The sequence below is a fragment of the Neltuma alba genome, unplaced genomic scaffold (assembly GCF_004799145.2).
Source record: "Neltuma alba isolate B1F8T4 unplaced genomic scaffold, ASM479914v2 tig00010672_pilon, whole genome shotgun sequence".
Taxonomy (NCBI): domain Eukaryota; kingdom Viridiplantae; phylum Streptophyta; class Magnoliopsida; order Fabales; family Fabaceae; genus Neltuma; species Neltuma alba.
In genome coordinates, this window is record NW_021635514.1 from 230,440 (window position 1) to 299,822 (window position 69,383).

The following is a 69,383-nucleotide window of genomic DNA, read 5'->3' on the forward strand; positions in this document are numbered from 1 at the left end:
AGAGCTTCATGAATGCCGGAAAACGACGCCTGCGTTTCAGCTCGCAGCGCCGACCCACCCATACATACGCGTGCCTCCTCCCATTTTTTCCTTTCCCCGCTTTTAATGCCGTTTTACGCCTCCTCCTCTGCCTTTTGTGTTCCTCAGAAAAGTTGGATCGGGTTTCTGTACTTTGCTATTCAATAATGCAGCTTGCTGGCAGCAAAAATATCATAATAACAGAGACCCGTGAATCTAATAATAACAAAGAATACACAAGCCCGCGGCTTCAAACCTGTGATAGTTAGATCAAATGCTTCTTTTCCTTTATACATTAATTATGTGCTCACAAACTCAGTGACTCCATAAGATTCTATTACATATAGATTCTACGACCCTTGGATTTCATATCAATAAAGCTCTAAAAAGAAAAAAGCATAAAGGTATCGATGTCATTCAGATAAAACCATTTTGTTGAGGAGATGATAACCATTATGAACATGTCCGTTCCCTTCTTTGTCCCAAATATACTCTTTCATGTAAAACTCAAATTTTTCAACCACGCCCTCCGGCACTGACACCATCACCCTCGCCGCATCAGAATCACCCACCACCGGTAAAAACAAGCAGTAAATATCACTGGTCAAAGGCCCCATTTGCAGTGCCTTCCCTCCTCCAAAGTCTAACTCTTCTAACCCTAGCTTCGACCACTGTGATATTACCAAGCTGGCCGATAGATCCGTTTTTACTGTTTTGTCCTCCAACAAATCAATCATTGACCTCACTTGCCCGTCGTCCAGCCTTGCCTTCTCTTGTTGCACCAGTTTCACGCCATTGCACAGGCCGGTCTCCAGCAACTCCTCTACTGTGCTCTCCACGCATCCTAACACGAATCCGTTCCCATAATACCCCTGAGGGATTTCTGGGCTCAGCTTTTTGCGAACGTTGACCGAGAAGAGGAGCTTCACATTGAGGGCGGGGGATAGGTCCAGCGATCGAACCCAGGAGCGCCACGTGTGCGAAGCCAGAGCTTCAAAGGTCGTGCACTTTACGACGCACTGCTTCTTGAGATGAAGAAGGTGAGAAGAGGTGAAAGTGAAGCACGTAGCCACGAGGGTCTGCGACTGCAATAACTTTACCAGGTCCACCTGAGATGATGATGATGATGAGGAGTTAGTTTTTGTGTATCCCGAGTGAGAAAACTTCACCTGAGGAGGATTCCGAGGCTTGAGGATGTTTCGAGAATGAAAGGGCAGTATCGGCAGATCACCATTCGGCGATGTGGTGAGGTGGGCCCAGGCGTTTAAAAACTGCGATGTGCCCAGGCCATCGCATATACAGTGGTTGATGGCGGTACACACCGCCATTCCTCCGCATCGGAGACCCGTCACCTGTGAAGATAACGAGATGAGGATATTATGGTCAGTTTAAGTAAAATTAATTTAAAATATGATACAAGGCAAGGTGGAACAGCCGTATATTATATACATTTACACACATGCTTTCGTGAAAGCAACAAAAGGAGGCATAATATTATCAGCATTTCAACACAGAGATCCCAACCTCGAAACATGATTTTGAAAGTAAATGCATAGGATATGACTATGACCACATAAAGTTGAATAATAAGAGGGAGGGAAGATATAAAGTTGCCATCAAGATTTCACGAAGGCATAAAAGATTAATGGTCCTTTCCTTTTCTTTTTTCCCCCCCTCAACCGCGTGCTTGTTGAGGTAATTTCATGTATCGAGAAAGGAATCAATTGCGGGGAGAATTGTTTAAAGAGAAAGCTGATCAATGACGTTGATGATTGCTTGGAAGTGTAATCATTACAGGTAAGCACTGAACCAGTTGGAGAATGCAAAGCCTTCAAGAGATCTGAAATCTGAACACCCTTATTATTATCCGGCGGGGAATATGCACAGTAACATACCTAATAAAACTTAAAAAACTAATATATTCTAACTAGTCGACAGTGAAATACGCACGGACCTGACATCTCTGTTGACAGAACAAGCTCCATTTAGTTGCTTTTTATACTCCATGCACAAGGCATGAAGCAAGTTTTATGTACTTTTTTTCGGTCGAGTGAACTTTATGGGAACAAAGTAAATTTATAAGTCAATATGTTCATTTCTAAGAATCAGTGAAACAAGAGAGTTTCTTATTGCCAATTGGGTTTTACTGTCTGTGGTAAAAAAAAAAAAAAAAAAAAACCCAAAGAAGAAAGAAAAGCTGATTGAGAATAAGAGGAAAGAAATGAAACAAACAAGAATCAGACCTGGACAATAAGAGGAGGAACGTCCAATAAACTCTGAGCTTCCACCTTAAATAAGAGCTTCCTCCAGGACTTGTTTGGCATGTTGGAAGATTCTAGTAATTCATCGGCGGTGATGGGCATGAATGCTTCGACGAAAAGAGCTCCTTCTGCGTTGCAGTCCACGTGGAGCTTCCCTTGGTCTTCATCGCTGGCCCTCAATCTTCCAGCTAATGGATAGTAATCCACGAGAACTCTGGACAAAGAAAGCTTCAACGCATCAAAGCTCACTGATTTGCGGAACAGATAAAAATACTTAATGGAGAATCTGAGGAACTTTTGGTCGTCAAGGTTTGAGAGATAGAGAGAGTGATTTGGTGTAGGAGCACTCGGGCGGATTATGTTGGGTGGATTAGAACATGGACAATCTGGGAGGTCCCTGGATTTTGATTTTAGCATTTTTTTTGGCTCTCAAATCTTCCTAGTACTGTAGCAGTTTTCAGATAATGATGACGATCGTTGCCAGGAGATGGAGAGGAGGTGGAAGACGAAGGAGAGGGAGGGGCTTGATTTGAGTGAAAAGTTAAGGGAGATGGGGCAAAGCTGAAACAGAGAAACGACACATCATCTTAAAATCTAGGTACGATGAGATTCCACTGGGTAGAAGGGAAGGCTAAGATGAGGGCAGCCTCATCGTTAAAAAGCGTACAAAGTTTTATGGAGATCTAATTTTTTTTATTTGAAATTGAAATTGTATTTAATTTCTTTTTGTTTTTAAAATATTTTTAAATTAAAATTTTTTATTTTCATTTTTATTAATTTTTAGAGAGAATTACCAAGAGATCCAAAAAAAAATTTAATTGTTAAAAAGCAATAATAACAAGTGACCAGTCTAAATATATTGTCATTCTCACTTTAAAATTTGTTTTTGTTTACTTTTTATTTGTTGATGGACGTTAGAATAATTTAAATCTTTTTTTGGAACTGATTGTAATTCTTCCTGATTTTTATGAACCTGAGTATATGTTTTTTTGAATGTGAAAAATAATATATATTTTCTAAAAACAATGACGTCTTCTTTAAAATTTAAAAAAAAAAAGAATTTTAAGATAAATAAATTAGGTCATCAAAATTATTTGACATTATACTTTTTATTATTAATTTTACATAAAAATTATATTAAATTAAAAATTACAATAATAAATCTCAACATATTTTGGTTATATTAACTGGGACACTAACCGCAAGCCCTTTTCGAAGGAAAAATAATTATTATTTGAAGATCCGAGACGGAGAATATTCACCGTATCCTCCACAACACATGGACCGTTGCAGTTACTCTGCCTTAAAAGCACCCGTTTGCTTACGGTTAGTGATGATGACTTCACCAGCTAAATTGCGTTCCACCTGTCCAACGAGGATGCATATTGCATATATGAAGATGATGGAGCCCCAATTACGCCAATTTTAATTAAAAGCAAAACAAAGAAAAGAAAGAAACCTAGTAAATGGTCTATCGTGTGATAGATGACCATTTTGGAAAAGCCCGAAGATGGATTAACACACGCAAGCAACAATGTTATGATGAATTAGAATTTGTCTTTGTGGGCCTCATAGTTGAAACTGAAAGCATCGAAGCGCTCCCTGTCTCTGTCCCAGTGAATTCGAAATGTAAGTTGTTTTGGTCTCTGGGAGTAATTTAAGGAGAAGGTTTGCAAAAGTTAAAGTTTGAGGTACACGTGAAGTTGAGAACGAAGTGAAAACTTTGGCTGGTCCGCTCCTAAAATGGTCAAATCAAGCTGAAAGCAAAGGGGAAGGACTCTCTTTTCTAGTCGTCATTTCAAGGTGTCATATCATCTCAAATGCCACGCTAACCTCAAGTAATGCGATTCATTATTATGGTGCTAGTACCATCGTAGCACCCTCGTGTCCAACTCTGGGGGAAGGGGAAGGGGAAGGGGAAGGTGGGGGGGAGATAGAGAGAGCCCAGTTGCATGTCTGGCTGACAACAGTGTGGCTCCATTGTTATTTGTTATACAGTGGTGGATTGGACAACGTTGTTTATTCATGTTTCATTATTGTACTCTGTTTCGCTGTTGTGCTTCAGGATGCTGCCTCTTCTCTGGCTTTAGGCATCTGTGCGGACTCATTCAAGTTTTATGTTTATTGTCCCTCCTTCCTTCCCGTATTTATGTGGACCATAGTTTTGAGTAAGAGCTTCTTTAATCACGGACGACATTCCCAGCAGGGACGCTCTCCAAATGAGCTTGTCTTCAATGAGTTCGGGTAAATAAGAAAAAAATTACAAAATCTCTATAAAGTGATAGGAAAACAAAATCATTAATCTGAAAGAAGTACTCATAATTTAGCCTGTTAGTCATCACTGCCATGACCAGGTTCAACCAAAAAATGCAGCATCAATGAATTTGAGTGAACTTCTCATATGATTACCTGCCAATAGGGACCATATACGGTAACGCTTAATTAAAATCTGGTTTATCAGCAATTCAAATCATCTGCCCTTTTCTTTTCTTGCAGATTAATTTTCAGTTTTCAACAGATTCTTATCAAAATTTATGAATTGTTTATAGATAACTTTTTAATCATGACTTACAAAATACGAAATAAGTATATGAAAAGAATTTTATCTCGACTTTATAATCGTGCTTATAAATACTTATAATTATGATCCCAAACAAAGCTTAATAACATTCAAATGAGATTAAGAAGATGTTTGGATAGAAATCAAACCATAATTTCAAAAGTGATTTTACAATATACGAAGTAAATATATGGAAGAATTTATCTGAATTTGTGAAAAAGTATTTTTTAAAAACACTTCTCCTAATTCCCAAACACCCCCTAAATTGTTCAGTGTTCAAACACGGTTCGACCTGTTAAATTGATTAAACATACAGTAATTGATGTGAACCCTTCAAACAAAGGCTGTACTGACTAAGCTCTGGCTTAACGATCATTTAATCCAAATATAATAATCAACAAACTTGGGAGAAAAGGCAAAGAACTTTGAGAGAACATGTATCCATCTTTTTGACTTTTGAGAGATTATCAGAATAGGGAATCTAATTCTCGCCGAGAACGAGCACAGGTTCGATTCAACGGCTTTTGACTCTCGTCAATCTGGGGACCAAATTCTATCATTAAAGAACCCCCACCCCACCATCACTAATTCACTAGAGCCTGATCCGTTACGTAATACGTTAAGTTCACACCATAAGACCAGTATAATCTGACATCATCTTAGATCATGCTCACTATTGGACTAACTGTTCGTCTACTAATGTAATTGTCTCCGATGTTGAAGGCCTGCCATCTTTTGACCTGATATGCTAAAAAACGGACACAAGAAATGGCACACAGTGCAAGCCAATTATAGAATGCGACTTTCTGGGATGATTCAGGACCACGTTAACGTGATGTATACATAACATAAAATTCTTAACAAGTCCTACAATTCATGAGTTATGAAACAGTGCAGCCCACTTCTTCGATTCCGTGGAAGGCACAGACTCATACTAACTATTACAAATTAGGTGAAAAGGTAGGCAGCTATTGCATCTGGAGAAGTGTGATTGTTTTACAACCGAGCAACATATGAGTTTGATTGGGTGACATATCTAACCCATCGATGTGGATTATGAGCTTTTGACTTCATCGCTATTTGCAAGTACTTCACCTGTGGCACAACAAGTGGGATCTTAAAATTACTCGAGATTACAAGTGTTTATTTAAGTAGAAAAAGATGAGAAAAACAGCCGGCAATGATGGGTAACAAAGTTGATAATATGATCCTTAAATCACGAAGACGATAACCCAGTTTCAACAGAGGAGAGCCAATTTCGAACACTCGATTGGTGATTACTAAATTGCTCTCACCATCAAGGTTTCAAACGACTCCTCGGTTTCAGTTTTAGTAGGCACTAACTGATTAATCAGGATAGGCAATCTATCAGTAGATAATAGGTTAATCTTTGATCGTATTGAAATTCTTGCCATAGTGGACTAGAAAACCAGATTCAACAAAGCATTTCATATATACGGAAGCCATTTTCTTTTAGCCAGTGATATAGACAGATACCATTTAATTTCTTAGATTAACAGAACACTACTGTTACAAGTCATGACAATGGTTCAACCAGAACCACGAAAAATTTCTAGATCAGGGCATCCAGTTTCAGCCCATTAACAAGAAGTATATTTCAAATATAGCTTCGAGAGAATTTTCAATATTTTACCTTAAGCCTTGAAGCACTGTACATGGGTATAGTGAAGGACATGCTAATTGGCCCTGCTTCCTTCATAATATTTCCTGTGCTCAATACAAACAAGTTAAATTATTCGCAGGGATGTATCTCGTCAAATATCCAAAAAGAACATCCAGTAGCGCAGTACCATGTATTTCTTGTGAAATGTAAGCTTTGCACGTAAAGTATGCTCAGTTCCACCACCAATCTGCAAGAGAATGGACGAGTCAACACTAAAATCCAATCCTACCAGTGTAGTAATTATAATAGCATCAAATATGCAGATGTGGAAACTATAGTGGAACTAAGACAAACTACTGCAAAAACTTAAAATCAATTATTTGGGGTAATATAACAGATCGTAAGTTCAGAACTACCTTCTTTAAGCCCCACTCCAGTCTCTTATTTGCTTCCTTAAAGTCCGTTGTTCCAACAGCCCCGGGCTCCAACTCAAAATTAACACTGAGTTTCAACAGGTAGGAAAAGCAAGCAGCTAAGATGGTAAGAAGACCTTCAAATGCACAATAAAGCACCCATTTCTTGTGCTTTGGAGAAGCTTACAGTTCAATTGTGCACTTGGACATGCAAAGCCAGTTCACTATACGCCCATATAAGGGCATCCAAATGTTCAATTATGTTGTCTCTAAATTTGCTTCATTGTCCCTATCCTTTTTATCTTTATCATCATCGTAGAGTAGGTCAAAGGTAATTTAAAAGGGACAAAACCCAAGAATGACATGTATCTCAGACTAAATGTTACTATGTATTAGGCTGTGTCAGCAAAAAATTGTGCCTCTGCTATGTAACTTTTATGTATATGAAGGAAGATAATTGGATTGAAATACCGAGTTGTGTATGTTGGAAGTGGCATCTCTATAAGAACTGTGTTAGCATTGATGCTTGGTAAGAACTCTGCTCGCACTTTGATGATCACTTCAGCCTAAGAAAATTACAGACTTTTGGAGTGATAAACAAGACATTAAGATGTCGAAAATCATAGGGCGTTTAAATCACCTTAAGGGGTCCTGCTTCTTCAATCAATGCACTGATACGAAAGGGTGGCTTAAATGGTTGAGTCATTCGATAATTCATGACAGGAAACTCACCATCGGATGGCACCTACAATAAAACAATGATTTGTCAAGAGATTCATATATAAAACCTTTCAAACTGATATATTTATGGTGATCAACTATGAACTTACCAACGTCAAAGTTCGGTCAATGTCAAAATCATCAAGGTGCACAGATTCATGGAAGTTACAATCATCAAGGATAACAGCCCCTGAACTTCTATAATCTGTCAAAAGAGATGACTAAATGACATCAGGGATATATTAAAGACTATGTTTCACAACAAGGGGAATTCCCCAAAAAAAAAAAAAAAAACCTAGCTAGCATTTGTGGGAAAATAAACTATACCACAAACTGACCTACCATTTCTTCCTATACTAAGGTCCTCATTGAGAGCAAGTCGAATCTCTGGGTTGCCAGTAAGATAACTCTTCATTTGGATGGTGCCATCTATTTCACTAGTAAGTATGAATCCCTGGTTGCAATGATAAATTCATGTCAAAGTGCTTCAAAAGTTTGAATTCATAGACGTGTATAAGAGATAAACATACAGCAAGTGTCATGGGAAAAACTGTACATAACAAGAACTAAATTCTCACACTGGAGTTAAATGTGACACTTATTTTCTCAATCACGTCAACAAAAATCTCATCCCTCTTTTTACCCCCAGGCTCATTTGCAACAACAGATTTTGTAATAGCTGTTCTTGGCATTCGTTTGGTCCCTTGCTGCAGATACAAGTGTTTTGACAGGTAATGAGACCATAAATTCATCTAAACAGCCAACAAAATATGCTTATAGCATGAAACTGACTAAACAAGTGATTACCATAAAAATGGATGCCGGACCAAGGGCAGGCAATCGTGCAGCATCAACCACAATTGGCTCATTGAAAACACACGACTTCAAAACCTCAGTTGATGTAGTTTGGACATAACCAAAATCCTGATACGAATACATTTCAGCAAAGGTACATATTAATTAAAGATGAAATGATGGAATCATAAACATGGCAAAATGATAACCTTCAAAAACAAATAAGGACAGAAATAAAAGAAAAATCAGGTGTTCACAACTACATAATATAAGCCACGCAATGCAGGGAATTTAGTTTCAATTTTTGTTTTTAATCCTTAAAAACCTATTAGACCATTAACAAAATATCATCAAAAAAATTCACAAAAGATCATCACGAAGAGTGAAGAGGGGACTCTCAGATTTGGCAAATGAAAAGTTGAAAGCAGCTGTCTGTGAGAAACTGAAAGAAAGGAATCCAAACATAATGACCAAAAGTTGTGTGTGAAACTTAGAATCATAAAGACAATGTAAACACGAAATGTTCACCAAAGCCTAAACCAACTGGATTAGAAAGGAAATACATTGCCGCATGACAATTTTGGACAGGTATTCCACATTCAACTCAGCCAACAAGAATGCTAAATACTTACAATGACCTCATCCAATAATTCATATACGAGCACAAAGTTCTTCCGCAATGAATCTTCATTAAGAATTCCAAGGTAATCTTTGATGACCCGTGCAATTCTTTGAAGAAGTTCCAAAACAAGAGAAGGGGAGATATTGACTCTTGTTGTAGCAACAAACAATAATCCAGAAACCTTCACGTGAAAGTAGTTGACGCCATCTACATTCTATGAAAAAAAACAGCAGCCAGATGAGCAAAAGGGAAAAAAATAATGATTAGGATGAAATTGAGGACAAGTTGTCTAGAATCTACGTTTTTTTATTCAGTTTAACCAGCAAATGCAAAGAAATAGGAGAGTAGTCCGCAACTAAAATGGAAAGAAACTGATGAACTACTCAAGGCAAACAGAAACGTAAAATAACTTATAATCTCAGACATGAGGTTCCTGGGAAAATATTCCTAGGAGTATGGAAAAAAATTACACTTTAACAATTTCTTATCATGTAGAGAATACCGACAAATACAGGAGGAGCATCTCCTTCATCATCCTCTTTCCAGAACTTCACTTTGCGGAAAAATGTCTCCGCACTCCCTTTCTGTACATCAGCACGATCTGCATTTAATTTAAAGCCAAAAGGGAAGAAAAAAGTGTCAATTGCCACACGTCATTGAACAGGATTGTTTTCTTCACTTCTCTTGGTTATTCACATCACAGGTTGTTTCGGAACCATCCGAGGTAGAACAGATGGATTCGAGAGCTCATTTGCATTAGTTTTCGTGTGGCCTGCGCAACGTTTATGTTGATTGCCGTCTTTCTTAGTACCTTTGAGTACTATCCTCCTTCGTATTTCCGCATTTCTTATTCTCAATGAGTGATATGGCTTAGTTACTGCTATGTCACGAGAGTGTGAATTATTTCTCACGGACAGGTCAGAACACAATTGAATATCAAACTCATTCAGGGTTTCGTTCTAGCATGAGGATGATAATTGAGAGTAAAGAACCAGTAAAGCCAGGCCGGAGGGCCCTCCAAAATATCTAGCCGGCACTACACAAAGTTTCATGTGAGGTAAATAAAGTCCTGTGGGATTCATAAACAAACAAAGAAAATGAAACAAGTTTCAAGAAATGGATGCTTTTTACTATAACACCAAGAAGTAATTCACGGAGAGTAAAGCACATAACAGTGGCAGCTATATGATCAAGGGAGAAGCATGTTCTGCTACAGAAGCAATAACGCTTCGTCTGCTCCGGGACTACGAAGGAAGAAAACAGTAAGACGAGCGATTGCTTAATCAAAACGGAAAAACCTCATATTAGGTAGAATTTTCCATTACTAATTACAATTTGACTAATGGAAAAAGGAGGAGGAACGGAGAGTGAACAAGCAGTACATGGATAACAGGATAAGAATAAGAGTACGGCGCAGAGACTCACAGTCACGAAAGACGATATTGTCACCCCTCTGTGAAAGCACGAAGAACTGAGAGATCATGTTCACAGCCTTGACTCTATCTGTTGGCTCTCCAGATTCCGGACTCTGGACTCACAGCTCAACTCCGGTTCGCAATCCTTTATCGCCTCATCGTTTCCGTTTTCCTCCTGCTCAATCTTAGGTCAGCGGAGAGGATGGTGGCCCCCACAAGCATACTCGAACTGCCACGTTTTATTTTGTTTGTCTTGTTCGCTAACTGCCACGTTTTGCTGACCCCACATAGCTTCCACCAAAGGCACCTTTTCTCCATCGTTGATCCCTCTGTAAGTTGGACAATTGTTCTGACAAAATTATTAAGAGAAAAAAAAAAACTTGGCTCCCAATTCCCAAGCACGATATTTTGCCCAGCACCCGACATGGAAACCCGCGAGAGAAGTCGTGGCTCACGTTCGTAATAGTGCTGGTCTCCTTATGCTCCAAATAAATAAATAAATAAGTAAATTCGGGTTATGTGAAAGGAACATAAAATTTGAAACATCTCGCGAATTTCAAACACTTTTGTGGACCGCAATTTTGGACATTTTTCTTAAAACTAGTTTTTGTCCAGGAGACGTCTCTTTATTCATGCCTGAGAATGGGGTTGAGTGTTTGAAGTTCATGGGCTGCTGTCCAGATAAAAGAGTTCACAGGCCACACAAGCAAACGCGTGACTAGAAAGCATGAGAATGAGCCCATAATCATTTTGGGTTTGAGTTGGGCCTAACGAACTTGCTCGGTGTCCCTCTTCTGATGGTGTTGTTTGGACCATTGGCCCTACTCTAGGCCCAGTTGAATTCGGTACTTTTGTTAGCAAAAGAAAAAAATAGAAAAAATCACAAAAAAACTGTGAAAATTATAAAATAGCAAATTGAAATCTGTTATAACATTTTTATGGGTTTTGAAAACAATTAGATTGCAAATCACAACACGTAATTTAACAAAATACCTTATTTGCAATTTTTATAGTCTTTTTTTTTGCGATTTTCCCAAAAAAAAAAAAAGATATGTATATGGGGGAAAACCACGGAATCCAGTGCCTTGAGGGCAATAGTTATGTTGCACAAGGCTGGTCAGGCAAGTTATCGCGCAAAAGTAAGGAAAAAGATGGAAAATATATGTGAGGAGAGTCTCATGAATCTATTTAAATAGAATGCTTTTTTTTAAAAAAAAAAAAAAGAGTAATTCAAAGTGGAGAGATATTTTTATCGAGTACGGGGTGAGGATCTCTTGGGGGGTTTTGCCAAGTCAAGAAACAACAAAAGTAGAGGTGACTTTGTCAGGCTCTCAGGCCTTTCCTTTATTTTCTTTCTGTCTTCTCAATGCTACGGAGGTTTGCTTTGTATCTCCCCTCTCAAATCTTTCTCCATTGCCTCATCCCCCATAACAATGTGAACACAAAATCCTCTTTCAATCGATTCTCTGTATCTTTATTTCGAACTGAAATTCCGTTCTAACCTCCTTGTCTCTCTCTGTACACATAATTATTGAATGTATCAACCCGCCGGCAAATCATATCCTCGTGGCTTAACTTTTATGCTTGATGCTTACCCAAACGTTCCAAGTTCACAATTGCTGATGACAGAATGAAGAAGAGCGAATGTAGTATCAATAATTTGCCTTCGGGATGAAGCTAAGGCCAAAAAAATATGAAGGACACTGACAGCGAAATCTAGCGATAAGGTTTGTAACAAGACGAAAAGATGAAATGACCTCACTAACTAATATACTACCTCCGTTTTTTATTATAAGAACTTGTTTGACTTTTAATTTAATATAAGACTCCAATCCACTTTACCTTTCATATTTATTGATTTTTTCCAAAGTAGTCCTTAAAATAGTTGTACATATGAAATATTTCATAAAATGGTAACTCTAAGTGATATACATGATTAACAAGGGTGTTTTAGGAAAGAGAACACTTATTTATAATAAATAATTAATTTAACTAATTTTCTTAATCTTTCCAAATTAGTCAACTGGGTCTTATAATAAGGATCGGAGTTAGTATATGTGATTCCTTTCAAGTTGCACGTTCGTACGGCAACTTTCAGTGGCTTTAATTGCTTTCGTTCTGGTTTGAAAATGTATGATAGATATATGTAAAAGAAACAACATGAGTGCGTTTCCTAATGTGAGGAACGACTGGGAGGTCTTAAAGTTGGCAAAGGAGCGAACTGTAGCTGCACATGGAGTTGATTTCTAAAGTAATTTAAAGTTAAAGACAAGCTGTTTCAATTCCTTTGCGAAACTTTTGGTCGCTAGATACTTTATTTTCAAGGTGGATTCAATTAAATATAATGCCTCTTAATTAATTTGACGTTCTGTGTGACCGACGACATATATGGTCTGCAAAGGATGCTAATGAATAAGCCTTTCTTTGTTTTTTGCCTCAAAATGACAACGAGTAAGCCCTTTTTTTTTTTTTTCCCAAAACATCCGCAAAACAAAAGAGCAAAGACCCGACAATGAGATATATAGTACAATAGCTTATTTGACCTTAAATATATGAGCGTCAAATAGTTTGTTTTAATCCCTAATATGAGAGTTTAATCTCTTAACTTATATATTTTCATTATTTTTTCCAAAGTAGCGGTAGAATTAGATTATTGTGTGATGTTTTATAAGTTAATGATATTGATAATACTCCAAAATAAATGATTAAAAAGAATGATACTTTAAGAAAATTAGTACATTTTTTTTTACAAATAACTGAACTTATTTTCTTAAGTCATGTGAATTAGTTAACATTATATTTGCTTTTATAATTAGAGAAAATGATTATGATGTAAATCTTCAAACAAGTGATAAGCAACATGAAACTAATTATCGCTTTCCTGCATCAAGACTACTTATCGTTACATGCATGTTCACGTGTTGTTGTGAGGATTTTTTTTTTTTTAATTCCTTTTGTTTTTGCTTTCGAATCTCACAGTGGTTTTCTCTTGTATTTAAGCCATGATAGAGTATTGTAATTTAGAAATCATGCTAAACAAAAGAGGAAGAAAAGGGAGATCATCTAAAATAATATACAATATAGATTCTTCGAAAGACCCGACGAGGCTTCATTTTGACACCACTTTGCAGAAAGTGGAAATAAATAGTACGTCGTCCCACTCAACAAATGCACCACCAAATCCCTTTTCCAAGCTGGTAAAAGAAACAATGCCATCACTGGCATGGGATATTGGTGCATTTGAAAATATAGATGCCCTTTGTCTAATTATTCGTTTTCTTCGATTTCTCCATAAAACTACTGTTATTGGTTTCTAACTTCGCTATGTCTATATAAATTGAAGCTTTTTTTTTTTTTTTGCGAGATAGACGAAAGAGAAGAACCCGTGACTGTCTTCCTTCAATGAAATGAACAGTGCAATTATACCAAATTGAATACAACTACACAAGTAGGCTAATAATATTATTATTGGGGTCGATCAATGACCACAACGTATAACATAACAACAAATAGTTTTCCAAGAGACGCAAGTAATCAAGTTGAATTTGCAGATAAATGAGCAAGAGTGTATTCTCCAAAAGATTCCTCCTCTTTTCTTCATTTATATCTAATTTCTCTGTTGTGTAATGCCAATCTCCATGGATAAGGAAAGCTCTTGATGCTCACAACACGTGATATCAACAATGAAATTTGATTTTGCATGAACTTCATATGAAAGAAAACTTAATTATTTAAAAGATATGTACAAAATTATGGTGCGCGTGCTGGGCATGAAACGTCTCTTTTGCAGAATAGATAGCGAACTTCACTTATTTTAATGTCAGGTCATTAGTATATTTCATTTCATCGTCCCGAATATTACCCAAATAATAACATATCAGTTCGTTGCTGAATGCAAAGGTATCCTTTGAGAGGGACTATTTAAATCTCTATAAAACTACGTGACAGACCACCTTTCTTCTTGCGCAAAAGTTTTCCTACGTACCTTTTTTTATTTCAACTAATGGAAGAATGCGAAAACGTTTCGGATGGATTTCTTAATACTGAACCAATAATTCTAATGGTGCATATCAGATACAGAATCTCGACACGTATATAGAAGCATATAGTAGCATCATGTAGTACTAGGGAGAATCGAGAGAGAGAAGCTTGTTGCTCAAGGTGTCAATTTGCTTTGGAAGTTGAGGACGAAACAGACACTTTTGTGTGCTTTGGAAGGTTATGCAGATCACATATCACAGTGACTCGATGGAACGTACGAGATCCTATTAAGGTAGGGTTGGCCTTTGTGCATGTGTGAGCTAGGCCTATATAGATATGGGTCACTCTTTAAAGATGTGAAACCAACTTTTTTCACATCAACTTGCATACAAATGGGACTAAAAAGACTTTGAGGTTCAAAATCTGTTGCCCTTCATCTGTAAGCTTCCTATCTTGGAGGAAGAGAGAGAGGAAGGGACCACTTCTTCGTTGCTCTTCGGCATCAGATAATCACCAAAACTACCAACTTCGAGGAAACAATAACTTAACTTTACACTTTTGTCACCATTAACTGATCTCACCCTCTCCCTATTTGCAAATCTAATAAAGCCATTTGCGTTCCTAGGACCTGAATAATGAATACACACACACATGATGTTAAGAGTTGGCCAGAAAAACACAATTTTTTCAAAGGAATATTGGCATTTTTAATTTGATAAAATTAATGCGTTTCAAGTGGCATCCTTTTCTGTGTGACTGTAATGTGTGGTATATATCCATTTTATGAGAGCTACTAAACGCTACAGTTTAAGAATGGAAAAAAGAGATCACGTGACAGGCTGGTGGGAGATGTAAATTGATCTGTATATACTGGTTTTCTTCCTCTTCTTTTTCTCCCAACCATGCATCTTTTACTTTTATGATAGTGGTGTGGGCAATGGTGTAAGACTCTTTTTATCTTTCACAGTACTGCAATTTGCAAAAGGCACGTTAGTAGTCTACAAATTTAAAGAATATGGAGGCGTGATCGTGCTACATGCATGTCTCTAGTTGTTGTCAATATTTAAATATTCTTAGTTTAACAATCACTTTTTAAAGGATTAAAAAACAATTACGATCGCCGGATTAGCCTTAATTATGACGTCGTGATAAATGCACTGCAAGTAATTCAGATTGATGATATTCGGCTTGGATTATTTTGATTCCTTCCCCAAGACAAAAATGAAGTGGCGCGAGAGATTTTTGTCTTTTTAAAAACATTATTAATACTGCCTCTAATCTAGTTTCACATTTAATTTGCTTAAAATATAAGAACATACTTCATCTTATCTCTCATATTTATTTAATTTTTTTGAAGTACTTCTTGTAATAGTTGTGTGTGTGTGTCTATATATATCAAGAAAATCGTTAAATGACCTGGATCGATTATGCAGTAAAATTTAATATGATGTTACTAAACCGTTATCTACTTGTGGACTCTCCTTGATAATTAACGAGACATTAATTTATTTTTGCTAACGGCGACATTAAAATTTTGAGTGCTTCTCTAGTCCTTAATGTAGGACTTAATTAGTAGTTGATATAAGTTCTATATGTAAGATCTTTTTTATTTGTTTATCATTTTTTTTTCAAATTAACTCTATTAATATTTCCCAATAATAATTAAGTAGGAGAAGGGAGAAAGGGATCGGAATTAAAGAAGATACTTATGGTATATTACAAGGCAAAACAAATCATATTAACTAATTAAAGAATAGAATTAAAGAAGATGTTTATGATATATTAGAAAAAATATATCATATTCACTAATTTAACTAAGATCTTTAATCTATTCAAATTAGTTAATTAAGTTACAAGAGATGACTGACTAATTTGAGTAGATTACGTTTGTTAAGTTAATTATTTGTAATAAATAGGTGTTGTCTTTTCTAAAATACTCCTGTTAATTATATATATTAGCTAAAACTATTATTTGATAAAATTTTTAATATGTACAACTACTTTAAAAGAATAAATAAATATGAAAAACAAAATAAATTATGACCTTATATTTAAAATTACATTGAAAGTGAAACTAATTTTTATATTAAGGAGTGAGGGTAGTATTTGAAAAACTTCAAAATGACAGTTTTTAGGGTTAAAGTGCATCTATCACCTTGAAATATTTTTTTCGAATGCATCCAATACTTTAAAGTATTTTTAAGTGCGTCTAGTACCTCGAAATATTTTTTAGGAGGCATCCAATACCTTGAAATTTTTTTTTGCCTTAGTGCTAAGAGTACCAAAAAATATTTTTGAATACTGGACGCATTTAGAAAAAAATATTTTGAGATGTTAGATGTATCAAAAAATACTTTTACACACCTTAAAAAATATTTCAAATTGCTAAACACAAAATATTTTACGGAACTAGATGTATCTTAACCCCAGTTTTTAAACATTTTTTGGGGTATAGACAAATTAAATGACGCGGAACAGGTTGAAGCCAGGGTATTATATTAAGATGTCTATCAAACTCGGACGCAGAAATTTCATTTCCAACAAATCACTCCGTGCAATAGTAACAGCTGTCGCTTGGTACAAAATCGGGTTGCCATCAAATCCCCACAGTAGATTCCGATGCCTATCGCTTTTTTCCGTTCTTGAATGATCATTTTCCCCCTTATTTTCTGCCATTTGTTTCCTCTTTCCCTTTTTTTTCTATATATATTGAACCTTCCCCATCTTCCGTCACTTGCTCTTCTCCTCTAATCCCTCGCCTCCTTCGTAGTTCCAAGTTTTTTCCTGTTCTTTCCCTTCCATGTCCCTCTAGAAGTTGGCCTTCCGCTGTTTGTTTTAATTCCCAGGAATCTCATCGTCTTCCCCTGCAAATCTTCTCTGATCCAAAGAAAGTATCTTCCATCAATCCATTGAATATCGCTGATCCTACACAATCTGGTTCTGTAATGTTTGATCACATTCATGTCTCCAGTCATTAGTGAAATCCTCCGCTCGGGGATTATCGTAAACTCCGCCCTTAGGCGCATGAGCCCCTTGGCTCAGTCTTTCTCTGTCGTCTTCCTCCATTGGTTCTATGTCTTTTCATGAATCGCTTGCCGCCCTTGCCATAATATTACTGCACTGAAGTATACATAACCATATTTTAAGCTTTTGGAGTTGTCTTTGTGCATATCTTTGTTTTGCAAGTTAAATATTGTCTCTCAGAATTTAGGAAGAAACATATAAAGCAAAATCATGATGATGGGCTCGCCAAGTGGGAATTCGTGCTTGTCCAACACCAGATTCCATCAGAGTTTAGGATCTGAAGAGGAGTTGTTGCAGCTTGAGATGTTGGAGAGGAAGAGGAAGAGGATGGAAGCGAATCGTGAATCGGCAAGGCGATCTCGGGTGCGAAAGCAGAAGCACATGGACGATATGGCGGCGCAACTGGTTGAGCTGCGAAAGGAAAACAGCGAGCTCGTCGCCAGCATAAACATGGCGATGCAGATGTATCAGAATGTGGAGGCTGAGAATAGCGTTCTGAGAGCCCAGATAGCTGAACTCACCCAAACCCTTCGATCTCTGAATCATATCATCGACCTCGTCAGCACAAGAACAAGAAGCACCAGCGAGGCATCGTTGAACTTCGTGAATCCCATGAATATGTTTTCGAGTCACAGTCAACCCATAATGGCTTGTGCAGCAGACATGTTTCCATGTTGAGAAATATGTGGGTTGATTAGAGTGTTGGTGGGGGTGGGGGTGTTTTGTTATGGGGAGGACCGGGGCTCTCATTTGTAATATCTTCTTTTCAGGTCCTTCGTTGTTTATTAGCTTAAGGTGAGAGATGAACGTTGCTGATCTAACTAGTGTGTTTGTATTTGTATATATATTGTGATCATGTGGCTTTTCTGTGTAAGCTTGTCTTCATTACCGTATCTTTTTAGCGTAATTCTTCGTGCCTCATCACGAAAAGAATATTACACTGCATATTATTAGATTGAGTTTTGACTTTTGACCTTTAAATGTGTGCGTATATAACTGATACACAAAAGAATCAAATGTAAAAAGTATATATTTATATATATTTATTTTGATATAATGCTTAAGCAAGCAATGAATGTATATGAATATGAAAACGTGGTATACGCATTTGAAAACACACTTCTAGATTACTCAAACAGAATAGTCTCAACGGCCCCCATGCTCCCTCCCCACAAGACATACACACGCCTCCCTTTAAAAACATAATGCTTTTAAAAAAAAAAAATTATTCGAAACTTCAATGTTATACACACAGACACACGTGTAGAGAGAGAGAGAAATCAGATTGAGAAAAGAATGCATGAATTAGTGGCATGTAGAAGGGAGACAGTGACGATTCTTTTCTGAGGCTTTCTTCATCTGTGAGAAGAATAAACTTTCATCCATAATATCACATGACCACAAACATGGAACACACTTTAACCTCACTTTTAGGGGAATAAATTAAATTTGCGATTAATTTTATCAATTAAATCTTTAAATCCTCACAGTTAACTCTTAGACACAAGCACTCCCAATTAATTAGCACACCTCTAGCTCAATATTCACGCTAAAAGTATAAGACTAGACATTAAAAAAAAAAAACCATCTAAATGTACTGATACATCAATTTGTCAAGCAGAAAAAAGATTACACTACATCAAAAGTGATCATATTTTCAACATTTACTGTTCGTTGTAAAATAGTACGACTTTCAGGTTAAATGTATGTTTTGTGTTAACTTGAAATTTTCTAGCCTACACACACACACACACATAGACATTTCAGAACTTTGGACGTTAAAGCTGAACAAGAGCAAGTTGTTTGTATATAATTTAGGCTTATGAATCGGTGACTCGTGCACAAGGTGCGGGAAATTAATTGAAATTTATCTATATATGATGTAAAGAATAAATGAAATTGCCTATAGTTCTAAATCTAAGATTTAGTTTGTAATGTGAATTGTATTAGAAAGTTGATCTACATTAAACCTCTGGCTCTTCACTAGTCGTCTTGAACAATTATTCAAGGAAGCACGCAGCCTGAGGAATGGGAAAATAACAAAATCAAAGGGTCAACTAATAACAGTGATGGACCTTCGAATGAAATCAATCAAATACGACTATTAATTAAATATTATAAATATAAAATCTTAATCCACTTTATTTTTTAAGTTTATAATATATTTTCAAAAATATTCTTGTTTATTGTAAGGTATTTTCACCCAAATGTAATGTAATTCTAATATACATGGTTGAATTAGAGTAATTTAAGGAAGTGGATACATATTTGTTATAAATAACTAACTTAACAATTTTTTTAATATATTCAAATTAGTTATCTTGCTTTTATATTAAGGATAGAAGGTAGTACTACCTTCCGTTCTAATTATAAGAGCTAGTTGACTAATTTGGGGAGATTAAGGAAATAAGTTAAGTTAGTTATTTGTAATAGATAAGTGTTGTCTTTTCTAAAATATCCTTGCTAATCAAGTGTATTGGCTAGAATTGCCCTTATTAGAAGGACTACCTTAGAAAAAAATATATAAATATGAGAGACAAAATGGATTGTGAATTTGTGATCTTATATTTAGGATCAAAATAAAAATCAAACTGGGTCTTATATTAAAGACCGAGGTAGTATTATGAAATTATGATTTGGACTTTTCTCCTTAATTAACGCGACAATCATTGGAACAACCTGCAAAACGTGATCGTCAATTTTTCAATTATTCACACGCATTATTGACACCGGCTTAACATTCCCTCTACAAAACGCGCAAGCATCACGAAAAGAAATCTAGAAATAAAGGTTGGCCTAAAAAAAAAAAAAAAGGTAATCTAGGAATAAACATGACGAGCGGGAAAAAAAGCATTTTAGAATAGCGGAAAAAATTCAAGTTTTATGTATCAATAATTAATGCATTATTTGCTGAGTAATTTTTCAATTTTCGGAGTCTTCTTTGGATCTGAATTTCTTATGCAAAACAAGAAAAAGCTCCAACTGTCCAAAACAGACAAAACATCGGGCCCCGCAGCTCCATTAGAGTCAGGTAAAATGGGCCGGCCCAGTTCGGGAGCATCAAGCTCCAGCGTAACTCCTCTAGTCTAGAAGGAGAAATAAGAAGTCAAGAGGCTGATGGGGCATTGCTTGATTCAACTCATTGAAAAGTTAATTTTTTGAAGGTTAATACATAAGTTTTTTTGCCAAAAAAATATACAAATTTTTTTATTGATTTTTTAAAGGTTACAATTATTTTTAAAATATTATTTTGTTATTTGAAATACAGAAAATATTAGGAAAACATAACTTATCCTGTTTTTGTTCGAAAAACTGTTTTTAAGTAAAGTGTGAGGCTTAACTTCTAAAGAAATTTAACCTTTAACGGAATTAGTACGACATGTTTTATATAATGTTTTAGAAAGTCTAACTTTCTCTCCCTACTTTGAAGTATTGATGCATAGTTTACTAATCAACTTGAAATATTGAAATTTAAATAATACTATCTCCGGTCTTTAATATAAGATCTTATTCAATTTTTATTTTGATCTTAAATATAAGATCCAAATCCATTTTGTTTATCATATTTATGTAATTTTTTTAAAGAGTCCTTCTAACAATGATAGTTCTAACCAATACAATTGTTTAGGAAGGATATTTTAGGAAAGACAATACTTATTTATTATAAATAATTAATTTAACTTTTTTTAATCTCTTTAAATTATTCAACTAACTCTTATAATTAGAATCAGAAGTATTAGTTGAATCGTGAGGTATGAAATTTAAAAGGCGAGGTAATTATTATATTTTTCTTTCAATCGACACTACTACACGTTGATCGAGATTCACTTCTTGGGATTCTGAGGTAGGTTTTCCTGAAAGAAATACTATGACTGTTTTAACCTCAAAAAACAAAAAAACCTATGATTGATGTTTCATGTTATAGCAACTTATTGTTGGATAGGCGATAGAAATAAGCGACGCTGAAGAGTGATGATGGGCGCTGGCAGGGAGATAAGCTATGAGCTAATCATGCGGCTCTACGTGGCGGAAAATATAGGAGCCATTTCTTTTTCTCGGCCGCCCCTTCTGTTCCTCACTTCCCTGTGCTTTATCGACTTGCGATATTACTATTTCGCTTTTTGTCGATAAATAAATAAAATCTCATAAGGAAAAAGAAAAAGAGACGAGGAAGGCTGGAAAACAACACCCGGAAGAAAAAGAGGAGGCAGACAAGCCGAGAGAAGCAGAGGAGGACGTCAAAAGGGCTACACCATTTCCATGGACTCTTCTTACACATGAACTTCTCTTGACGGAGTCATAACGCTAACGATTTCTGCTTCAGCGACCTTTAAACAGACTCCTCGTTATATAGCTGCCGCCACTTTCTGCGCCTGCTTGTTCCTTGGCGCTGCGCATGACCACTGAGAAGACGAACCTCAAATCGACGACTTCGCCGCCTTTTCTTCCTCAACGTATTGCTTTGAAATCTCATGATGTAAGATTGGCCCTGCCTTTCCGTTTATCAAGCATTTTCGATCTATTTCTAGTGCTTTTGTGATTTACTTCCTTGCCGAGAACTGGGCGCTGGAATTTTTTTGAAACCCTAGGCCTTCAAGTATTGTCTCCTGGTGGAATTGAGAGTCGATTTTCGCTGTTTCTGTTACGCAGACTTGGGATTTAGGTCATGGCATATAACTGGCATGCTTTCGTTGGGTTCTCTTTATCCTTGGAGTATTGGCTCTAGAGTTTAGACGTTTTCTGCTCTCAATAAATGTGTTTCCGTATTTATTTTCCTTTGGTGGCTCGAGTGCTGGCTGTTGATGCTGATTTCTCTTTTACACTCTACCCCCCTTTTTTTGCCCGTTCGTTTTTTCATCATTGGTGGTTGGTATTTTTGCTACTTGCAGGGGAGCATGTTTAATGGCCGTCATTATTCTGCCTTACTCTGTTGTACCTTTCTATTTTCTCTCCTCTTTTTTATATCTCGTGCGTTTTAGTCGGGTTGGGCGCGCTGTAAGTTCTTGTTTGTGATACGCTCTATACATGATACCCAGGGGACACAATTCCTGGTCATGGCCAATCTAATATTAAGGAGTGATGCCAGAACGGTTGTTCCATGTTTCTGGTCTTGCGTTTTCATTCACCTTCACATTCTGTTCATGATTGTACTTGTTTCTCTTGGACGCTCCCTCTAGTTAAAGACTTAAAGCTATGTCCAAGCCCCCGTTGGTTTTGAATTCTGCATGATTTCCATCTTACTAGACATAACAGAGAAACTTAGATGTTGCTGTCTACGGTATGAGGTGTGAGAAAGTTTAACATGAGCAGAGGACACTTAGATAACAAATAACGGAGTCTATAATTCTCCCGAGGAATTGTATGAATTTTCATGGAGAACATAGTCTTGGGCATATATTTTTATTTGTCATGATGTGCATATGTCTAAATGCTCCTTGCATATAGCTGTGAGTTTGCTTGCTTGGAAATTCTGCATCCCAAGTGACATGAATGTTATGCATTCACTGAACGAATGATATGTTTGCTTATAAATACTCCACCTGTCCTGATATATTGAAATTTATCAGTCAAACTAGTCCTGAACGAACTGAATAAAAGTTGATTCAAAATAATGGAGAGTGAAGACTTTAATTGTCAATGGAGATTCGGTGCAAATCAGAGTTTTTCCTTGTATTGTGATATAGGCCTTGTGTGCCTTGCATTTTACTTCAGGTTGTTAGTAGCTTCTGTAGGTAAACTTCGGTCTTCAGGTAGTGTCACATGTTATCATGAAATATAAAATATCAAATTGACCATCTCTATTTTATTCTCAGGAGGAAATAGTTCTGCAATTTGGTGGTGGAAAATTGAGGTGGCTTTCAGTTTTTTTTGGGTAAACGATCTGGTATATATTTACCTATATTTCTCCATTGAGTGCTGAACTAGTTTTTATTCCTGTCCGCAAGTGACTTATGTTGAATTTTGTCATGCCAGCTTTTATCATGGGATCAGCTTGTTGCGTAGCTGCAAAGGATCATACTCTTCCAAGCAGAACCGGGGTTGAAAGTTTGCACAGGAATGACGTTTATTCACCATCATGTAGTTTTCGATGGGATAGACGGGGACGTGTTGCTGGTGAAACTCAAAATCATTTGTACCACTCATCTGGTGGAGTCAGCAGAAACATTAGCATGGAGTTAAAAGGGTCATTAAGTTCTGAAAGAGGCAATTTATCTGACGGGGGAAGCACAGTGGAGAATTCTGTTACTCCTATTTCTCAGAAGTCTCCAATCCATGAGACGTTGGCTGCTAACCCAATGACCCCATCTTCAGGTAAATGTTTGTGTTATCTTTTCTTTTTACTTGCATAAGCCCATTGTACGATGCACACATATAGGTGGCCCTTGTTTTTGATGACTTCATTATACAGAAAACTCAATAATTGGATGCTGTCTCCTTTCTGTGGACTTCTCAAGTGGAGCAAGCTTCCATGACACTAAAGGGTGTCTCAGTTGTTAACATTACATTGTAGTATAATGACGGGATCTAAAAACTGAATATCATATAGCTTTATTATCTTTTGAGCCGGTATAAATTCCATATATTCCCGTTAGGAAGCAGCTTCTGCTTTTTCCCCCTCAACTGTGGTGTATCTAACCCACATTTCCTTGTCGGTTTATTGGAAGATGTATGTCTCATCATTTGTGTCATCTCATTTCTGGAGACACATTTACAACCATGATGTTTTATAAGAGCCCTATATATTGAAAAGTAGACTCTAGATCTGGACAAGTTATCTTCACAATTATCAGTTGGCTTCAAAATACCTATATTTTTTTGTTGGTTCATTTGAAGATTAAAGCCTCATCATTTGTCTTATCTCATTTCTGGAGTTACATTTACAACCATAATGTTTAATAGAGTCCTATATGTTGAAAAGTAGACTTTAAATCTGGATTATCAGTCTTAATGCCTGTTGGTTCACTTGCTTAAGGTTTCCTTTTTTCATCTGAGGGAGTCTATATTGTATGGGTATTTTTGTTTTAGCCCTTCTGGCTGAAGCCTACTGTGGGGCTGTTCCTATTGTACTCGACCTTAGCATTATACTTTTTACTATAGCCTTTAGATATGCTTTTTCTTTTTCGCCCTTTGAATGATCAGGGGGCAGGAAAGTTAGTCTAAGAGTGTCTAGGTCATCATTAGGCCCCTTAGGTTAGGACTCTCTCCCATGGATGTATGGTCACAGGGGAAGACAGGGGACTGCAGAATTTGACAATCCAGCTAACAGTCTTAAAAGTCGTTTTGGTCGAGCAATCTGCTTTCTAGATGCTGCTTCATGCTTTAGCTTTATGTGTAGGATTTTCTGTTGATTAAAAGGATATTTTTATTTCACAGGAATCTCCTTGCAATGCATTTCAAATATATACTGCTTTGATCTCACTTTTCTAATACTGTTCCTCATCTAGGAAAAAGGTTTATCAATTGATTTATCACTTAATTGTTTGATTGGTGTGGGACCTCTCTCGTCATTTGATTAATTCAGGCATTGATTTTTCATTTTTCTTCCCGTATTTATTGCAGATCTGTCCGTGGCTAGCAATTATTCTACAGTGGTGAGCTTTTTAATCCGCTGAATTTGATCTGTGAGCTTAGCATTTATAATTGGTTTTTTGGAGCCTCTTCCCATTGTACCGTGCTTACTCTGAAATTCCATATTTTATCTTTAGGTAAAGAACCTGGCATCATCTGAAGTCGCAGAATCTTCTGTACTAAATCTTCCATTTTCAATACCTTCGGGTTTCTCAACACCTACAACAGATCCTTTGCCTAATCATAATTATCATCATCTTCCCAATTCTACGCCATCAAGATGGACTCGTCAATCTCCAGGACACCCATTGTTGAGACAGATTTCTGATAGTAGGATCCTAGGATTGAAATCACCGGACAACTCAATTTCTGAGGGGAGGCCATCATTTGTGTTCTCTACTTGCAGCAATGACATAGCTGGATCCCAATGTGGATCGTCTGATGGCTGGTCCATGCGGACCTTTTCTGAGCTTGTGGCCTCATCTCAGAGGGAAAGGTGGTCCTTTGATAGTGAGTACTTTGGTTCGGGTCGTCACAAGATAAGTGGATCCAGTAGTAGGTTCTCATATTCTCCCTCAATGGATCTACAATCTTGCGGGGCTTGCTCAAAGCTATTGTCCGAGAGATCTGCGTGGAGCAACCAGAAATTGATTGCAAGCAACGACCTCTCAGCTGTTGCTGTTCTGGTCTGTGGTCATGTATATCATGCCGAGTGCTTAGAGACTATGACAGCAGAGGCAGATAGATATGATCCAACTTGTCCTGTATGTACGGTTGGGGAGAAACACATGTCAAAGTTTTCGAGGAAAATTCTTCGTGCTGAATCAGAGATGAAGGCTAAAAACTGCAGGATATCAAAGAACCGGGTGGTTGATAGCTATCTTGATGGTGGTTGTGATGTTTTCGATAGGCGAAAAGACGTTGAATGGGGAGGGGAGGTTCCGAAGATGGAGCCTAACTCCAGTGGACGGACCTCGCTGGGGAAGCCATTCTTGAGGCGTCACTTTTCACTTGGCTCCAAGTGGACCCGATCACTGTCGGAGAATGATTCTGTCAGGAAGAAGGGCTTTTGGGCAAGATATCGCAGGGATTGAATTTCACTCTCTCAGTAATTATAGTAGAAACACCAGCAATTTAGAATGAATTAATATTTTCTATGTCGCCTGGCTTTGCCAATAATTTTAGATTGTTTTAAGCTAATTTTGATTGTACATCAGAAAACCTTGCCTAGTTGAATTTAGATTGTTACGGAGGGCCCTGCGGGACACTTACGACATGCTTGGAAACATGTCAAAATCAGTTTTGTGCAAGGGCTGCTTCTGTTGACGTGATTGTTTCGGCATAAGAGTGGTCAAAACCAGGTGAGACGTTTTCAAATACATCCTGAGCAGACGAGAGGGGGCGGGGCAAACTGCAGCAATATTCCTTTTTGAACGAAGGCGCATTATACTTTGCCTGCTTGTTCATCGGTGGATACGGAGCCAGGCCACTGCGCATTGCAAAACTAAGCAAACGCTAATATTTTCCCTCCTATATTATAGTCAGCTACATGAACAATCATATTAGTATTAATGACTTCCAAAGCTTAGAGATATTGCTCGGTCTTATTTGCTATCTTTCCATCGTATGACATTCAACTCTGATTGATCCCCCGGGGGGGGGGGTGGGAGGAAAAAGAAATTTGGCTAGCAATTACCCCTCAGGCGAATATTAATTCACATCAAGATTGTACGTAAGGGTATCCATCTTGTCCAGTACGCTTTGCAATCCTGTTGCATAATCAGGATAAAGCAGCCGCACTCCCAGCTGCTCCTTCATTCGAGCATTAGACACTCGCTTCTCACCCCTCACGTCTCTTGATTTTTTTACATTTGACCACTCTATCTCCTCGGCTGCCTGTGTGATCAGACCCGGCCACATTTTCTCCACCAATTTTCTTGCATATTCAAATACTTGTTCCCGGGGAGCTGGATCATCATCAACAATGTTGTACACGTCGCTGAAAATGAGATGCCCAACGTTTTAATCCACAAGTTCTGATATGTTTCACAATCATCTAAACAAAATTGTACAAAGCAACGTAGAATTGCAAATAGAAACTTACCCAGGGGAAAGTGCCTTAGCTGCAGCCATAATCGCCTGGCAAATGTCCTCAACGTGAACTCTTGATGTATATTTTCGGTATTTCCTCCTCTTCTGAGACTCAGACAATGGGTCCTGCTTGACTATTGTCTCGATGGCACTATAACATGACAATTGTTTTAGTTTGAAAGACAAAAATATCTTAAAAGAAAAATAATAAAGGAGAGAATTACAAACAGGTTCTAAAGAAGGGAAACTAATTATTTCTTCAATCCCATTAACATGCCAAACTTCTGTACCTGCATGTCAAGTTTCTATATTTCCATGTAGCAGAGACCCACGAGTAATTAATTTTTTTCTCTTTTTCATTTGCGACATATTTGTAATCCTCCCAAAAATAAATGGGCAGTATAATTGTATGATCTACTATGTTTAACTCAATCTCTATATATACAAGTCACTTTTAAAAACTTCACACAGATTAAAAAACTTATTATAACTTTCTATAATTATCCTTCTTAAATTGTAGCCTCATCTTAACGACATCTTTCTTACACTCTGTTCACGATGACTTTTTGATTATTTAGCGCGGGGCAAGTAGGGAAAAAAAATCTAATGTTATCTTGATTTGATGGAGTGGCTTTTATTTTGAATATTTAAAATCTCCTAGAATGTGATTTACATGCCGGGAAGTTGGGAGTAATAATAAACCATCCAACAGTGAGCAAGAGCTCGGATTTTAAATTCCCAATGATGCTTGGGGATGGTGATCTGTGGTTAATTTTGGTATAATTTGTAACTATGCATGAAGGATAAATCTAAATATAAAGACCAATTACCTTCTACCAGGGCCATAGATACCTCCAAGCCGAAATATATACGGTGAAATGCCAAGATAGTGAGCCAAATCCGACCAGCCTTCTTCAGAGGCTAACCTTAACTTAGCCGACTCACTGGTCGGGTTAGGTGGATAGCTGCCAGAAGAGGATGGATACACTTAGGGCCAACAAATAGAGCAGTTTCAGAAACTTGAAAGCACAAAGTGATTTTTTCAAGTTGCACTCTCTTACTCTTCATCCACCAAGTCTCCGCCACAGTCACCATAGACGCCTGCTAAACAAGATTACTGCATTAGATCAATCTCACAACTCAAATTTATGACTGTTGAGATATTAAAAACAAGTGTAACCAACTTTTGGGGATTTTTATTCTTTTAGATATGCAAATACCCGTGGTTATTTCATCAACATATCAGAAGACTTGTCCCCTACCAATTTCCCTTCAGGATCATATTATGTAACCATCCGATCTGAATTAAGCACTGTTGTAAGATTATAGAACTAGCTAGGACGGTAGGATCACAGTTAATGCCAGCAAGAAGGATCATAGCATAAATCAAGCCAGAACAGAAGGCCTGTTCAAAAATTTGTTGTCAAGGTTACTTGCTGAGAGCAACATGAGTATTTCTAAGTGATTTATTTTAATGCAGATTTCAAACCACAGATCCACCTTATCGCCATAAACGGTTTTCTTTATTGAAGGGAAAAGGAAATGCATAGGGTTTCATTACTGAGCACGATAATGATCCATAACATTATGTAATTTATGTGCATGAAGAAACAGAAATGATTAGACAATTTAGCGAATTCAACGAAGTTGAAATTGAAGACATACTGGTAGAAGACAAGTAACAGAGCCACCGGATATTTCCGTTAACTAATGAACTTCTTAAAAGCGGTTCATGTTGAAGCATCTGCAAATCAGTGTAATAAAAGTAAAACAAAGGCTTTGAAGGAGACAATGCCCAAATAGAAAACCAGTTCGGAACTCTGGGAAAAAAAAAAGGAAGATATTAATAGCATACTGGATCACCGATACCAATGATGGGAGGGATGGAAACAAGAAGGTGAGTGTAATATTTCATCTGATCTAGGATGCCAAGTCTGCAAGAAACAAATGAAATATTCTCAGCATATTTAAGGGAGAAAAAAAAAAAGATAAGAAAGAAAAAGAGAGACACCGTTTTTGAAGGGGGCAAAATGGACAAAGAAATTCAGTCACCGTATCTTATGTGCCTTTCAATTAGAATACCTCCGTATTAATTACACGACAGCAGTAATGGACAAAAAATAGGCCCCAAATAAACTCCAAATCTCACACAATAAATAAATAAAATTAAGATCAACGCAAAAGATTAAAACAAGGCAAATAATAGCTTACAGACAATGAAACAAACTCTGAAGGCATCACAGAAGAACATATAGTTACATGCTTATTGACTCACTCTGGCTCGAGTGCATCCAAATGGTACATGTGAAATCCCCTGTCCTCAAGCTTCTCCTTCTTCATAAGACTAGTGCAAGTTCCTGACACAATCCTATACAAGATATGTCTGATAAGCTAATGAGTTTTCAAGAGCAATCATTCGTCGACGTGGGAAAAAATGTAAACAAAATAACAAAGGTGTATATTGGCAACGAAAGATTTAGGATAAGTATACAGATGGAATTGGCACGAAATGGGCAAAGAATCACCATCCTTGGTTCTGGAGCTTGTATGAAAGCAATTGCCCAACAAAACCCATTCCTAGAATAAACATCCGCTTTCCAGATTGCGGTTCCGACAAACTGCTGTGGGTCGCTATTGTGGAGGAAGCCGGCGACGTTCGGGCCATCGACAAACAGGAAATTTTCGGAACACGTCCATGTCTATATCGGAGACGGGGAGAAATCGCTAAACCTGCTATCCGATCCACTTCCATGCTAATTCGGATTTGGGGTTACCCACCGATTCCAGATGTTAGCACAAGAACCAGTTTCAAGGTTCAACTTCCAACTTCAGCAATGAAAGCAGCACATACGAACACGGCGTTGCTGGATAAGTTAATTAATTATAAAAAATATAATATATTTTTTTTAAATATTATAATTATTTTTTAAATGTTTTTTTTAATATCATCACTCTTTTTTTAAACTTAATTATTAATTATAATTGAGGGAAAAATTAACAAATATAAAAAATAAGTTTTATATTTAAGATTAAGATTAACTTAATAATTAAATTTTAAAAAATACTTATTTTTAATTTTCTTCTGAAGTTAAATATGTACTAATATTTAATCTCAGCGTTTTCTAAAGTTAAACATGTACTAATATTTTATCTCAACGTTGACATTTGAACCTCTCCCTCCACGAGTTAAACCAGTATAGAATATACTTACTAATACTTCACACTGCCCTTTATTGTATAACACATTATTTAAATTTCGTGCACTGCCATAAATATACAAATGTTTATTATAATTTAATCTTTCAACCGTAAGAAGTTCTGTAAATTGTTGATTCGCCTGCTCCAGTCCCTTGCTCAGGTTCGAGTTCATTTTTACATTTAGTTTGGCGGATCATTCTGAGTGTTCCGCGTCCTTAAAGCTAACTTCTGAGATAATGCTATTATGATAATCCCTGATGAAAGTACCTCAAGTTTCAAACGAGACAAGAACCCTCCGAAGCATCAACCTACGTAATAAATCAAAGGGAAAACCATATTGGAGGTACCTATACTTTCTCTCAATTTTCAATTTGATACCTATGTGTTTTTTGTTCTTAACTAAATCTTTAATTTTGTTCTATTAATATCATTAATTCTTATGTAGAGACTAAAAATATCAATAGAATAAAGTTATAAGAGCTAATGTTACTAAAAAGATAAAATTAAATGTTTAATTAAAAAGAAAAAAAATACATAGATACCAAATTAAAAATTGAGAGAAAGTATAGGTACCTTCAATATGGTTTTCTCTAAATCAAAATCAGTGTCAAGCCGAGCCAATTTCTTCTTCATTACGACTCCTCTCTCATTTTACTGTTATATGAACAGTATCAACTTAATGAACAGTGACGACTCTATTTTTGTGGCTTCATCACTAGGGGGCACATTTGGCAGATTTGAATTTCAAAATTTGAAATTCCCTCCATCCTCATTATTCATTATCCTTTCTTCGGTTCTTCTTACATTATCACTACGGCACACATTCGAGCTTCCCCCATTGCTCATTCACTAAATTTTTCCTTACTGATGTGAGGCAAATCTTCTTTTTCAAATGGGTTTGCATTCTCATTTTTAAACGGAAGCTTTCTCCTCTCCCTAGATTGTAAATGCCCCATTTTCAAGAGCCGTCGATGCTGCTTCCATCAATACGTTTTCAGGTTCATTTGATAATTCTTTCTTTCTTTTTATTCTTCATCTTTTTCTGCTTATATCATCTTCTTTTCCTTACTGAAGCTTCACCATTCTGCAATAAGCATGTCGAACTCAACTTTCATTATGTTGCGGCTGGAAATCATTCCTCTATTGTTGCTGCGCTTTACTGCCATTTCTGCTCATAGGGTATTTTGCATCAAAACCTTCTCCCTCTCTTCTTCATTGTCGGCAAGAGGTAGGATTGGTCTAGCTACTGCCCTGCGTAGCTGCCGCCACCACCAATTAGTTAGAAAGGTCATCCTTCTCCTTCTTTTCCATCAATGCATTTCTTCCACAGGAATGATACTATTTGTTTTATTATAACTACCATTTAGTCAGTAGGGATGGTTGCTGAATAACAATCCTGGTTTGAAGCATACGAGGATGATTTGCCAATTTTTTTGAGAATAAAGAGGCTCAGTATATGGAGAGGGGACTGAAAAAGGAAAGAGGATTTTTATTCAAACTACTTTAGAGGGAGGTGAGGACTTAGTTTGTGTAGTTCTATGAATTCCTTGAATGTATAGGTCTTTATTTTTACTCTTCTCTTTTTCCTGGTTTAATCATACTCAACCATGAAGAGGAAGAATGTGCGCAAGAAGAAGCTGACAATAATAATTTTCTCATCTTTGGGTGCAATTTGCATGCTATTATTACTAGGCATTTGTTGTATCTACCAAGTCCAGAGGAAGAGGAAGATGATTGGCAAATTTCTTAATCACATTATTTTTTTGTTTTTGTTTCCTTGCACAAATTTGGCTGTTGTTGACTAATATAATGGTATGTACAGTAATGTGTCAAGCCACTAAATTTGAAGATGAATAAAAAAAAAAAAACTAAGGCTATGTGGAGGCAGTTCTAAGACGAGACAGGTCCTTGTCTAAAGCTCTCTCTTAACAGGTGAGAGGAGATGGTGCTTCAGCCATCCCCAATGAGCCTGTGAGGATTTGACTGATGATGTAGAAAATTAAAGAAACCAAGGTTTCACTGTTATGTTTTTCTGTTTCCCCTTAATTATTCTTTTTTTTTTTTTTTTTTTTTTAATATTTATGCTTAATGATTAGAATGATATTAAAAAAAAAAATCCTAGGTTTTTAAATTTGTGTTTATAGAATACATTCAGTGTAGCTCATTTTTTAATTGAGATCCAACCTTTGGGATAGTAGTTCAATTTGTTTATAGTATTTCACATGAAACCTTCCATCTCTTATTGCAGCACGACGAGGTAATGTCTTTGATTCTTTCTTAATATATTTTGTAGGAAAATATTGTCAATCAATTATTTTGGCCCTTCAAATGTCTTCTTAGACCATGACTATATAAATAATTTTCGATCAGTAGATTTTCTTGATGCTATTATCTTGAGCACTTTTAAAGATTGGCTTCAAAAGAAACATTATGAATGGAAAAGAAAAGGTAAGCCTCTCAGAATTCTTATTGCTTTGTTAGATATCTATGGATTATTTCTCCCCATCTCTAGTTGTAAATTTCAACTGAAGTAGGAAAGAGTGCAGGCTATAAAAGGAAATTAAGACGCGCGGTATGATATGGTGTTCCATTCTTCTTCTTCTTGGTTTTTTTTTGTAATTTGGTGAAAATTATATGAAGGATAAGGAGATGAGAAAACCTCTTCTAGATGGGGAATGTGAATGGGGTTCACCAATGTCTTTAGATGACGTAACATATGGGAAGCCTGAATGGATGCCCGTTACAGAAGAAACGCCACAAGCGGATAAAAGTAACAGTGATGTATTTTACTTTTTCATTTTCCATGGAGGGTGGTTGAAAAGTCTGAGTTTTAATGTTTTGATTATGTCGTTCAGTGATGCCCATGGGGACAGTGTTGACACTGGTGTTCTTCTATATCTTTGTTTTTGGGCCAAAGGTGTGCTTCTGAATCTCACTTCCCAATAAGTCCATACGAAAATGCCAAAAAGATTGCCAAAGACATCATCCTTGATTTTTCAGAAAATTCAGATATGATGTAATGATCTTATACTGTTTTATCTCCGAGTTAATCCCACACGTGACGGTTTGAATGTTGTTTTTTGAATGGATGAGACCAATGAGTAAGCTAAGCTTGCTTATTTGCCACGAATTGAACCATACTCGTGGAGAGTTGATGATACACAATCCAAGAAGTTCTGAAATTCTCTTGCATGTTATTATCATGATTGACAAGTAACTCCTTTTGCTGCAAAGTGATGCCAATCAAAACAAAACCAAATACCCTTTGGAAACTCAATGAACATTACTTGCACGATAGTTAATGTCACACTTGCTATTCAGTATGCTTGACCTTCCAAAATTTCTTAATTTTATTGCTTGATGTATCCAATGGTAACAATGAAAGAATCAACCACTCCTATGTATCTCAGTGTTGTCATTCAAATAAAAGCAAGATGAGTGTGGATATTATTTGCCAATTAATTTCAAGACGGTTTATTTATTTTTATTCGGTTATTTTTTTTTCCCTCTCATGTGGTTATTGACCTTCACTAATCCTATATGCATTGTTATGATGATATTACTGGAACAAGTATTATAGTTTATCCTGTTATGTGATCCGCCATATTGGTTACCAAAATATCTGGTAATAATAAAAGATAGTGATTAAAGCCATGTGTACACGAAGGAGTGAGAAGACGATTCAATTCTTTTAATTATGAAAAAGCAAAGCATGGCCATCTATCTATATCTCTTTGGGGCTAGCAGGGCCGGAAGGATTTACCCGTTGGTTTTGGATATTACATGCTGTGGGAAATTATTATTTCAGCATGTGCCACTTCTGTAATAGTAGGTAGTGCAGGGTTTTCTTGAGGGGTTCATGGAATGATGGAAATGGGATTTCGGCCACATACCTATTTATTTCAATGTGCTCTTTGGGCAAAGACCTCACTCGCGATTTTGTTTTGCGGCTTTTTGTGCTTTCTTCTCTATCTCCTCATGCTGTAATTGTTAAATCTTGGATTTATTAATTATTATATTTATATTGAAGCTACTATCCACTTCCCCATATGGTGTTCCTACAGAGGAGAGATGATGACTATAGAATTGTGACAGATATCCCTTAAATTCTTGGATTAAATTTGGCCTATCAGGATCTATTGAGTATTTGTAATCTTTACAGGATCTGCATATGTCCTAAGTCTGATCTGTCATTTGCTTCTGATCAAGTTTCTAAGGCAAGCATTTTGGTCTTCTAGGAACATAGGTTTCAAAAACGAAAACTAACCGGTCCCTTCTTTAAGGCACATACAAATGAAAAGAAATTGCTCAAGATTTCTTCATTGTTTTACTCATCTTGGTATCAAATTTGTAATTACAGTTATAACATTGAGCAGATCAAATGCAAATCAAAAGCATCTAATGTCTCGAATGTACGTGAATCCTTCTAATAATAGTCATTTGCCTTTCTGTATGAAAAAGAAGAGTTTTCAATTAATTACTCTTTCATTTGCAATTACCATTAATAAAAATTAAGAGCAATTGTTACGCCATATGGGTTTATATCTATTGAAGTCAGCAATTATACTTGGCCAATTATATGACGTTCTTTTATGGGTGAAAAGTATTGAATGATTGAAGATTTTTTTTTGCATGATAGGGACAACAAAGGCCAAGAACTACCAATATTGATAAACAAAGGTGTTTCGAAATTTTCATACAACAAATTGAATAATTATTTGATATTTGATGGAAACATTATAGTTATTGTGATATGATAAAATTGGCTTTTAGAAAATCTATTTGATCACTTATGATTCAGGTAAAATAGAAAGTAGAAGTACAAGGTTATTAAGATTGTGAGTTGAGATTTATTTATAGGAAGGTAATTTTAGTAGCATTTTTTGTGCATGGATTGCAATGATATTGTGTTGATAATTTGGAGTTGTGAAGATTATAATGAATTGAGACTATTACTCCCTCTGGATGTATATATAAACTTCAAATAATCAAATCGCATTCAACAAACTAACAATTAAAATTCGTTAAAAGTAATAAATGAGTCAGAAATGTATTTTTTTTTTAAATTTACCCTTATTTATTAAGAGAGTAAATAAAAAAAAATGATGAAAGAAAATATATGGGGGCAATATTAATGAGAGGGAGGGAGTATGCAAAATAGGAAAAAAAGTAATAAACATTCAGACAAACTCAAAAATAAAGCTTATATTTTGGATCAGATTTTTTTCTAAAAATAAAACTTATGTATAAGACTAGAGAGAGTAATTGATTCCATTGAAATCAATTCTTCCTGTGCATCACGCGGGGAGTCATTACTAGTTAGGAAAGTAACCACGGGTTTGTTTGGCAGGGTTTTTGTGGGCTCAAAAGCAGCTTATTTCACTTACAAGCCTGATTGGAAAATAGATAGGTGTTTGGCTGGGCTTAAATAAAAAAAATAGCTTATGTTTTTTAAGCTGGAAAACGTACATTCAGGCTCAAGCTCCATTTTGTAACTTATTGGATCACTTTAAGAGTTTATACGTTCTTTCTTTTTTACTATCTTCCATAATTCACAACCATTGGTAGTAATTTTTTTATTTTTCTTATATTTTCAATTTTAATTTACTTATTAAATTTACTTTTTTACATTAAATTAAATTAAATTAATTGTATTGTTTCAATTCTTTTTTTTTTTTATCATATTTCACTTTATATTTAAAATACTTTTTATGATTTTTCTAAAGTTTTAAAATTTAATTCACTTAGTAAATTTGACTTCTTCACATTAAATTATTTTAATTCTATTGCATTATGTGAAATCATTTTTTAATTATGTTTTATTATTTATTAAAACTCATACTTATTTTGGTCATTTTACAACCAAACTTACTTTTACTTAACCATAATCCAAACAACTTTTTACTAATCTTACTTTTACAAACTAGTTTTTCTGAACTCCAATCCAAACACAATTTAGTTTATCTAATTTAGTTTTTACCCAAATTACTTCTCCATAAGCTACTTTTTTAATTGCTGATCCAAACGGACCCCATATCACAGAGTGCCTTATGAAGAGAAAAGAGTGAGATGTAGGGGAGGATGCAGGATTGAGTTATTTTTTTCCCGGGGGGATTTTGAGGAAGGGATAAAATATCATGCATATAAGTAAACTATTTCACTTTAAAAATACACAAATATTACTATATGTAAAGAAAATTGGTCTAAAAACATACATAATATTTTTTACATATTATTAAAAACATGCCTAATATTTTTTCCTATAAGTCATTCTAAAAATGTTATAAAGCTGTAACGGTATTAATTTTTACATTAAGAAAGAACATATATGACTTTTAATGTCTACAAGAAAAATTTGTATTTTATATTAATAAATCTAAAATATTAATGAAGTGAAAAATAGATAGCTGGGGGTAAGAATTAGGTCTACGTTTGATTTGTACTAAACTTCCTCTTTAATAGACGTCTCATTTTCTTTTTCTTTTTTTTTTTCTTTTTAAGTGAATGCTGCTGTCCTGTGAATATATGTCATCCTCCTGTAGTTTAATTTGTTCCTTTCGTCAGATACAGACTTGATTTCTTTTCAAAAAACAACTTTAACTGCGAGAAGCAAGCTCTCATTTTGCAAAAACATAAAAAAAGTTTCGAAATTGATGCCACTCGTAGTTCTCAATTTTGTCTGCCTCACACTGTGAACACTCTTGAATTGAATTCGTGTATACGGTAAATAATGAAGACTACACTCGTTTTGGGGATCTTTATAAATAGCGCCAAATACCAGCTTTGATTAGGGGATAAACGTTGTAAGAGAGATTCAATTCAATAACTAAACGAAGCGATTTAGAATATCTCTTTCATTAGATGATCATGGGAGATTTTTATACTGTAATAAAATTTGAAACAACACAACAATGAAATCATCACTTCAAAATACTTGCTGGCCGGAGCTGTTGATAACAAAACAGAGCACTATTCGGTGATTGGGACAATAATGATGGAAAAGGAATTAGAGTTTCAGAGAATAAGCTTCTCAGATTCTCTATTACTGGACTGGGGATCCTCGCGGAAGATAGCTCTGACAAGATCAACATAAAGGGGGAATTGGGAGACGGCATAGAAAGCAGCGGGCAAGACGGTGGCGGCGTAGAGCAGGAAAACAACCTGCTTCTCCTTGAGCACAAAGAAGAATGCGGCGGAGAAAGAAACCAACACGGAAGCGATGGAGACGAAGAGCGAACTCAACCCCAAAAAAAGTTTTAGAGGCAAATCTTTGCGGAAATCTCTAGGCTGATGGCGGGAGGTGAGGATGGCGAGGAACATAATGAGACCGGTGATGGAGCAGCAGAGAGACAAGAGGGAGGTGAGCGCAAACATGTTGAAAGCCGGGTGGTTTTCCAATGTAGGCATGCCCGTCTGCTCCTGAGTGCCGCCGGGGACGTTCGTAGACGTGGCAAAGGCCACGCCGGCAATAAGTGCGGCCACCACAGAGCACGACTGTGACGTGTGGTTGAGCCAATCAGTGCCTTCTTTGATTAGATTCTCATGATCTTCTCTGAAAATTTCCACCGGTGTCTTATGGCCTTTGTTCGGGAGGAATGACACATAATTGGGCATTATATCCTTGACATACTGCAAAAAAAGCCGGAGATTATATGCAACTGAGATTAAACTATATGTTCGATTTGATTGAGGTTGAAGTTGAAGAGGAATGGGTATTAGTTAATGATACCAGAAACCATTTGATTTCCCACTGCATTTGCAAGGCAGATCCAGGGATGTGCCAGGGCTTGTACTGGGAGAGCCTGGCGGCCAAGTGGAGGATAGTGTTTCCTTCATCGTCTATGCTTTGAACGAGGTTATTCCACAACTTCTGCTGCTCGAGAAGCTTCAAAACATGGGGTTGCCTGTACTCGACTGCTATATGCAACACATTTTGGCCTTTCGAGTTGGTTTCATGGATGGCCCCTGGTTTATCCTTAAGAATTTTCTCCAGTATTTCCAAAACTCCATTTTTCGCTGCAATAAATAATGCCGACTCCTTTCTGTCCCCTTCTTCCTTCTTCTCTCCGTCGCCTGCAGATAAATCCAATGAATATGGTGCAGTGGAATCTGAGTAAGGAAATAGAGGATATGCCACTAACCGAGGCACATGCAGCATCCGATTAAAGCCTTGCTTTCAGATCCACTAGTTTTGCCTTTCCACAAGCTTGTAAGGAGTTCTCGCAATTCTTGAGAGTTTTGAAACGTTAATTTAGACAACAAGAGAACAAAATTGAGAGCTAAGGAATACTGTTAGTTTACATGTTGTGATTAAAGACTTCTAAGTTTCAAAATTCAATGACTTGATATAATTAATGTTAGAAGTTACCTTTTAATTTGTTTTCATCCACATCAACAATTTTAGTCTCCTCATTCTTTTTACCTGCAATTCATATGGTAGAGATTAGATTTCAAATCGTTTTAAAACTTAGAATATAAATCAGATTAAGCACAACAAGAATAACACGACGACTCGAACTTCGGGTTTTATATTGATTTTGGCCTGCAATTAATTATATTACATAGTTTTTGCAGAGAAATTAGAAAATTTCGATTACATTTCTGATTCTGATTGCTATCATCATTTGGTCTCATCGTTTGTCCTGCAACTGCAATTATTAAATTATAAATTGGTGGCACTCTATTTAGAAATTTCGGCCACGTCTTGTCATCCATAATCTATAGTTATATAATCAATATTAGAGAGCTACCTTTTAATTTTTTTCCACCCTCATCAACAATTTCAGTCTCCTCGTTCTTTTTATCTGCAATTCATATAGTTGAGACTAGATTTCAGATCATTTTAAAAATTAGAATATAAATCAGATTAAGCACAATAAGAGTAATATGACGACCCAAACTTCGGGTTCTATATTAATTTTGGCCTGCAATTAATTACATAGTTTTTGCAGAGAAATTAGAAAATTTCAATTAAAAGTGAAAAACCTTGTTTGTCAACGATCTGACCACTGGGTCTGGGAAATGATGATTCTCCTTCGGTAGTTCCATGACGTAAGGAATAGCTTTGGAGGGCACTTCCACCTCCAACGTATACTAAATCCTTATTCTCCCAAAGTCGATCCAGTATTTGGCGACACCAGATGTGCTTTTGTTTCTTTTTCTCCAAATCCTTTAGTTTCCAAAATCCTTTATATAAACAAAACCACATGTACCGTCAGCAAAGAATTAAAACCATGATTCACAAATAATTATAAGGTTATGGTGCATCTAGCATCATAAAATATTTCGTGATGCATCCAGTATCTTAAAGTATTTTCTTCATGTGCGTCCAACACCTTAAATTATATTTTAGTGCATTTAATGTATTTTTTCAAGTGGATTTAATACTTCAAATTATTTTTTGATGTACACATTCAATACCCTAAATTGCTGTGTAAAATTGCACTAAAAATTATTTTAAGTTGTTAGATATACTAAAACAAATATTTTAAGATGTTGGATGTAACATTAAATAATTTAGAGTGTTGAATGCGCTAAAAAAAATATTTGAAGGTGTTAAATGCAACTTAACACATATTTATATCACATCAGCGTAAGTAAGCTAGCGCTTGTCAGTTACTAATATTATAATTAGGTAGCGATCGAGAGTGTATACCTAGGGTTTTAACGACAGGCCAGACAACAAAGGTGAATGCACGCGCGAAAATGTCAAAACATGTCCGGTAATTTGGCGGCACAGTTTCATATCCGTCGTAACTTGGGTTTTCTGCATCCGCTCCTGCGTACAACAAAACATGAACAACAGATCATAAGATACTTTAATTATAAAGGAACAATAGACTGCTCAATTACTGCATGCAACTATATATACTTTAAGACTAGACCAAGCAAACTAAAGATATACGAAGCATGTTTTCATTTATATTGAACTTGCCAGCCTGAGTTCTTTGTCTTTCAGATGATTTTATCCACAGCAATGGGTCATTACTTGGGCGTTGTTCGAGGCTCCTCAATGACTTCACGTATATGCCTTGCGCCACAAAAGGAAAATAAATAAATGTTTCAATTATCGATATATCTACCAGAAGATACCAAAGAATTACACTGTAATTTGTGTCATTAAAAATTCTACAATTGACATCCACGTAAAGGGGCTTATGTTCTTTATTTTGACCAAAAAAAGGGGGGGCTTATGTTCTTTGTTTCCTTTCCTTTTTGTTTTTTTTTTTGGGGGGTCCCCTTTCATGAATTAAGCTCTCTCTTCTCCGGTAAAGAACGAGGTAAAAGAAGGAAAAAACAGAGAAGAAAGAAATGTGGGGCCACTGGATCTCATGATTGTTGGCTGCAACTTCAGTTTTTTATCCCTGAACTAGCGATCGATATACTTACAGTTGTAGGCAAGCTTGTTGTACCATCTGAAATTGCTGCTGCTTTCAAAGGCGGAAGGTTTGTCAGCCAGGGTATGGAGAGGAGTAATTCCCTTTTCATCCACGGAGCCCACTATATGCGTTCCGTAAAGACGAATGATTTCAAATGCCAACTCTACATAAGAAGAATGCGAGCAGAAATGAGTTAAATGATTGATAAGAACAAGGGATGGAGATGAAATGAGTGAATAAGGGAGTAACCAACCAAAGTGGTCTCGGCGGATGGTGCAGTGAAGGATAGTCTCTCCATCGCTGGATCTTTTCCAGAGGCGCCTACTTGGGTCGGGGCAACGAGAGTGGAGGTAAAGGAAAGCTTCCTCTTCACCTTGAAGAGCGGCCAAGAAGAGGGGAGTCTCTCCTTCCTTGTTGCGAGCTTCAATCAGTTGGGTGTCCCTTTGAGCTTCGGCGATGCACTTGCACATCTGGAGGGACCCTCTTGATGCAGCACGGTGCAGTGGGGTGTCTCCTCGATCATTCTTTGTTTGCAGCGCCGACAACGACCCACTTCTCGTGATTTCCATTACTAGCTTCTCCACCATATCTCCTCTGTCGTCGTTCACCGCCACATGCAACAATGTGTCGCCGGAGCTGTTGATCGCTGCATCGTGAATAATACTCACTTTGTTTTTGTATATCGTCAAAGCTTCCTCCCAATCACCTTGAAGCGTGGAATGGTATAAACTGAGCTTCGTCATGCGAACATCCATATCAGAATCCATATGTTGCATTTTCCCCTGATGCGCGGACCAACTCAACGTAACTGTGTGTGTGTTGAGATGGTGCGAGTGGTTGGTGGTCACTTCGCTCCCAAAACTCGCTTTTTATACTGCTCAACTGGCAACTGCTCCCATGTGTTGTGTCTGTACAGTGCAGAGGAATCTCCTTTCATTATATTGTGGAAGGGCAATGTGCTATCTTTTTCTCTTTTCATTTTGTATCAATTAATACTTAATAATTATACATATATGTGCATGGAACACGTTGTTGGCCCTTTCGAACGTGATGAGCAACGATAACCTAGAAACAAATATCCTACGACGTTCAGATGGATCCTCTCCAGCCCTTTGAAAAATGTGGTGGCCTGGCATAGTAAAACGTAAACCCAAAAATATAGTACAGTACATAGTGTGTTAAGCATAGCCTGGAGAGGTGAACCAAGAGATAATCTGAGCACACCTGAATTTAGTGATTCTGTTTAAGTTGTTAATTGCTTGTATATAATCAAATGATACGTGTTGGAAAGTGTAAGCGCACCCATTCTAACAATAATGGCTGGATCCTGGCCATAATACTCTTCCTAAACAATTTGAAAAAGAAGTTTGAAATAATAATAATAAATTGACGCCACTTATATATAGTTCTCAACGTGCATTAAAACTTTAATTGCTGTGTTAAGATAAAAAAGAATGTGTTGAGTTGAATGCGTGTTGAGCTTAAAAGACCAAATGTTCCATCCGTACTAAATCCCGAGTGGGGTTTCATATGACTCTTTTTGGGACATGCAAATAGTTCGAATTGGCTTCTGATTCATACGTGTCGGCGAGGAGTATTCATTCTCAAGGGACCATTCTCATTTCTCACGTGAAATGCGCGTTCCGACAGCACTAGCTATTTTAATTTTTTAAAGCTCCCTACTCCCTGCTGATCCTTTTTAATTCTTTTCTCTACTTTTTTAATATAATAAATTATCCATGCTTAATTAATCTGGCGCCTCCCCATTTTGCCCTCTCAAATTAGCAATCTTCAAAATTACCAGATGTCCCCACTTTAGACAGAGTGGAAAAGCGCCATATGTACCCACGTGTTTCGGCCCATGAATACTACTTTTTCCTCCTCTTTCTTTTTCTCTTTATTTTAAAGTGCTTTGGTGATTTAATGAGGTTTAACCGTTATTTTATCACTTTATGAGCAACTAACTCTTTTTCTTAGACCAAATTTCTGTATATCACGACTAATATTTCTTAATTATCAGTCAACCCTCGCTTTAGAAAAATCAATGTATCTTTTGTTTCATTCAAGGAGGAAGGCTGGGACTCGGAAGGTATTGAATAAATAATAATGAAAAAATAGGCCTCCTATCTGATCTTTTCAACTTGTATCACTTTCTCACTTTTGGCATATGATGCGAGGCATATTTTTATAAGTTTTATCTTACGCTTCAATTTAGGCAAAAATATATAAACCATATCTCTAAACTTTTTCCAGAATCACTTCGGTTCAAATTATACTTTCGTGAGCTTTTACCTATTTATTTGTTTTATATCAAAGCCCTCTTGCTGTTTCTCCCATTAACACCTTTTGCGATATCACAATAATGAAACACACATGGCATATGATATGAAAACGAAATTTATTTAATTTTTTAACACAAGTAAGGAAAATGGCAGAAGTGTAATTTTAAGTAAAGAAAAAAGCATTATTTCAAGATAAGAGCGACGGACGGAACCATAATCTGATTTCTGATGCTCTCACTGTCCTCAGGCCTTCAGAAGGTCCCTGGCATTAGGGGGGCGGCTTAGGTAAAAACATTTATTTATTTTCAAAGACTTTTTTTTTTTTACATCTTATTTCATTTGGCAATTATATTATAAAGGTTTTATATTTAGGACCAGAGGAGTATTAAATTATTGATTTCCTTAAGCTGTTATATATTCTCAATTAATTTCACCTGGCAATTTCTCTTTGTAAGATATCAGAGAATTAACACGGAGGTCCATGTTTTTTTTTTTTTAAAGACTCAAGCAGATTAATTTTAAACTTTAATAGTGAAGTATATGATCCTAATAAACATATATTATCATTAATTAGTATTATACATCATCCTTCTATTATTTTAATCTTCAAATGAGTTCATATAACACATATCAGGCAATAATGCATGGATGGCAGAGAGATGGTAACTACCTCCTCTATTGGTTGAGTGAAGAAGCCTAAAGTAGTGATAAGAATTAAAGGCAAAGACAGTAATTATTATTATATATAGAGAGAAGGGGGTGGGGGTGAGTAACCTCGAATTCTCCAAATGATAAATACATAACGGACCCCCTTCTCTCCTCTTTAGATCCCTTCCCACTGTTCTTTTGCACTCTCATTACCACAATCATACACACAGGAAGATGCCCTCTTCATTTTCTCACACACACACATGCACGTACACCGAGTTATCTTCATTAGACCAATATTTATTTACCAATTATATATGTATTGCCAGAATCCAGCGAGTGACGAGGTTATGTACATCGACCAATTTTCCGCAACGTGTGGCATTAAGGATAGGCTACAATCACCAAAACATTCTTTTTTCTCGTTGAGTTTAATTTACAGTTTAAGTGATAAATATGAAAACTGATCAATTCTGTCTCTTGGCCTTCCGTAAAATTTCCTTCAAAACCAGAGCAATCCTATGGGCCATATGGTGCTCCATAAACATCTCCTTCACTCTATCGTAACCTTTCTTTCCCATAGTCAGCCTCCTCTCAACATGAGTTGCCAATTTTACAATGTTGTTTGCAAGAGGCATCACGCCTTCTTTTCCAGCGGGATGCAGCAAACCGGTTGTCCCGTTTACCACAATCTCCATCGTGCCCCCAGCCGCAGTACCCTGGCATTGTTTTCAATGAAGGCAAAAAATAATATATGACTTGATAAACCCGCACGAACAGAAATGCATATAATCCCAACATGCGGTGACAACGTAAAGAGTTAGCTAGGACTAGTATTCGTTTGTTTGGCCAACAGGTTAGCTAGTAATGGTTTCTACAGTAAGCAACCAAATATATGATAATCTGTAACAATATTATTCATAGAAATTATCAATAGCTGTGGAAAATAACGTAAAATTAAAACAGAAGGGTCTCATACCCTGCAATTAAGATGATTTGTTTATGGTAAATGTGCCAATGGGGACGCCGGAAGTGCAGGCATATCCGTTCTTCTTGAAGGATTTTTTTTTTTTTGGTTTGGGGGGGGGGGGGTCTCATGACCTTTGATTTTTAAAAGTGGAAGAAATATGGTACTATCTCTCTCCTGTCCTCTGTTCCTCCATTCAATTCTATATTAAGCTCTAATAAGGAAGAGCCCGTCCAACATTATATTTTGGAAACACTTTTCTAACCAAGAAAAACCCGTTTTCTTCTCCTGACTTCCCCATTTCCAGTTTACTTCCTGGTTTGGATGGAAGGAGCCCGTCCAACATTATATTCTAGGAAACATGTAAAACCCCTCCATCAATATAGACAATTTGAACACTTGAGGCGCAGATGAAACCCTGCCAAAAGTAAGGAAGCAAAAGCGTATTGGCTAAAGAACTTATAAAGAACATACCAATACAGGCAGGCGAAAGGCCATTGCTTCAATGGTTATCCTCCCAAAACATTCCCCCCTTCCCTGCAACGAAGAGAAAGCTCATGTCAAAATGCCAAGATTGAGAGATCTAATCCTTTGGAAGAAAAATCCAAGGCCATTATAATCACAAAAATCTGATTAATAATCTTCTGAATGTTTCATGGTGCTGCACCAGGGACATCAAACATAATTATATCATCCGTTCTTCACTGCAGTTTGAATTAATACGTAATGGAAGCCAAAACAAATAAATTGGCAACTAAAATTCTCATTAGAGCAGAGAAGTCATTTAGTCAAGCAGCAACTCATATACTGTGAAATGATAGAATGCAACATTTTTTTTGTTTTCTACTCAATAACGCATATTGTGAAATGATAGAATTGTAACATACTTTTCGTTTTCTACTCAATTTAACAATCCATATTATTAGAAATACCTGAGAATTCTGAACGAGAACATCAATAGCAGCCAGGTAAGGAGCCACTGTCAGGGTTTTGTTAATAAAGTGAACACGATCCTGAATCTTTTTGTCTACCACATATTTGCGCAGTTCTATTTCTAATGTTGTATGCGCACTAAAATCACTCCCCACAACTACAGCATGCAGTGCTGGCACCTGTAGTTTTTTCTGCTGGATCAGTTTCAGACTATCATGGAAGGAACGAAGAAACAGATCCTGGCCTTTACCACGTGAAACACCTGCAATCATATCATGCCTAGTGCTTAGATTATAAACTTGTAGTAAAAGGAGACAATATAAATGCAAGGATTTGATAGGCATGCACTAAATCTAATTATAAATTGTAATCTATCACATGAAAGAAATTGGTGGAATCCTATCGCATTCTGTTTCCTCAGCCCTAACTTCACCTCTCTCATTTCAAAGTTAGGCTCGTTTCATACATAGAATGGAATGGAATGGAATAGAAAGTGAAATAAAAAAAATGACTGAGGATGAAGAATAACCTGGTGTTGCATTTTAAATACTAATAATAATGATTGCAGGTGTGACAAGAGTACAATAAATATTGCCAAAAAAAATGATTTCCTTGGTCATATCCAAGGGGTCCAATGCACCCTAAGCGAATTGAAGTTTGCTAGCTGATATTTTTCAGACCACGAAAAAATAAGACTGACAAACAGATATAAGTGATAAAGTAACTTTCAAACAAGTTCTGCTAGACCTAAATCATTAAATTTACATTAAACTTTGTTTCTGGTGGCAAATTACAAATTTTAGTTTTTTGCTGCCATTTTGCTTCTCCTTCTTCCATTTAACAACAGAAAGGACAAGAAAAAGACGTCAGTCAAGCCATGAACTACATTGCCATATCAATCGAGTATCACTAGTAAATATCAAGGAGGAAAGCATACTATTTATGATAGCAAAAAGTATATCATCATTTCTCACTCCCAAAGATTCCCGGACATGCTCACGAAGAACCCTCTTAGCTACGCTATCTTCAGCAACTTCCATCAGTTCCTTGCTATTTCCCAGATGCACAACATAAGTTTCAGGCATTTTAATCCTACAGAATAGGACCAGTGCAAACAAAGAATAAGAAGAAAGATAGATATAAAGAAAATTACAACAATAGAGAGCCGAACATCAGAATTATTAGAAAGAGCATGAAGGAAACTAAGTTTAGAATCACGTTGTAAGATACTGGAAAGATACCCTAAACGCTCCCTAGTCCTATTCTTCCATAATTCTGCAGTTACGTGTGAATCGATCATGGCACCTGCAACAAAAGGGAGGTGCTTAACATATTCCACTTTGAAGTAATGCCCTCGCATTTCATGAATCCACCATAAAACCTTTGGAAGAACATTGGGAACTTTTTCTTTAGAACAGTATCCAGCCACTTCCCAGATACAGCAGTGTTTAAAATGACCATATCAGCTTTAAGAGCTGTATCTATGGCCTTTTCACCATCGGCAGGAAAGACCTATCAGAAGTCAACCACAAAATAAAAGAGGGACTGAGATGTAGAATACCGTTTATGTCATTTCTCATTGGTAATTAAGCAAATATTCTAGAAAAGCAGTAATTACGAAAACATTTATAGTCAAGCAACACCGTAGAGCAGTGATATGCGGAAGGACGAAGAAATATAAGTCTTTCTTTTTTCCTTTGACCAAAAAGAAATAGTAATCGATAGAATGAAAAAAGGAAAGAGTTAAGATCACCTGCACTCCTCTGTCCAACATCTTATTCTCTAAACTGTAAATCACCTCGTCAGGTTCTGCAGGTTTCTGATAAGTGATCCAGACAACGTCACAACCAACGCCCCTCAACAAAAATGCTAATTCCATTAACAATAATGGACCTCCTGCATTGTTTAACGAGGAAGAGAATCCGTAGTCAGTAAATTGTCTTTCTAGTACTCAACTGCCCATCACCAAAACCGAACGGGGAAAATGAGGTTTCATTAAGAACCTGAAAGGGAGAGCTCGTGAGAAACCATGAGAACAAGCTTAGACTTCATGAATTCCAAAGGACTGGGTGCTGAATTTCCGACTTGGATGGTCGAGTGAATGGGAGCCTTTCCTTGATTATCTTCTGATCCAAGCTGTTCAGTGCCACTGCCAGTGCTTGTATTGCAGGAATCAGATGTAGCTCTCAAGAAGACCACCATCACCGTTGAAAGAGAGAACAGTACCAACAGTATCAAGGGCCACTTGTTCTTCGGCATTGCCACCCAGGCGTTCGACTGCTTCGCCATTTTTCTGCCACTTGAGCTTTTGAATCTCTAATTTCGCATTTCTAGGGTTCCCGGTTACAATCTGGATTCTCGATGCTCAATTAGCATCTGCTCTGCCTCTGGAGTCTGAGTAATGAGAAACGAGAAATTACCGCGTCAGCACAGGATAGATCGGCGAGAAAGAGAAGGGCGGTTCGGCACTTCAGGCTTTTCTATTTTCTTGCCCCCATTCGAAAGAAGATACTGCAGAGTCCAGACAGATGCTGATGCAATGCAAGTTATTAGTAAACTGGGCTTCAAGTCAATACAAATATAGTAGCCCAATACTGCTAAAGCATTGTAGGACAAAAATCTTTTATCAAATGTAAAAATTGCATAACTAATTTATAGATATTAAAAAAATTAATTAAATTAATTATTCATAATAAATAGATATTACTTTATTTAAAATATTTTTATTAATAATACGCATATTCAGAACTAAATTAAATCTCTAATTAGTTCTCATTTTAAAAATTAGAGGCAGTATTAATCAAGGTTATAAACGAAAACCTCTGGGATGCCCATTTTTCTATAGAAACAAAATATGAAATGTCCTCTAAATGATTAAGTATATCGGTACTGATTCTTCACTCGAATCTCGGTTAGAGTTTTCGCTTTTCAGATTATTTTTCCTCTTCCTTCTTCCTTTTCTGGCGCTCCAAACCAAGGGATGCGTCACAGGTCACACCAAGGGCTGAAGGAAAATCCGTCATCATGGATCGAAACACTCCTAAAATTGAGGATATGCGAAGTCTGTGAGGTTAAAGTTAAACACAACAAACGAATACTTTATTAATTATTTTCAACCTTAACTTCGAAAGATTACTTCTCCATAATAATAATAATAATAGTATGGTAGTAGTAGTATTAATAATAATAAAATACGAGAACGGACGCCGTAGAAGCAATCGATGACGGGTGGGACGCCCTAGAAACAATGGATGATGGAGGATAACTCCCCTTTATGCAACCCAGCTGAGGCTACAAGCTCAGGTCGTCTGAATATGCACTTTAATCCGCGACCTTTCGTGTTAGGCTATAGGTCGGTAGTGGCCTCTTTGAAGCGGAAGATAATTGACATAGCTGAAAAGTTGGAAGATAAATTCAAATGAACCCGTAAATATTTGTTGAACTTTATAGTTTGAGGAGGTATTTACATCCAGCCAGAATTGAAATCTGCACTTTTCACCATTTCTCAGATGTTCTCACTTTCAAAAGGCTAAGCAAACATGATAAAAGAAATACATATCTACAACTTCGAGGGTGCCCAGATCCCCTGCGGCCTGTACATCGCTGAATGCAGCTGCCAGTATAAAGCAAATGGTATGGCTATTGTAAACACTTCAGCGTAACCATTTTAGAGAATTAAGGTCGTGATGAACACAGTTGCCTCATGGGCGTGAGCAATCTTGCAAAACGCAGGGGTACATGCGCCCTGATAAATGTCCCCTGCTCTGTATATTCCTATATGTTACGAGGAAGCAAAATGTAAGGATTACTCACAAAAAGGAGGAAAACCATTAGATGAGGGAACGGTGCGCAATCTTCATTTAGAGAGAGAGAGAGATGACATTGATCATCAGTTGCCAAGTGGGAAGGGAGAGGGGCGTTTACTTACAGATTTCTCAACCATTCCAACCTGATGTATCGTGCTGAGAAGGTCCCCCTTGTCAAATGGGAGCAACGCTTCCACCCAGACCATGGAATCCTGTTATAGAACAAAATGTTTTTTGTAGCACAAGTAATTAGTTCCAAAGAAATGCACCTCGTGATCTCAACAGGTGAAAACTAACAAGGTGGGTTGTACGCATATATAGGCTTCAATTCAGCACCTTCAGTTTTTCTTGAACTGCATTGCAGAATTCAGGTAGGCCATCCCCATTCAGGGCAGATATGCATACTACATCTTCTCTTTTCTCTGCTTCTTGTCTGACTTTCAGGGGATCACTAGCCTTATCAACCTGCAATAGGAAGCCAAAGACACAAGAATGTTCGACCTTAAGTTCATCCTGCAATAAGCACTTCACGTGCACAGTAATCTTGATGGAGACAGGAAAAACTTGGCCTTGCTCCCTTAACTTTAAAAAGTAAACTTCTAGTCCTCTAACCCTAAAATTGGTAACAAGAAATGGTGATATTGAACTCTTGAATATTCATAAAACTTTACTAAATGCTAACATATTAAGTTTAATTTTCAAAACAACCATAATTGATAAAAAATCATCATTTAAAACTAACAATTTCAGGGTTAAAGGACTAAAAATTTATTTTTAAAGTTAAAAGACCAAACTGAAACCTTACATAAAATTAAAGGACCAAATATATACTTTAACCTAAAAGAGGTAATAGATTACCCAAAAAAATTAAAATAAAAAGAAGAACAAACACAATGCATAAAATTCTGAATACAGTTTAGAAGCATTTTGGTTAAATCAATGCCTGTTGATGCTAATCTAAATAATAGCATGAAAACTTTACATTAAAATACCCTTTTAGTCCATTAATGAAAAATCATGTTAGTCCCTCCTTTCAATTGTTCTGTAAAGGATGTCAAATAACTTCCTACAGTCGACAACTTACAGTACCTTGGGTACAATAAATAAACATAATCACTATATAAGGTGAAACAAATAACTTCCTACAGTCGACAACTTACAGTACCTGGGGTACAATAAATAAACATAATCACTATATAAGGTGAAACAGTATCTAGTCCTTCATGTGAGAGAACTCAACTCCCCTCTTAACTTGCCACGCCATTTAAAGTATCTAACAATAGAATCAGAATGTATTATACCTTGTTCCAGACCATCAATCTAGGAATTGAAGATACATCCAGTTCTGACAGAACTTTGTCCACAGCATCTATCTGTTGTTCCGACAGGGGATGGCTGAACTTCACAATAATATTTCATGAGATAATAAATTAATGATGGTTAACATGATAAGTTCTATCGACATTCTTTATTCATGTATAAAAGCTCCTCCAAATAGTTCTCCTGATATACACCTGATATCAACCACATGCACCAAAAGAGACGACTCAGATATTTCCTCCAGTGTAGCTCTAAAGGCAGCAACCTACAGAAAAAATAAAAATGAATGGAAGCTGTAAGGTACTCCCTCCGTTCCTTATTATAAGAGACGAATAACCGATTTACGTTGATAAAAAAAACAGTTAAAATTAGTTAAGAACAATCAATGTGTAAAAAGTATAATTTTTTTTCCAAAACTACCCTCATTAATAAGGAGAGAGAGCATGAGAGAGAACAATTAAATTATTAAAAGAAAGAGAAGTGGGAGGCAAAGAGAGTGTGAGTTGGAGACAATAAATATGGGTAAAATAGGAAATCAACACAAAAAAGTAGAGACAACTTTTAAGTGTCTCTTATATATAGGAACATGTTATAAGCATCAAATGTCTCTTATAATAAGGAACGGAGGGAGTATTACTTTATAACATGGTATTAGATATTTATAATAAAAGCTTATTTTATGGTAAATCCTTCAAACAATCAGTGCAAATCAGCAACAACATAACCAGTGTCAAACAACTTCAGCAAAAGGAACTGTGGCATTGATTATATTATCTGGAAGGGCTTCTTACCAGCGTAGTAGGTAATTTCTGAATAAAACCAACAGTATCTGTGAGGAGAAACTCCTTTCCGTTCCTCATCTGGATAAATTGAATGAACAAAGTATCCAATATTAAATGAACTATAATCAAAACAGTGAAAGATTTTTTCGTGTATATTAACTTCTAAAAGCATATAAACAATGAATTTTAGCCATCCCATAATCAAGGAAGGTATAGCAGCAGAAAAACTTTCCTCCCCTGTTTTGTCTCCTTAATATCATTGTTACATAATACCATAACAACTCTGCGTCTGTTACTAACTGAAGTCTAGAGACACTCATCTGGGTAAATAACAAATCTTAGATGCACCACAAACAGGGGAAAATAAGGAAATTACCCAGGGTTGTAATTTTTGGGCAACAAAATATATTTCCGTAGAAAGGGGGAAAGGGGTGGAGGAGAAAGAAGTTATCCAGGTATATTTTGACTGACCTGTACCCTCCTTGTAGTTGGATCAAGAGTTGCAAACAATTTATCCTCAGCAAGAACATCTGCTCCTGTTAATTGATTTAAAAGAGTACTCTTACCAGCATTTGTATACCCAACCTGCAGCATTATCATGACGTGTAAAATGCATAGCCAAAAGTCTTTGACATGAAGTGACTTTAATATAAAGGCAATAAATTACCAAGGACACTACAGGCACAGGTACTGAGATTCGCCTATTGCGGTACTGTTTCCGATGTTTCCTCACGGTTTCCAGCTCTTTCTTAAGGACACCTATCTGTCAAAGAAAAGGCATTCGATGATTAATAATGGCAGAGAAAGAACATAATTTAAGTAACCAAACTGTTACTGATCAGATATGCAACTTGTGTTTATAGAACTTTGAGGATAATACTACTCTGGAAAAATATGTATGCATTAGTTCCTTAGAATTCAGTAGATAAGAAAATGACAATAACAATGATAACATGCTTACTTGATTACGCAAAATACGTTTGTCCACTTCTATTTGTTTTTCACCCATTCCCTTCACCTTGCCTCCAGTTTGACGCTCAAGGTGAGTCCACATTTTTGTCAGTCGAGGTAACTGATATTCCATTTGTGCCAATGCAACCTAGAAGGACTATATCATTGTCAGAGAAATGCTTTAAAATTTCTTCTATCTTCCAAAGCTGGTTTTAATAATAAAACAACTAAAAGCTAAACAATTTAAATATGTAATTGCCTGTAAAGAAGCTTCATGTGTTGCAGCTCGCTGATTAAATATATCAAGGATGAGGGCAGTGCGGTCACAAACTCTCACATCTCCACCAAAAACCTTTTCTAGGTTGCGCAATTGCCTGTAATTGTTTGAAAGGAGGGAGGATAAGTAGTTTTATTATGCAAGAAGCTCTAGAGCAAAAAGGAAAACATAAAAGAAGAGCTGAATGTGAAAAAGAAACGATTATGATAATTATTTTTGTCAATTATAAGATCATAAAAGCAAAGCTGTGCAGAATAATTGGAACCTATGAAATGAATAAAGGGATAGAACATGCAGGCTATAGTGTAGCTAAAGCACGCTGATTGCCTTCTTAGTTTTCAACTGGAAATTCAACAACATCCAAGTTATCAATAGTCATTGGTGAAGTGACCTGAGGTATCAAATAAAATTTCCAGGGCAACCTTGGGCTAAGTAGACACAAAGATTTTGATTCCAAATACCTCCAGGCAAATACAAACAAGAATAACACTGATTTTTGTTGGATTTTTTACAACTCTGATATGGTCACTTTGCGTATACAAGGTGAACTGAAAATAAATGGAATAGTTGAATGTTACCAACTACATGATACTATGGACAAAAACCAACAGGAGACACCCATTGGATGATGATGCGGATGTGAATGCAGAAACAAAAAGAGGATTTTTTTTTTTGGGGGGGGGGGGGGAGACTCACCCAGCTGACAGTTCGTCATCAAATATTACAGTTTCAACATCCGATGCATGAATTGCACTCTTAATCTCGGAAACCTTGCCAGATCCAATGTATGTTCTGGGGTTTGGTTTAGAAAGCCTGCACTATTCACAACATTTTAAGAACTGATACTATGTTCTTTGAATAAAGAAAAGGTGCCGGACAATTTTCATGCAGCATTCAAATTCTCAATAGACTTAAAAAGAATCCTGTAAGCGAATTAGATTATTTTATTGCAATGCATTTCATCAATTTTATGCTCCTCACATGACAACACGCATTCCATCATTGGGATGTGGTGTCCCGGGTCAAATCCCCCGGCAATAGCCAAAACAACATCAAGAAAGATGGCTTGAAAGGATTAGAAAATTTTGCACATAAAGTAATGAGTGCAAATCTGCATGTGCATTATTTCATGAAAATCGAGAGAAAAAGGAAAAATTAGCAATGAAATACACTGTATAATTTAGCCTAACAACACATGATATTCTGGAAGTTGGAAAACCCCATGACAAGAGATAGCAAAAGAATCTCTTGAATGAGACGTAGGTCTCCAGGGTCAGAATCTATATGATCTCAGTTTCAACTTTCCTAAGTAACCGTTAGAAAGATTTTTGACGACCACATACACCAGTAGTCTTTTAACATGAAAATTATAAACCAAGCAAGTTTTGTGATTACAGTATAGAGTGCCAACAAACCTATTCTACACAGGGTTATATATTAAATTTAAGCCCAGTGAACTGCAAAATTATGTACCAAAGGAACTATAGCCAAATACCAAAAAGAAAATTAAACTATGACAAAAAATCATAAAAACTTACTTTTGGTAAGTAGAGCCAACAACCATTAATCCAGCAGTGTCAGCTAGCTGGGCTAGCTCCTTGATAGATTCTTCAATGCCAAAGGAATCCTGTGTATCACCTTTGCACTCAACACCCACTAAGTAGGCTTTTTCTTCGAAAACCTGAAAGCAGGGAATAAATTCAATTCAAACAGTGGCAGTTTAGCTTGTTTGTACATGCTTCTTTTCAATTAACATGATTACTTGCTATATGACTAGTGACTACATCAAATTCTGCCGCCATGATGCACAAGATTGCATTTCCACAGCCAGCTTTTGTGATTTTCCTGCTTTTTCCTTCCATTGATATGAAACAAACTTGCATAATATTATCTTTTAAAACAGTCCTTATTGTGCGAGATAAACGGTAACTGCATTCTGCATCTGCTAATGTGAAGGCAGGCAATTATTTTGTCCCATGAACTTCATAGAGGCATTCGACGTTTTCTATATATGACAAAATTATTATGAGGACTCTAAGGATCAAGCCGAATACTCAAAACGAAGAGGGCATAAACGTGAAAGTTTCCGAGGAATGCCCAAAAAAATGTCCAGTACAAACTGAGGATAAAATAAGTATCTCTCGGGGCCCGAATCTTCAAGCGTCAAAAATGGAATAAGAAAGACGAAAGCGAAGCGGTTACCGACCTCCCTTCCATTCCGGATGGTAAACCTATTATCATCGCTGTCCTGTTCCATTTTCTTCTTCTTAGCTTTAGTCGACCAACCGGAAGCTTTATCTTCTAGAGTTATGCCAGAACCTCCACTGTCTATACCAGGCCCTGCTATTACTACTTCTTTTTCCTCTTCTGGAACTCGGTCCGTGCTCTTAATCACCGGGCTTTGCAATGAAACATTGTCATCGGATACTAGACCAAACTCTTCTGATGGAGCAGAGATACTGAGTCTGGAGGAAATGCACTTAGAATCCTTCCTGAGACGATTAGGGTTTCGGAGAGAAATACAAGGAACATAGAGCTCGGGAATTACAGGCGATGGCCGAACAATCGAACCGCAGAGACTGGCGTTCATCATAAAGTTCCCTTCCCCCGCCCTTTTCTGTACTCCTTCCCAGTTCCCTCGATTTCTTTCAATCTTCCGTTATCTCCGTGACAAGTTGCTGAATGGTTTAAAAAAAAAATTTTTTAAGGAAAGGCAAAATGCTTTCTTATTTTTGATAGCCAAAATATTTTGTAAAATGATAAGATGTTTTGAAACAGTGCCAAGTTGGCATGCTATTGCTCATAAACCGGTGAACGTGGGCGCGCACAGATTGTTTTTCCCTGACTTTTTTTCCCCCCTCTAACGAAAATAAAATGTCCGGGTGCATCTGGTTTATTAACCGCCCCACAGACAACATGGATAATGTTGCAAGAAAGAGAAAAACACCATAGATAATTTACCTTTTGAATTGAACAATGGAGTTGTTTTCATGGAGGAAAATAAGTAATACTCCTCCGGTCCTTAATATAGGACCCAATTCTTGAGTTGGTTTTAGTTCTAAATATAAGACGCATTTCTCATATTTATTAATTTTCTCTAAATTACCCCTATGGATACTCTTTTAACCATAATTAAGTAGAAGAGGGAGGTGGGGTATTAAGAAAGATGATTATGGTGTTTTAGGAAAAATGTGTCACTTTTCCTATAATTAACTAACTTACCTAACTTCTTTAATTTAATCAAATTAGTTAAATGGGTCTTATATTAAAGACCGGAGGAGTATATCATATCTTTTAGTATGAGATTTAGATAATTAATTTTAAAATATTAAATAAAATTAGTTAAATTAATTATTTGTTATAAATATGTATTGGTCTTCTAAAATATCTTCTTCTTTTCTTTACTGATCCTAAAATATACTCTTTAATCTTGTGCATTAAAATATTTTTTGATAAAAACTTTTTATAATCAATGAAAATATTCTTAAAAAAAAGAAAACTAAATTGAGATTTTATACCTATAAGTAAATTCAGTTTTTAGTTACATTAGCTATTACAGGTAATAATAAATAACACATGAGATGCACTGCGCGTCGGGGATGATCATGGCACCTGTGGCTTGTTTCTAATTGAGAACATGAATATGATGGGATACACTTGGGCCGGGGTTATCTTCAGCACCCCCGTAACATATTCAAAGATGGCACAGCCCAAACAAAACCAAATTACTCCCTCCGTTTTTTATTATAAGAGACATTTGATGCTTATGGCATGTTCCTATATATAAAAGACACTTAAAAGTTGTCTCTACTTTTTTGTGTTGATTTCCTATTTTATCCATATTTATTGTCTCTAACTCACACTCTCTCTCCTTCCCACTTCTCTTTCTTTTAATAATTTACTATTATTCTCTCTCATGTTCTCTCTCCTTATTAATGAGGGTATTTTTAGAAAAGAAATTATATTTTTTACATATTGATTGTTCTTAACTAATTTTAACTGTTTTTTTTATCAACGTAATTCGGTTATTCGTCTCTTATAATAAGGAACGGAGGGAGTACACCCGAAGGGACCATACTGCCACAGTCAGTTTCGGGGTTTGCTCCGGGCAAAGATGTTGATTCGAAGAACGTTGTCTATGGCAATTTCTCTGGCAACAATAATCCCGCTCTCTCCGCGAGCTGCAAAACTTTTTCGCGTTCAGAAGCAAATTAATTTTCCTCGCTCATCCTCCCTTTGCCCAAGAAACCTTGTTTTTCTCTCCTGCTCCAGCTTCGCTTCCTCCATTTCTGCTGGAGAAACCGGCCAGATTCCTGAGGAGTCGGAGAAAAATGTAATTATATTTGTCTTCCGTTCAGTGTACCAGCTTCACTATCCTCCTGAAGTTTCATTCCTAGGATTAAGACCTTCTCTGGTTAAAACTAATTTCTTTTCATGTGACATGAATAATAGTAAGTTTGTGTTTTGGCAGGCTAATCTGAAACCTGGCCTTTATCTGGTAGGAACACCAATTGGAAATCTTGAAGATATTACCTTTAGGTACTTGCAAAGTTAGTTTGATTTTACGCCATTACGACTGAATAGAAACTCGTTGGTGTGGCTTTTATTTTAGCTCTGTCGTTGCCAGGGTTCTCTTTCTTCACCACGAGCCAAAAAAAAAAAAAAAAAACGAACTAGCAAATAAAAGTGGCTTAGCAATTTGAAGAGAAGTGAATTTTGGCATTCTTCTACGGTTCGGTGACTTTTTCCATGCTGTCTGGATCACCAATGCAGGGCTCTTCGCGTATTAAAGTCAGCGAATGTGATACTTTCAGAAGATACTAGGCATTCTGGAAAGTTGCTTCACCACTACAATATCAAAACACCCCTTGTACGGGTCTTCCAAACTTCTTATTGCTATTGGCGTTTATCAATCTATTCTAATTCTGTTCTCTAGATTTTCAGATGAGTTATCACAAATTCAATGAATCACAAAGGGAACAGGTAGTGTTGAAGAGGTTGAGGCAGGGTGAGATTGTTGCGCTAATCAGCGATGCCGGAACACCAGGCATTAGTGATCCTGGTATGGAATTGGTGAGTGTGCTGATTCTATGCCGACTCGAACATGCTTATCTGTGCTTCTGTGTGTAGTGTGAGAGAGATTATTCACCAAAAGGGTTTCTGAAATAAATAATGCAGGCCAAATTATGTGTTAATGAAAATATCCCTGTTGTCCCTATACCTGGGCCTTGTGCCTTGATATCAGCTCTCTCCGCCTCAGGATTAGCTACTGATGAATTTACTTTTGGTAATTTCTGACTACCTCTGTTGGTCAATAGATCCGTTCATAAATTTTGGCATTAGTAACGCTCTTGGCACTAAACATGACATATTTTGCTATAGTTGGCTTTCTCCCAAAGCATTCTGGATCTAGAAGAAAGAGACTCACGGTTTCAGCCGATGAAGCAACTACACAAATATTTTATGTTCCTCCTCACAAGCTTTCCCAATTTCTTGACGAAGGTGCTTCATCTTTTGGGGATACGAGGTAGTAAAGATATGCTTAATATATAAAATTTGCCTTGTATTATAGTTTGTTCACCGTCAAATGATTTATTGCTTTGTATTTTCAGTTGCTAAAGGAATGCTTTTATGCAAACTTTAGCATTTTATTCGAACACTTGTTTGGATTCATCTCATGTATTGATGTGGGATATGAAGGAAAAAGGAAGTTGCCTTGACAATTATACTTTAGGTGGTTTATTACAGTTTAATGGTTGAGCCATTAAGTGATTAAACTTTTTAGCATGTTTATGTTTGCACTTTGAGGCTGTTACTCGTTGTCGTTGCACTATTTTTATCCTCCTTTCTTTTCTTTTTCCCGTTCAATGCCTGTATAAGTAATTATAGAGGAGCAATAGAAAGATGTGGAATAGTGAGTAACAGCAGGTTAAGATTAGTTTTGACTCAGTAAATTTCATTTCTTTTGTGATATGCCAGGCCATGTATTATTGCTTTGGAAATTTTGTTCCACTTTGCATTGTTTTATGTTCTCTTAGGAGCATTTCTTTTGGTCATCTTAGAGTAGCAGAAAAACACGGTTTAATTAAACATTAGTTATGGGTTAGTTTTGACTCGCTCATTGATGGTATTGTAGACGATGTGTCATTGCTCGGGAGATGACCAAGTTACATGAGGAGGTATGTTTATCATCCATATCTGTGGTATTTGTTCATGATTATCTTATTTATAATGGCTATTGGTTATCTTATTTATAATGACTGGAGCAGTTGATTCTGTAATTATTTTTCATTTTAATCATCGTAACAAGTGCAAAGACCATTAGTTCCTGATTATCTTGAACTCTTCAGATGCTCCACGCCATTGCAATAGTCAATTGGAAGAATTATTTTATATAGCTATGGTGTCTCATTTTGACCTTTATCCACTTTATGCTCGCTGGATTCATGGTATCTTATTATAAATTTCTGTGTATCATCTTAGAGGAAAAACTGCTATGGACGTGTGACTGTTTGTCTTTATTAGTTTTCTCCCTTTGATGAGTAATCTTAATTATGCATCCCATGAACATGCCATATGGTTTTTCTAAATTTTGTTAATAGAGTGGTCTGTTGATTTGCTTTAAATATTGTTTGCATGCGATCCTTCCTATGCTGATGTACAAGGTAATGCTTATGTAGTTTTGGCGTGGTACTCTTGGTGAAGCCAAGAAAGCGTTTTCATTGCACCAGCCAAAGGGAGAACTTACCATATTAATTGAAGGGCGCACAAAGTCTAAAGTTGAACCACCATCAGAGATTCAGCTTGAGAATGAATTGAGGGATTTAATTTCACAAGGCGAGAGCCTTTCCATGGTAACATTTTGCTTTTATCTGGACACTGCAATCTTTAGATCTGTTCCCTTAGCCGCTAAAGTTGGGTACAGTTGAATTAAATTTATATGGAAGTTTGATCAAGAGCTAATTATGGATGTAGTTGTCTATACTAAACAAATCAAACTGAGGAATATGGTAGTCGAATCTGTGGTTCGGGGATGGCTTATATTAGTAGTTTGAAGTTTTTAAGTCTCAAGAGATGATGGAAAAGAGAGAAAATTAGTGTCCATGTTATAGGCAAAAATACTAAAGACCGTCCTGATTTATTTTGCTTCCTTTGCGAGTGCTTGCTTGGTATTTCCCCTGCCCATATCTGCAAAATGCCAACATTATGGACTTTAAGGACTGCAGAGCTAAATCTAAATATCAATTTAGCCAGCGATTAAAAGTTTAAAGTATTGCATGGCCGAAAAACAGTTTACAGCGCTGATATTATTTCCGCTGAATTTGAAGCATAACAATGTTAGAGCCCAAGGTTAAATTAATTCACACACTAATGTTACCGAATAGCCTCTCTCAATGAAATTGTAACTTTTACCAATGTGTATTTAGGCTGTCAAGTCGGTAGCTGATGGAACATCAGTGAGTAGAAAAACCGTATATTCACTTGCATTGAAAAAATTCGGGAAGCAATTGGAAGTAGAAGATGACACAAAGTAAAGCAGAGTACTCATGTAAGCTGAAATTGAGGTTTCATTTGCCATTATGTTGAATTCAGTCGTTTTCTTAAGCCTAATGACTATTATAGTTCCTAATCAACAGAAAGGTGGGATCACTTGAAGGTCTAGAGAAATGATTTCTTGTTGGAGCACAATTGTGGATTCTAGCAAGAGTACTGGTTGCTGCAGTTTTTGTCAAGAATATTGTTGCATTGGCTCACCATAGTTCTCATTCTCTCGCCGATTGTATGTAAAAGGTGTCTGCAAATCGACACTCCGGGTGGTAGCGAAGCATGGGCTGTTGGAACATGCTGGAGAAGAAAATGACAGCATAATCCCTATTTCCTCTTGTATGTCATCTCCGTTGACGGGAAAAATTACTAAAATAGATGCACACTGTATTTTTCACCTGATCTGCCCTGGCCTTTCGTGGTTGAATGGGAGCTGAAGGGATTTGGATTTTGATGATGCTTACTGTGAATATGGATCTAACAGTTCTATTAGCGAGCTTTTTTCATCTGATAACGAAATACGAGAACAGTTTATCTGTGAATATACTGGTCATTTTGTGGGACTTCTTACGTTGATCCAGTTTTAGATCTAGCCATGAGGAGCGGAAGATCATATAATATGCTTATCAGATCCCCACCGCCGAGGAAAGCTTGGTAATTTGATAACCATTTTGGCTTTGCTTTTAGTTTTCTGTAGTGTCTCTGGTGCAGGAAATTGCATATAGGTTTCTGATGGTGCGGATATCATTAGTTGTGCATTCTAGTTTATTTTCGTTCTAAGTTGCTGAAGAACTACTCTAACCATCTAATCTAATCTGAAATATCTAAAGACCAAGGATACAAAGATTCTTTAATTAGAGACGCAGCTAGACTAGAGGGGGGAAAAGCTAAAACTTAAAAGGCGTGAGACAGGATTGCAGAAAGGGACTACCATTAACTGCTGCTCAGACTTGCTCATCCTCTCCAGCTGTGGAATCCTATGTACAGGGAATATGAAATTGGAAAGAAGGGGGTAAAACTTAGAAAGGGTACAAGTAGTGAAAATTTGTGAAAGGAACTGGAAGCATGAGCGTGAGCAGCTGCGTTGTAGGGACACAGGGAAAGCGAAGCAGAAGGGGCGGTCGGAATCACGGGCACTGCAAAACGACCTGTCATATGCACAAAATGCAAGCTAGCTGCATCCACCTTCTCCCCAGATAGCAACTCCTCAACAACACTACTTTCAAATCACACTCATATTCTTGTACTAAATCATGCTTTTTTTTTTCTTTTCTTTTTTTTAAAACTTTTCATACGTCGTTGGAGGTAGTAGTGGGAGGCTTAAAAATACGCTGGCCAGTGGCCAAGATGCAGCCAGGATCGAATTGCATCTTCCTTTGATAAAATTGGTCCCATTTGTTCCCAAAGTGGTCCTTCCACTGCTGTTGCTTTGTGTAATGTGGAAGATACTGTTTCACCTTGATACCCTCATCATCGCAGAATCTCAGGATTTCATGGTTCTGATTGTTCAGGTACTCCACCGTCTCATTATCGACAGCTGATCTCAGAAATGCCACCAGGTAGAACACCTCCTCCTCTGGTGTCACCACCGAGCTCCGCTGATCCCACCTACACCACCGCACCCCCCCCAAAAAGGAAAAAAGAAAAGAAAAAACAAAGCCAAATAAATCTTGTTAATTTCCCTTTTTCTTATGATGCAAAGCCAAGATGTTAATGCAAGAGTACACTTACCATTCTTGCTCAATTCTTGCTAATTTTTTTTTTTTGTCCTGAGCGAAGTCAAAATGGGTGCTGGTGACGGATGAGTGCACCTAGTACCACCAAGTTACTTTATTCATCGTGTTTTTAAGTCACTAATTATTATCAATATGTTAGTATAATTAGTGTGTGTGAACAATGTAAGGTGTAGATTTATCTGGAAAAAACATTTTGCTAAATCAATTAATAATGTATTTATATGTTTTTCGTAATAAACTAACGAAGATGATAGGGTAGGTGGCATTTCTGGTGAGAAAGGGATGTGTTAGGGGTGGAAGAAGACTTGGAAAACAAGACATGCATCGGTGGATCCCCGATGAAGATCTCCTGACACGAGAATCTTCTCGGTTGGATGATCGCAACCATCCATTTGTTTGCTTCGGCACATCGAACACAATTTTTTTTTCCCAAAAACAAAAAAAGTATATCTCAAAGCAGCTGTGTTCGGTGGGTCCACGCATGCATGTGGGCCACGTCTCTTTTCCACGTGTAATTCAGGTGTCTTGACCCCCCCCATAAAATCACTCTGCTTCAGCTGGGTCATTAGACCTATCTCTTTTCCTCGTACAACATGGTCACCTCATATATACCAGTGATCCTCACATAAAATTAATAAGTCATGGATACCAGGCCGTTATATTGTCAAATTTAATTAGGAGCATATCCATTGACAGTACAAAATTTAAAGAATGAGATTTTTAAAATGTATAAATATAAATGATACTTTTCCGTCCTAAATATAAAATCCTTATACTGGTATATATAAAAGTCTTATATTTAGGATCGAGAAGTACTATATAGTCATCAATACTACTAGAACGAGTGTGTATAAGCAATAAGCATGCATGCAGAGGGTTTATGTCGTGTGCGTGTCACTCTCTCTCTCTCTCTCTGTGCGCACACACACATATATATAATAAATAAAGAACACGCATGATATTGATAATGAGTTAGTTAACAATTTAATATGATTGCATGGATCTGGTGGAAGCTTACTTGCTGGAGTTCATGGGGTAGATGAGGATGGGGCCACTTGCGGTATTTCCCAGAATGCCCTTGAAGACGCCCTTGTCGAAGTCAGCTATCCTTGACTTGGGAACAAAAAGGTTGAGCCATGGATGTGGGACCTCCCACAAACCCTTGGACCTCAGCTTTAACTCTGCCTTGTGTACGCGATCCAGAAAATCCACATATGTCACGTCTGTTGTGAACACTGATGTTTCTATAAAATCTAACTTGTCCAACAGGGCCTCTATTTCCTGCGCGATTCAGATGAGACCCCCACGTCTCCTTGTTGTGAATCGATTATGCAAATTATGCGCAATTATTATCAACTAATCATCATTTAAAAGTACGTCGCACGTTCACAAAAAGCCACTATTCATAAAGATAGCTGTGAGCTTCATTTCATTGCAATTGAATCCAGATATGCCAGATATTACGTGCACCGGACAGTATTGTTCTCTTGTGTACAATTTTATATTATGCATAAATTTGTCTGAGTACTAGTACAAAGTACAGATCGTGTAATATGAAGGTTCAATTTCGTCACCCAAAGAAAAGGGGGAACTAATTAATTACAAATAATACCTATCTGTACGTTGATTCTAGGAAATATATATTCATGTTTGACCTTATACTCTCTCAAAGGGCTTGATTAATATAATTACTGGGATGGACGATACAGAAATAGTTTATTGTAGGGACAGGAACATCACAGAATAAAAGAGATAAGATGGAGACAAGTTAGCAAATTGATATCTAATTTAATATTGAACTTCATTTTACCTTTACAACTTTCTTCTGGTTATGATATGCATCTAATCAGTGTCACCTAATTCTTCCTTTCTTGTTTGTTTCTTTCATTTTTCATTTCTTTCCTCCTATTTGGAACCAGTTATGCATGCTCAAAGTCTCAAAGCCGGACAAAGAAGCCCCACTTATTAGAGGTCCTATTTACGGTTTTTTAATGCACAACCAAGAGAAAATGATACTACGAGCCAGTTGGTCAACTACAGCTCGCAAATATCCTATTTTGCAAGGCAAACATATAGGTAGACTCTAGCTAGCTACTTAGTATTCCAGAGTTTGTCTATAGAACTTAGAAACGCATCTACGTACTCTCCGTATGCCAATTGCCAAAGTACGTGTCTAGTAACAGATCAGGCAGTCAAGTTTAGGCAAACAAGAATAGAAACTTAGAAAGTGGAACTGTCTAATAATAGAATAAGGCATACGCAAACTAATTAGCTACGGATAAAAAGGTGAATTACTTTTACCTGGTCAACAGTACTTGCGTTGCCTTCATGGTAATTTTTGGTAATCTCCAAGCAGTATAAGACACCCCCATCAGCATTCAGAGAACTGAGAGTGACTGGGTTACTGGGTGAAAAAAAGGAGGACCTCCAATTGTTAATAAGCCCTTCGTCCACTATTACAAATCCCTCAACGTAGTCAAATCTCTCACTGGCTGGTTTCCCATGCAGAGAGATCAGAAACTCTTGGTCTCTCGTGAACACTGAAAAATCCGAATACAGCACTCTTATCCAACGCACCTGTCGATGCAGTAGCAGCATAGTAACGTTTGGTAAATCTCCACAGTAATATAAAAACCTATTTATCAGATCGTTAAAAGAATTCGAGAGAGACGGGCAAATTAACGACACGTCATCAAAACGAGCATCTTCTATATGAACAGAACAACACTATACAAGAAAGGGAGGGAGGGAGGGAGGGGGAGAGAGAGAGAGACCCTGTGAGGGGCCGGTTGAAGAGCAATTCTGGCCCTAGTGATGATTCCGAATTGTCCAAGACCTCCCAGGACGGCATGGAACAACTCAGTGTTAAGATCCTCGGAGCATGTCAACAACTCGCCCTTTCCTGTCACCAAATTAAATGAGAGGATATTAAACTTTTAAGATTTTTTTGGGCCAATATTAAACTTCTAAGATGAAACCAAAATTAAACCTCAGGCTTTGAACCCGGTCAAAATTGTTTGGCCTGTAAGTAAAGCGAGGTAGTGAAATGCTTATAGAGAGGGGACGAACCTGTGACAACGTCGAGCTGGTGGACGTTGGAGATCTGAGGGCCGTGATGGAAGGTCTGGCCACTGATGCCGGCGTTGGAGAGGGTTCCGCCGACCGTCAAATACAGGTAATCGGTCCAGGACTTTGGTGCGAGTCCATACTCCAACGTCTCCATCAGTACCTTTATCCAGAGCTCTCCACCCCACACATCCACATACTTCTCCTCCTCCCACACCGTCACACTAGACCGCGACCTCATGTCTATGACCACCCCTTTCTCCGCCTGAGCCTGCCCGTTCGTGGAGTGACCCTCCCCTCTCGCCGACACTCTCAACCCCTTGCCCAACTCATACGCCGCTCGAACCACCGTCGCCACGTCCTCCCCCGAGGCAGGGTGCAATACGACTAGCGGCTCCGTCCTCTTCATCATTCCGAAATCCACCGAAGCTCTTTCCACCTCCCATTCGTCCACCGTCACATCTCCCTTTATTGCCAGGCACGCCAATTCCATGGGTATCGCTGTCAATCCAACTGTTACCAATAAACCATATATACTCAATCCTAATATAAGTTTGGAAACACCTTCCATTGGTTTTTTGTGCTTGATTTTCTGAACTAAGAAATGGTTACTCGTAACCGAGTGTACTTTCACCCTCTTAGTTAGAGGCCAGGAAGATGTATGGATTAGGGTAGTGGTGGTGAAGGATATATAAGAAAAGAGCCCCACCGGCGGTGATCATAGGAATGCAGGGAAGCGCAGAGAACAAAATCTTGGAGCAGCGTTGTGGGGAGTCGTGAGCTAACGCAAGCCCGGATTGCGCTTTACATCACTTTTTATACCCAACACTCCATCAAGATTCTCTTCCTTCTGCAGTTTTTTTTTTTTTCAGATTGGTCAATGAAAAAAAAAATGAAGTGTTGTGCAATACACAGTGTAGTTGCGGGTGAGGCTTTGAGTTCTCCTAGCTGGTATATCAAAGAAACGTTGAAACAAAAGCAGGGATTTGATGTTTAAAGTTGGAAGCTAGGATCATGAGGAGGAGTCTCATGTCATCACTTCTGTGTTTTTGCGCAGGATATAAGGAAGGAGTTGGCTGTGAATTTATAGGACGCAAACAGCTCAAGTACGATTGAGGTGAGTTCTGAACTGGTGATGAGAGGGGGGAGGGACTCTTAGGAGGCACGTGGATGTTCACGTGACACGACTGAGGAGACACGTGCCCGAATGTGGAGCAGTACTGTTGATGGCCCTTTTGATAAAGAAGTCATCCTAGAGTTCAAGTGAAAAAAACAAAAAAATTACTACCGAATCATATTAGAAACTGTGTATCATATTGTGTGTGAGAGATACATATAGTAAGAAAAAGAGTTTAAGAATAAAGCGACCTCAATGTCCTTTATAGGAATGAATTCCTCAAAAGTTAAGACAAACCTTGCACATAGTTCAAACAATGCTGAGTGGGATTATGTGTATCCTGACACTAATAGCAAGAATTATCTTAGTGTATATATGTGTGTTCATATGGGATTATGAGTTGTAATGAAGAGAGAAATTGAAATTGGGGGGGGGGGGGGCTAGGTAGGTGGTGGCTAGCTAGGTGAAGTATGGAGAAAGGGAAAGAGAGAAAACGAAGGGAGAGATACGGAGGATCAGAGTGGGGACGGCAGCTAGGGAGGGTTCACGTGGGTGCCCAGCCTTGCTGGGAACGACGATGGTGGATCATCGTCGTTTTAATAAGTGTGGTAGCCTCTCTTTACCACTTAATTAACCCACCTTTTTAATTTCTCTCATATAATGTCTCTCTCTATCTCTGTCTTCTGATGATCTGTTGCTACACTCTCTTAGCTTCTTGTTACCTCAGATGCTCGCTGGTCCGCACACAATTCATACTGTCGTTTTCACTGAATATATTGTGTTCCCCTTCTTCTCCCTAATAAAGAAAAAGAAACGAGATTCTTACACTTGGATTGTGATGCACGATTATCCTTACTTTGGTTAATATTTATGACTACATTGATTATATTGATTGTGTTTAATAATATTATCTTCCTAATAATGCCTATGCCTATATATCCCATTATATGTCGCAAAACAACTGTGCGTGTCTCTACTAATAAACACCTTTGTTTCAATATTCCATAATTATGTATCCTTATCAAAACCAAAAAGTTAGCCTTGTGTCCCCGTTCAGTTTTCCACACACACACACCATAGATATTCCTTCAAATCCAAATATCAAGCACAAATTTTCTTGTTTAGCATAATGGCCACCGCGAATTCATAATTTCCAGTGAAAAAATACATTAATGTCTGTAATATGACTGTGTTCCCAGCTAAAGTAATATTTAAAAGGAAAATAATTAATTATGATATACCACGCATGATAGTAAAAGTCAACTTTACATATGTTCATCAGATCAAGTGAATCTTATTTTATTTGAGTGGTTGTTGATGGGATTACCTTACTGCTGCCCAAATTTTAAAAAAAAGAAAAGGAAAAAGAAACTAAGAGCTGTTAATCTATTGCCTGTATATCGACGTTAAAAGGGGAATATGGTTTTATTCGTGCATGAATGGACTCGGATTCTGTCTCTGTCTAGATAATAGTACAAATTAGCTAGCTAACTAGCCTTTTCTTTCCCCTCTCTGTACGATTATAACACACAATATTCGTAATTAAGTATATTGGTCCATATCAAATATATATAACCAAACATATATAAGTGTTTAACAACATCTCCTCTCCTAAGCTTGTACCACATTAAATTTATTGTTTCTCGAATTGTTCCTCTCAAAGTGTTTTCATAGTAAACAGTTTCTGAGAAAGCTACTACCGATTTCACATTTATTCAAGCTACCACCTAGGGTTCATCATATTATGTGGACGATAATTGGTTGGTTTAATTTATTATTAATCACGCTTTGCTTATTTTCTTATTTTCTCTCTTCATAATATGTACTTTATAAAATATAAGTGAAAAGGGCAAAAACCTTTGGGTTTTCTTCGGTCAAAATAAAGAGTAAGGATAAAATACTTGATCTTTATATCTTGAGATCGATTTTATTCGAAGATCTTGTGACCTTTTAGCACTGGAAGGAGCACAGATATATTTTCTCATTTCACCCTCTCTCCTTCTTTTAACTGGTCTGCAGATTTAACGACTGAGTTTTTTAATCATTAGAAAAGAAATATATGAAACAGTACTTGCCTTTTTCATATTGGGATATCAATTATTTAGCCTATGCGATAGCGTTTTGCATGAAATAATAATGCATATAAAAAATGCAATGATGAAGAGAATTGCCAATTATGGATTGCACAGTACATAGCTAGCGTCTTGAAAGCCACCCTGGTTTCTTTTCAAGTTTTGGAAGATGATGGAGTATTTTACGCAGAAATGAGGAGACGATGAGGAGACAATTATCAAATACGCAATAATGAAGATAGAGTTAGGCGGAAGGTAGCAGTGTATAATTTAATGATAAATCGTTTCATTGTGTCTCTTTTTAGTTAAAACTTATCTTTTCTGCGTTTTTGAGCAGAGGGTCTCTTTTGGGCTTAGAAGCCATTTTTTTAGTGACTAAGCTTTTCTTTCTGAGTGCAAAACGACAATGAAAAAGGTACGCGCTTTAGTAACAAAGTCACACAAAGATCAAAAGCAAGCAAGTGAAACAACTTAGCAAGGCTCCAAAGTACAAGGGGAGAATCAGCTTTCTTTTTCTTCCCAGTTGAAACCAGTTATACACACACATATATATTCCTTACTGAGATCAGATTCTTCCACACTTCTCTACTTTCTACTTTTTCTCTTATTATTGGTTTATTAGGCACTAAAAGTTAAAACTAAAACGCATCATATTATACTTGTATATTAATTAAACCTCTGCCTTTTTTATTATTGTCCCTTAGCTAGTGATTTGGTGACTGGAAGAACGATATATATTCCGGCCGCGTAGGCTTTTAGTTAGATAAAAACAGATTATAGTGCAGCCGAACATATAGAAACTGCTTCTTTTTGTGATTTTCATTAAATTTACAGCTCAGTTCCAACTTCCAAGTGTGTCATTGTTCCATAATAACTTAAGAAGATGATCTGTGACTTTCGTGCTTAAAGTTCGTTAAAGAACGGTAGATAGAAAATTGAAAGTGATCGAGGCAGAATGAAATGATGCTTTTATAATACACCAAAAGTGTTAGAGCTTGGGTCTCCACTGTCACTTTATTTGTCTGAATGCTATGGCTGGTGTGTCATCGGCACATAATTTCTAGATAGGGCAAAAATTATATATTTTGCACAAAATATATAAAAATATCAATTAATATTGGCTTTATGGAGTGGTGGTGTTTATTGATCATGCATGGCAGCTAGCCAGATTCGGGAAAACGAAGTTTAATTTATTAAGAAACATCAAGCAC

General features: G+C 36.9%; 8 protein-coding genes and 2 pseudogenes across 11 annotated transcripts; 3 read left to right on the top strand and 7 right to left on the bottom strand.

Moving 5' to 3' along the window:
* Positions 1 to 283: 283 nt before the first annotated feature.
* Positions 284 to 2,903, bottom strand: LOC114758145 (fatty alcohol:caffeoyl-CoA acyltransferase-like). Its single transcript, XM_028947161.1, has 2 exons — positions 2,262 to 2,903; positions 284 to 1,370 (listed from the first exon to the last, which is right to left on the bottom strand). Exons 1-2 carry the CDS (start codon positions 2,694 to 2,696, stop codon positions 432 to 434), a joined length of 1,374 nt encoding a protein of 457 aa, XP_028802994.1. The 5' UTR covers positions 2,697 to 2,903; the 3' UTR covers positions 284 to 431.
* Positions 2,904 to 5,599: 2,696 nt separating this feature from the next.
* On the bottom strand, positions 5,600 to 10,577 carry LOC114758146 (AP-4 complex subunit mu-like; annotated as a pseudogene).
* A 6,600-nt stretch (positions 10,578 to 17,177) lies between these two features.
* LOC114758150 (bZIP transcription factor 44-like) lies at positions 17,178 to 18,326 on the top strand. The gene has a single exon (XM_028947166.1). It carries the CDS (start codon positions 17,644 to 17,646, stop codon positions 18,109 to 18,111), a length of 468 nt encoding a protein of 155 aa, XP_028802999.1. The 5' UTR covers positions 17,178 to 17,643; the 3' UTR covers positions 18,112 to 18,326.
* Positions 18,327 to 21,493: 3,167 nt separating this feature from the next.
* LOC114758147 (uncharacterized) lies at positions 21,494 to 26,223 on the top strand. Of its 2 annotated transcripts, none has more exons than XM_028947162.1 (5): positions 21,494 to 21,910; positions 23,247 to 23,317; positions 23,407 to 23,745; positions 24,994 to 25,025; positions 25,140 to 26,223. In XM_028947162.1, exons 3-5 carry the CDS (start codon positions 23,415 to 23,417, stop codon positions 26,094 to 26,096), a joined length of 1,320 nt encoding a protein of 439 aa, XP_028802995.1. In that variant the 5' UTR covers positions 21,494 to 21,910; positions 23,247 to 23,317; positions 23,407 to 23,414; the 3' UTR covers positions 26,097 to 26,223. The 2 variants fall into 2 exon arrangements, with proteins under 2 accessions (XP_028802995.1, XP_028802996.1); XM_028947163.1 differs by lacking the exon at positions 21,494 to 21,910 and adding an exon at positions 22,668 to 22,792.
* A 314-nt stretch (positions 26,224 to 26,537) lies between these two features.
* Positions 26,538 to 29,912, bottom strand: LOC114758149 (protein YeeZ-like). Of its 2 annotated transcripts, none has more exons than XM_028947165.1 (8): positions 29,619 to 29,912; positions 29,369 to 29,461; positions 28,949 to 29,027; positions 28,759 to 28,837; positions 28,155 to 28,194; positions 27,924 to 28,058; positions 27,107 to 27,244; positions 26,538 to 27,001 (listed from the first exon to the last, which is right to left on the bottom strand). In XM_028947165.1, exons 1-8 carry the CDS (start codon positions 29,843 to 29,845, stop codon positions 26,713 to 26,715), a joined length of 1,080 nt encoding a protein of 359 aa, XP_028802998.1. In that variant the 5' UTR covers positions 29,846 to 29,912; the 3' UTR covers positions 26,538 to 26,712. The 2 variants fall into 2 exon arrangements, with proteins under 2 accessions (XP_028802998.1, XP_028802997.1); XM_028947164.1 differs by having other exon boundaries at positions 28,155 to 28,197.
* A 7,393-nt stretch (positions 29,913 to 37,305) lies between these two features.
* On the bottom strand, positions 37,306 to 40,779 carry LOC114758166 (ankyrin repeat-containing protein At5g02620-like). Its single transcript, XM_028947185.1, has 7 exons — positions 40,704 to 40,779; positions 39,947 to 40,069; positions 39,277 to 39,477; positions 39,042 to 39,095; positions 38,660 to 38,713; positions 38,021 to 38,364; positions 37,306 to 37,920 (listed from the first exon to the last, which is right to left on the bottom strand). Exons 1-7 carry the CDS (start codon positions 40,777 to 40,779, stop codon positions 37,306 to 37,308), a joined length of 1,467 nt encoding a protein of 488 aa, XP_028803018.1.
* A 3,100-nt stretch (positions 40,780 to 43,879) lies between these two features.
* LOC114758153 (uncharacterized) lies at positions 43,880 to 47,993 on the bottom strand (annotated as a pseudogene).
* Positions 47,994 to 48,890: 897 nt separating this feature from the next.
* On the bottom strand, positions 48,891 to 55,293 carry LOC114758151 (GTPase HflX-like). Its single transcript, XM_028947168.1, has 13 exons — positions 54,843 to 55,293; positions 54,175 to 54,317; positions 53,333 to 53,449; positions 52,619 to 52,733; positions 52,370 to 52,507; positions 52,076 to 52,171; positions 51,880 to 51,993; positions 51,418 to 51,486; positions 50,821 to 50,891; positions 50,608 to 50,701; positions 49,643 to 49,771; positions 49,429 to 49,518; positions 48,891 to 49,274 (listed from the first exon to the last, which is right to left on the bottom strand). The coding sequence occupies exons 1-13, from the start codon at positions 55,227 to 55,229 to the stop codon at positions 49,176 to 49,178; spliced, it is 1,662 nt and encodes a 553-aa protein (XP_028803001.1). The 5' UTR covers positions 55,230 to 55,293; the 3' UTR covers positions 48,891 to 49,175.
* Positions 55,294 to 56,726: 1,433 nt separating this feature from the next.
* On the top strand, positions 56,727 to 60,818 carry LOC114758154 (ribosomal RNA small subunit methyltransferase I). Of its 2 annotated transcripts, none has more exons than XM_028947170.1 (10): positions 56,727 to 56,969; positions 57,108 to 57,175; positions 57,410 to 57,506; positions 57,581 to 57,709; positions 57,815 to 57,923; positions 58,019 to 58,163; positions 58,773 to 58,815; positions 59,317 to 59,490; positions 60,064 to 60,185; positions 60,274 to 60,818. In XM_028947170.1, the coding sequence occupies exons 1-9, from the start codon at positions 56,751 to 56,753 to the stop codon at positions 60,169 to 60,171; spliced, it is 1,092 nt and encodes a 363-aa protein (XP_028803003.1). In that variant the 5' UTR covers positions 56,727 to 56,750; the 3' UTR covers positions 60,172 to 60,185; positions 60,274 to 60,818. The 2 variants fall into 2 exon arrangements, with proteins under 2 accessions (XP_028803003.1, XP_028803004.1); XM_028947171.1 differs by having other exon boundaries at positions 60,294 to 60,818.
* A 646-nt stretch (positions 60,819 to 61,464) lies between these two features.
* Positions 61,465 to 66,173, bottom strand: LOC114758152 (cytokinin dehydrogenase 5). The gene is made up of 5 exons (XM_028947169.1): positions 64,987 to 66,173; positions 64,692 to 64,819; positions 64,219 to 64,494; positions 62,936 to 63,198; positions 61,465 to 61,789 (listed from the first exon to the last, which is right to left on the bottom strand). The coding sequence occupies exons 1-5, from the start codon at positions 65,552 to 65,554 to the stop codon at positions 61,471 to 61,473; spliced, it is 1,554 nt and encodes a 517-aa protein (XP_028803002.1). The 5' UTR covers positions 65,555 to 66,173; the 3' UTR covers positions 61,465 to 61,470.
* Positions 66,174 to 69,383: the final 3,210 nt, after the last annotated feature.

Coding starts and splice junctions, on each gene's coding strand:
- LOC114758145 (XM_028947161.1), bottom strand. CDS start 2,696: ATGCTAAAATCAAAATCCAGGGACCTCCCAGATTGTCCATGTTCTAAT. Junction 1,371..2,261: donor TTCCTCCTCTTATTGTCCAG/GTCTGATTCTTG, acceptor TTATCTTCACAG/GTGACGGGTCTCCGATGCGG.
- LOC114758154 (XM_028947170.1), top strand. CDS start 56,751: ATGTTGATTCGAAGAACGTTGTCTATGGCAATTTCTCTGGCAACAATA. Junction 57,710..57,814: donor GTGATCCTGGTATGGAATTG/GTGAGTGTGCTG, acceptor TAAATAATGCAG/GCCAAATTATGTGTTAATGA. Junction 57,924..58,018: donor TACTGATGAATTTACTTTTG/GTAATTTCTGAC, acceptor ATTTTGCTATAG/TTGGCTTTCTCCCAAAGCAT.
- LOC114758150 (XM_028947166.1), top strand. CDS start 17,644: ATGATGATGGGCTCGCCAAGTGGGAATTCGTGCTTGTCCAACACCAGA.
- LOC114758149 (XM_028947164.1), bottom strand. CDS start 29,845: ATGGAAGTGGATCGGATAGCAGGTTTAGCGATTTCTCCCCGTCTCCGA. Junction 29,028..29,368: donor TTGGATGCACTCGAGCCAGA/GTGAGTCAATAA, acceptor TGTTTCTTGCAG/ACTTGGCATCCTAGATCAGA. Junction 28,838..28,948: donor TCATTGGTATCGGTGATCCA/GTATGCTATTAA, acceptor ACTGATTTGCAG/ATGCTTCAACATGAACCGCT.
- LOC114758151 (XM_028947168.1), bottom strand. CDS start 55,229: ATGATGAACGCCAGTCTCTGCGGTTCGATTGTTCGGCCATCGCCTGTA. Junction 52,734..53,332: donor GATGACGAACTGTCAGCTGG/GTGAGTCTCCCC, acceptor AAACAATTACAG/GCAATTGCGCAACCTAGAAA. Junction 49,772..50,607: donor GATTGATGGTCTGGAACAAG/GTATAATACATT, acceptor TTCCTATTGCAG/GTTGATAAGGCTAGTGATCC.
- LOC114758152 (XM_028947169.1), bottom strand. CDS start 65,554: ATGGAAGGTGTTTCCAAACTTATATTAGGATTGAGTATATATGGTTTA. Junction 64,820..64,986: donor CCAGCTCGACGTTGTCACAG/GTTCGTCCCCTC, acceptor ATTTGGTGACAG/GAAAGGGCGAGTTGTTGACA. Junction 61,790..62,935: donor TACCCCATGAACTCCAGCAA/GTAAGCTTCCAC, acceptor GCGGTGGTGTAG/GTGGGATCAGCGGAGCTCGG.
- LOC114758147 (XM_028947162.1), top strand. CDS start 23,415: ATGGGATCAGCTTGTTGCGTAGCTGCAAAGGATCATACTCTTCCAAGC. Junction 23,746..24,993: donor CCCAATGACCCCATCTTCAG/GTAAATGTTTGT, acceptor TATTTATTGCAG/ATCTGTCCGTGGCTAGCAAT. Junction 25,026..25,139: donor CTAGCAATTATTCTACAGTG/GTGAGCTTTTTA, acceptor TTTTATCTTTAG/GTAAAGAACCTGGCATCATC.
- LOC114758166 (XM_028947185.1), bottom strand. CDS start 40,779: ATGAAAAGGGAATTACTCCTCTCCATACCCTGGCTGACAAACCTTCCG. Junction 39,096..39,276: donor TCAGATCGTTGACAAACAAG/GTTTTTCACTTT, acceptor TATGAATTGCAG/ATAAAAAGAACGAGGAGACT. Junction 37,921..38,020: donor GGGAAATCAAATGGTTTCTG/GTATCATTAACT, acceptor CTTTTTTTGCAG/TATGTCAAGGATATAATGCC.